We start from the raw sequence: 72,089 nt of genomic DNA on the forward strand, positions 1-72,089 counted from the left end.
TATATTTACAGAGTGTAGATGGGGATTATATATTGTGGCGGAAGAAAATGAACAATTTTCCTAATTCAATAGTTTTAGAGTTCTGTTACTTCAGCCTCCTAATTTTCAGAGCAGACTAAACTTTTAAATAATTTGTGTCTTACGATACACTTATGTTGTTCTGAAAAACATTTCTGAACAATATTTTTATCGATACATTTTGGCATATTTCGCTTATATTTCATAGAAGTGAAGAAAAATTTAACTCGTATTTTTGCCTAAAATAAGCTTATTTCATGTAATATCTTTTTTATCTTTTTTAGATGTTACCCCTACTTTTACTCAATTTATAGACATTAGACATTAAATGCATGACTGTTTGTATGCAAAGTTTTCGAAAAATGTCATTACCTTTCTATTTTTTTTAATTTGCGTTATGATTTGATTACTCCAAAGTATTATAACAATCTTTACATTTGCTGCTGTACTTACATTTAAAGGCATCAGTAAAGCAAGGTGTTTTTTTAAACTCTGACTTGGATATTACTTTTATAGTCACTACATGTGTTCAACATCATAATGTATTAAAATCATAACTAAATATTAGTTCAAATTATAAATATTTGTTTGATTTCTTCAATGAATCAATTTTTGGCAAATTTTAGCAATAATATCAGGATAGTTATCATTTCTGTTTTGGGCCCCATATTTCCGAAAGATGGCATGTGAAATAGGTCACAAATAAAATAAATGAACATGCTAGATCATCATGCTTATATCCAAGTGGTTTTCGGATAATTGACATTACTAGCTTTTGAGGTACTGACCTCCCTAACACTGTAAAATAAGTGTAAATGATCAATATGTTCTGTCACTAAAAAGGCTTAAGAAAATCCCATGTTGTTTTCATTGTTTTTCCATTAAGGGGTTCAATGGCCATTGACTACCCTAAATGTGTTCATTAACATAAGCACATCTTGAAAAATATCTCTCACACTGCCTATTACCATGTACTATCCATTTGTTTATGTGCAGATTGGAGTTTTGAGGGAAAATGTCCGAGTCCAGCGTAATTTGAACATTTTCAGTTTGCAGCATGACGATTCAAATCTTTCTAACTTTTCATTTTTAACAAGCACCATTTCTTTACATTTCGAAAGCGATCAAAATGATACTTTACATTCAGCAACCATTACACATCATTAAAATTCATTCCTTCGAATCATAACACATTGCAATCAAAACTATATAGCTGGCATGCCTCTTCATTAAACATCAAGCAAACCGTTTCTATCAAATCAAAGGACTGTCTGATTACAAACAATAAAAATGTCCTGTTTGCACTTATAAATGTTAATGATCATTATGTCATGTTTTGTCATATAAATGGCATAAGCAAATTCCATTTTGTGTTACAATAAGTTGTTTAGAGGCCACAGGCCACTCTAGATGTATTTTATTCTATGAACACATTATGGAAATATCTCATTATTGCCTATTTCCATGAACTGTATAGCTGTATATAGTATTCACGAATTATATCACACAGTTAAATGCGTATAACCCGCACATAGATTTCATTGTATTGATGCATCATTTTGCATATGGTTGCTTGTAATATGAACCTGAACATTCTAGATTTTCTGTTATCTGTTCATTATCTGTTGTAGTCATGCTATTATTGTTTTTAATGTATATACCCCGTAAGGGCCTTTTATTGGTGAATAAATAAACATGTATATGAAATATCTATATGCTCATGTGCAGATCGGAGTTTGGAGGAAAGTCCAAACAGTTACATCATTTTCATTTTTCTCTACAACTCTTTCGAATTTTTCATTTCTAACAAGCACCATGCGCATTTCAGTGCATTGGGAACTTGACCAAAATGACATCTTACATTCATCAATCATTACACATCATCAAAATTTATTCCACCAAATAATATAACACCATGCGATTAACACTACATAGCTGGACTTTTTACTTATTAAATCTCAAGCGAACTCTTAGAATTACAATTCATTACAAACTCATCTAAATAATATGTAATGTAGAAATCAACAATAAAAAATGTCCTGTTTTAACCTATTAATTTGAGTGTTGATGATCATAATCTCTTGCTTTGTTAAAAAGTGACAATTATAGAAGTTCTCATGTTGTGTTCATTTTTTAACAATGACTGGTTCCTTGGTCATTGACTTCCCTAGATCCCCTAGATGAGTTCATTCCAAGGACACATCTTCGAATTTATCTTACACTTTATGCATTTTGCTCATGTGCAGATTGGAATGTTTGGAGGAAAACACTCAAAGTCGAATCTTTTTTATTATCTTCAGTTTTCTCTACAACTCTTTCAGATTTTTCATTTCGATCAAGATCATCTCCTCTGCATTAGGAAAGTGATCAAGATGATACTTTACATTCATCGATCATTACACATCATCAAAATTTGTTCCTCCAAATCATATACATACTATACAGCTGGCAGGTCTGTTGATCAAACCTCAAGCAAACTGTTTCTATCAAATCTTAGGATTTTAACATTACAAACTCATCCAAATAAAATGAAATTCAGAAATCAACACTAAAAATATCCTGTTTTAATCCATCAAAATAAATGCTAATGATCAATATGTCATGTTTTTTCATATAAACGGCATAAGAAAAGCCTATTTTGTGTTCGTTTTGTTTTACAATAAGTGGTTCACAGGCCATCGTCCACCCTATATGTGTTTTATTCTATCTACATCTATACACATCTAGGAAAATATCTCATACACTGCCTATTTCCATGTAATATTTGCTCATATGCAGATTGGAGTTAGGAGGAAAAATGTGTCAATCAAAATTGTTACATCATTTTCATTTTTCTCTAATAGTCTCTCAAACTCTTTAATTTCTTTCAAGCACCATTCCTCTGGAATTCAGAAATCAACAATAAAAATGTCCTGTTTTAACCTATTAAACTAGTGTTAATGATTAATATCTCATTTTTGATCATAAGAGGGTCTTATAAAATCACATTTTTGGTGTATTTTTTACAATGACTGATTCTTTGACTACCCTAGATGTGTTCTTTCCATGAATTATACTGTTTCTATGAGATCATAGGATTTATTAACACAATATCATCACAATAAGATGAAATTCAGAAGTCAACAAAAAACAGTGTCATGTTTTATCACATAAAATTGGGAGTTATAAAGATCAATATCTAGATTAAATTCACAGCCTATATCCATCCAATAACTGTGTGGTCATGTGTAGATGGGAGTTTGGAAGGAAAATTGCTAAGTCCATTCTGTTTTTAGCATTTTGATTTGTTTAATGTACAAAATTTCAGGCACTTTTTTTTTTTACTGAAAAGCACCATTCCTCTTCATTGGAATCATAATTTGAAATTATATAAGCTATTAAAATACTGAATTCTGTGTGATTTTACATTCTTTGTTATATTTCAGAAAACACTAGTTTTTAGCAGAATCTCTTGTAATTGAGAGAGAGAGAGAGAGAGAGAAAGAAAGAGAGAGAGAGAGAGAGAGGGAGAATACATGCATGATATGCACTTAGAATCATAATAAACATAATAAAAGTTGATGAGAGTGACTGGGGATATAATTAATATTAAGATATTGATCCTCTGGATTAGTTTCCATCTTTATTTTTTAGTTTCTTGTTCTAATGATGTATTAATTCAAGATAACATATGACCATTAGCTGTTACAAATTGAATACAGAGAATTGCAGATTAATCATTTATATCTACTCATTCTGTGTGCATGTACATCCATCTTCTTTCTTTGAAAGTGGTTTTTTTTTAATATTCAATAAAACTTTTTTTCAACTTCTATTTGTTGTAACATGAAAATCCTTTATCCTGTGTTCGGAGGAAAAAGGGGGGGGGGTGCATGAACTCTCTATCGCTAGCCTAGTTGGTGATTTAAAATCCACACTGGAATGTTGTACCAAAACTGAGTCAGATAAGAAATATGAAACCTTGCTGAAACACACATGTGGCAATTATCAAGTCAGAGACAGAGAAAAAGGGGAAAAAGGGGGCCCAAGAGAGGATTGATGACGTGAAAATCACATGGAATTAAAAAAAAAAAAAGAAATCGATTTAGACAGAACAAAAAATAAATAAATGTATAAATGTGCAAATTTCTATAATTGTTTTGTACACATGGATCAGACATAAAGTAGAGAGAGAGAGAGAGAGAGAGAGAGAGAGAGAGAGAGAGAGAGAGAGAGAGAGAGAGAGAGAGAGAGATCATCGAGAGAGAGATCATCAAGAGAGAGAGAGCTGAGTAATATGAAGAGGGATTGATTGAAGACAAAAAATCAGAAAAGGATGTTAGAGGGAGGCAGAAAGAGAGAGGCAGAAAGAGAGAGGGAGAGAGAGAGAGAGAAAGAGAGAGAGAGAGAGACAGACAGACAGACAAACAAGAGAAATAGACAAAAATCAAGCTAATGCAAAGATAAGATGGGAAGAAAAATAGAAAGGAAAAGAAAAATTAATGCATTCAAGGAGAGATATACACAGAGAGACTGAGAGAGAGAGAGAGAGAGAGAGAAAATCATATGGAGAGGGATTAATTGAAGTCAATAAATCAGAAAAGAAATTGCTAGAGGGAGGCAAAAAGAGAGAGAGAGAGAGAGAGAGAGAGAGAGAGAGAGAGAGAGAGAGAGAGAGACAGAGAGAGACAGAGAGAGAGAGACAGAAAGACACAAAAGAGAAATAGACAAGAATCAAGCCAATGCAAAAATGAGATAAGGAGAAAAATAGAAAGGACAAGAAAAATTAAGGCATTCAAGGAGAGATATACACAAACAGAGAGAGAGAGAGAGAGAGAGAGAGAGAGAGAGAGAGAGAGAGAGAGAGAGAGAAAGAGAGAGAGAGATAAAGAGAGAGAGAGAGATAGAGAGAGAGATGCCGCTTGTGATAGAAATACATATAGATAACAGAAACTGTGGAATCTAATCAAACTTTCCAGTCTGCGTTTATCAAAAACTTTGTTATATTTTGTAACAGAATCGTATGCTATAAAAAAATTAATGATATATAATAATGAAAGAAAAATATTGGTTACATGTAGTAGTCAAATGACAGAAATTCGGGATGGGGTCAATTTCTTTGGAAAGTAATAAATTTAAAAAAATCAACAAATACTGGTTGTTGTAATTCTAATTGTTGTAATGTAATTGTAAATTTAATGCAATATAAATGTAATTTAATTCTTGTAATGTTGTTGTTGTTAGAGGTTGTTACCATTGACATTACATGTACTGTCAGTGTGATTTATATGATTTTTAAAAGTAATTAAATTACAATAACTTTGCAAAAGAAAATAATTTAAAAATTACATTGGAGAAAAAAGTCATCACCACAGTCCCCTAACCTACATCCATCCGATCTGAGAAAATTGTATGCAACACCTGCACTAAAGCGAATTTTTTTTGGTATTTTTTTATTAATAAAACCATGCACATCCTAAAAAAACAAACAAAAAATTACCCCCCCCCCAAAAAAAAAAAAAAAAAAAAAACACACACCCCACTCACACAAATCTAAGCCAAATATGAAACACATAACGTTATTAAATGTATCAATATATCTTTATATTTGAGAGAGAGAGAGAGAGAGAGAGAGAGAGAGAGAGAGAGAGAGAGAGAGGTCCCAAATATAGAGAGAAATTTAATGTTTGGATAATTTTAAAAGCTTTCTAAAATGTTCTAAAATTTCTAAAAAAAGGAATATTCTGTATCACGCGTACCAGCAAATAAAGACTTTCGACACATCATAAAATTATATGTAATTAGATCGGGTTTGTAAACCGGAAGTCAACAAGAAATCCGTGATGGCCATGATGGCGGGGAAGCTGAACAATGTTGTCATCGAATATAGAACTATTATATTGAATCGAAAAATGATCTAAGCTGTGGCCTTAAAGGTAATAAGTATTTCATATGCACTACCATCCACGCTATTATTTATTTTGGCTAGGTTTGCTTCATAAGGTTTTATTTCTCGACCGAATTTTGCATCATAGATCTTCAAGTTGATTTTATGACGCCACCGCGCCGGTTCACATGCAGTGTGATACATATTCGGGGAAAATACTGCTAAATTGGGGAAAAAAAATGATTCTATTTTTATTTGAAAATTGGGCCGAATTTCGGCTCCTGAGAAGGTACTGATAAATCCCTGGGTTAACTGTTAAATGCAGTTTATCCTTACATTGTATTTCCTATAATTTGACTGTTTGATCATACATGGATTTTCACATCTTTAAATGAGACTCAAGTTCATCTACTTTACAGTTTATTTACACAATTATAATATGTATAATATTATATGCAGTTATCCTATCTAATGATCACTTTTCATTCATCAAGAAATCATCATTTTTAAATAAATTGGTAAGTCTGGGAGATTGGATACACATGTACAATTGAGCCCAAGAGCTCAGGATTTTCCTGGATGAACTCGGTAGATTACGGAGATTGAAATAAATTTTCATACTGTCAACCTATTTTTGATTCAACATAATAAACACTAAAGAATAAACAATTAATGCTTAAAGTAAAGCAAGATTTTTTTCTTAATTTTAAAACAAAATATTTTAACTTTTTTCCGTTACATGGATTATGACGTTTTTAGCAGCTTTACATATTGTTGTGTGAAATTATCCATTTTCCCTGGGCACTCTTGCGATAAGGTGAAAAAACTCCCCATAATTTATAGAGTAAAGTTTGCAGTGCCTTAGTCATGCATTTCGTCAAAAAATAGGTAGTTTTGATAATCACTGATTTGGTACATTTTTTGACTTTACATATTAACTTGATGTTTGGGTATTCTGGTAATTGTATTTAAATTTTGCATATCTAATTTCATTTTACATATTGAATGTTTTGGACCCAACATTTGTAGTGTTAAATCTACGATTTGAAAAGGGCATGTTAAATAATGGTATAAAGGGCACTTTTCTCCGCGGTTAATATTATAAAACCTTGAAAGGGGCACCTTTTTCTACGGTAATATTATAAATCATTAATCCTTGAAACAAGCGTATTATAAGGAAAATTTTGCATCGTAATCAAGTGTTACCTCGAGATCTGTAATGAAACAAGATAACTGAACAATAAATGATTTGCTTTTGCATTCACAAAAGTCTTTTTCAATATTTTATTTTCTGAATCAATCTTTTTTTTTCTTTCTTAAATTGATTTACATTCATTTATATCCCTTAGAACAGTCATGGCATTGGTCTGACTAGTTTTAAAGTATAATGCATTAAAAATTCTATATATAGTCTGTCCCAAGTTATTGCTTCCATCACTTTTTGATGATTTTTAAAAAAAAAATACATATACATGTGAAAGAAATTCCATTGAAATAAATGAAAGGGAATATATCCAAGATATCTTCATTGAACAATTATCCCTTTTCACTCATAAAATTTCACAGGAACGAAAACAATTGTTTACATCTTTTCTCCATTCGGAATACACTCGGAATATATCGCACAATTTTTTAACATTGTCATCCGGGCTTATTAATGGCTGATGCAATGCAAAATCTCGTTAGACTTTCAATTTTTGGATGTGTATTGAAACCTGAAGCGTTAGAGGGGGCGTTTCAAAACAGATATTCTGGACTTTTTTCATAATAGTGGATAAACATAGTTTGAGCACAAAGGTATTTACTATTATTGAAATATCAAGCAAAAAGTGGTTGAAGCAAAATCTCGGGGACAGAGTATAGATAACCTTACGATGTCTCAATGATTATAAGCTAGCTTGTACAATTAGCCTACTAATTTCAAGGAGATAGTTCAGTTGTTATTTATCAAATTATTGTACCAGTAATAAGGTGTCAAATCGCCCATTAAGGGCAGCTGTGTATACCCCCTCAGCTTGGGCCTCTCTAGTTTACCTGTATCGTCTTTTGTCTCAGGTCACCCGTGCGTGAAGTCCAGCGAGTGTTGGTTTAACTTTGCAATCAAAACAGAGGCTAGGGCAATGGTGGTTTTGAATTAAATTTACTTTCAATAAAAAGGGCATCACTTTTATTTACTATTAAAAGGGCATGGCGCTGATAAAATGGGGCATGGCGCCGCGCCACGCTAGTTCGCTTTAGATTTAACACTAATTTGTATACATAACGCCATATTTACCAACAACTTCTTTTAATGAGTATAATGCATAAGGATTTCCGAGTTAAATTGCTTGTACACGTTTATTGTATTTCGCGTGTTTCTGATAGGAGTTGCTGCAACCTAAATTCCTTTTTGTAAGTGAGGCCCCTTGAGGGGTTATTTGACATATTTACAGGGGTTCAACAATTTTTTTATGATGGTCAAGTCTAGGACTTAAAGAGTAAATTTTAGGCGAGTCTGAGGAAGAAATTCCCAAGTCCACATTGTCATGATTGATAGATAAAATTATATCAACCTAAACATCGCTAAAACTAATGTGATAATTTATTTTAATTTGTTGCGTTTAAAATAATGTTTTATTTTATACATTTTATATCATTGTATTTAAGCCAAGGCCTATCGTCACGCCAGTTGCTTTTGGAATTCGTGAATTCTCTTCTTTTCATAAGTTTTGTCTGAGGAATTATTATTTTTATCACACCTCAAGTCACCCCCGGCTTCATGTTCCTCACAGGGTCTTTCATTTGTCATTCCTTTGCGTATAGTACTGCTTGTAAATCCAAAATTCAACAAACTTACTGCCGTTTGTCATAGGGGAGAAACATGAGTAAATGTGTAAAAGCAGGTCATACCGCAACAGAAAATAAAATGAGGATTGTATTTTCGAAATGTTTGTAATGCTTATGTGTTCATAGAGGCAAAAAAATAACACATTTTTATTAAATTCATGATGGAATTTGATTTATTTTTAATTTAAATTTATAATTACGAACTTTTTTTTTAATTTAAAAAAAGATAAGCAAGACACAATGCCAAGTCCCTGGACTTCGGCGATTCTAAATGCCGAGTCCTGATCTGGAATTTGTTAGTCCGGGACGTTGGGCTTGAGGAATTTTGAACCCCTGATTTTTGTCTGTTCATTTTAAAATGAACCAAAATTGGTAAACCGGCCATTAATAATTTATGAAGAAAGTAATGATGTGTTCCATTTAGAGAGTTCCTTTTACCTCGTATACCATGATGACTGTGCAGTCGGGCAAAGATCTTGTAGTTTTCAGCATGTGTCAATTATACTGTCAATCAAAAATCCACACGTAGCACAAATGAATGATATAAGATTATTCCAGTTTGTACGACCCTTAAAATACTGGAAGCTCATAGTTACATTATTTAGGTATGTGAAAGGGATTTTTATGTATTTCAACTGTTACTATCAATGTTATTTCTTATTTCCTAACGATTCAATGGGTAAATCTGAAGTTATTCACACATGTGTTTTCAGCTGTACTGTCTCTTCAAAAGATGATAATGTATATAATTTTCTAAAAGTTTAACCCTTAGGCTGCTGCATTAATTTTCGCCAAGATGGCCGCCACTGCTGAATTAATTAATCACAATTAATGGTAATTGACCATCGAGTTTTAAAATAATATATCTCAGCAACTATTTATGCTACAGTTACCAAACTTATATTTAAGTGCAAGAGAAAATGTTGAAGATTTCAATGCAATGCTCATCTTCCTCATTTAACTTGTATTTATCAATCTAGGTACGTTCAAATGTGAAAATCAATTAAAATCAATGCGTTTTATTGTTCCATTCTTCAATTGTCACCCAAATGACTGTATAAGTTCCTTAGTATATCAATAAGTCATACATTGTGGGATTCATTTTTATTCATATCATTTTTGAACATCAGGTAAACAATTGATAGGTCAAAATAACTGAAAAATAAAGAAATACATCAAACAGTTTATCAATGTTTTTTAATGTTGGTCTTATTCACATTCTCGGACTGCACACGTATCTCGGTAAAGATGTTGATCAATTAAACAAGAATTTCCATAAACATATCATTAAGAAATAATTTAGAAACGATAAAGGTTCGTAATCCTCCATTTTAGCGTTTAATTTTTCCTCTCTGGTGAATGGGATATTCCATGGTGGTGGACCAACACGCGACCAGCCTACCTCGAGATCGGCATCAAATTCTCGGTCATTTCTTGGCACAAAGTCCATTTCTCGGAAGTTTACCGCTCTATAGCATTTATTTTAAACTCTGGAAAACTTTAGAAACCTTCCGAAAACATCAATTGACCAATCAAATTTCATTCCTAACAACAGCCATCGTGTTTTTGTTCAAAGCGAGGCTTGGGGAAACCTTAGATAACTCGCTCTCGGAAAAACGACAATAGTTGCGCGTAGCAGTGGGGGACCTGAAATTTCGGCTCGACAATAGTCGCGCGTAGCAGCCTAAGGTTCGGAATGAATTCTGATGAAACATTTCACATGATTCTTGCACGCTTTGCTCATAATGCTTTACACGCCTGATGTGACCCTGAATTCATGACTCACTGTAATGGTAAAATATTTTTTCTTGCAAACATTTTGCTGAATGAAAAAACTCAACATTTTAGATCTTTAATTCTAAAATTACAAGTCCTTGATCGTAAAGGAAGAGAAAACAGCAAAATTATCAGGTAACGGTCCGTCCGTCTGTCCAACTTCAGTTTTCACACTTTTTTTCTTTATACGTTTGCGGAATAATATGAAATTTGCTGAACAGCTTCAAAATGTCAAACTACAGATCAAGTTTACACTTTTGTAGCATTTAGTTGACATTTTTTCGAGAACATTAATTTTTTATATTCCAATTTTAAATGTTCGGGTTCATTATCAGATTCGGTGTGTATTGAATAAACGAGGAAAGTATGTAGTCAGTAATAATTTCGTGCATTACTTGGACCATTCCTTGAATTGTTTTTAACAAACAAATAAGTTCTGTAAAATATTGTCAAGCATTGTGTTGTAAATTAAATCGACAGGGTTTTTAGCTCACCTGAGCTGAAAGCTCAAGTGAGCTATTCTGATCACATTTTGTCTGTTGTCCGTCTGTCTATCTGTCTGTCTGTCCGTAAACTTTTCACATTTTCAACATCTTCTCAAGAACTACTGTGCCAGTTTCAACCAAACTTGGCACAAATCATCCTTAGGCAAAGGGAATTCAAAGTTGTGAAAATTAAGGACCACACCCGTTTTCAAGGGGAGATAATTAGAAATTAATGAAAATTTTTGAGAATTTTTCAAAAATCTTTTTCTCAAATACCAGAAAGCCAGGAAAGCTGAAACTTGTGTGGAAGCATCCTCAGGTAGTGTAGATTCAAAGTTGTGAAAATCATGACCCCCGGGGGTAGGGTGGGGCCACAATGGGGGGGTCGAAGTTTTACATAGGAATATATAGAGTAAATCTTTAAAAATCTTCTTCTCAGAAACTAATCAGCCAGGAAAGCTGAAACTTGTTTGGAAGCATCCTCAGGTAGTGTAAATTCAAAGTTGTGAAAATCATGACCCTGGGGGTAGGGTGGGGCCACAATGGGGGGTCGAAGTTTTACATAGGAATATATAGAGTAAATCTTTAAAAATCTTCTTCTCAGAACCTAATCAGCCAGGAAAGCTGAAACTTGTGTGGAAGTATCCTCAGGTAGTGTAGATTCAAAGTTGTGAAAATCATGACCCTGGGGGTAGGGTGGGGCCACAATGGGGGGTCGAAGTTTTACATAGGAATATATATAGTAAATCTTTAAAAATCTTCTTCTCAGAACCTAATCAGCCAGGAAAGCTGAAACTTGTGTGGAAGTATCCTCAGGTAGTGTAGATTCAAAGTTGTGAAAATCATGATCGCTGGGGTAGGATGAGGCCACATTGGGGGGGGGGGGGTGTTAAAGTTTTACATAGGAATATATAGAGTAAATCTTTAAAAATCTTCTTCTCAGAAACTAATCAGCCAGATGATTCTTTATAATTGTTAAGACTTTGGCTCCAGGACAATTCTTCGGCCTCACAAGAAGGTTCAGAGTTTGATGTAGCTAAATATCCCATATATAAACAATTGTTAAGATCTTTTTGAGAACTGCAATACTCAACATGTGATATGACTATAAAATCATCCTGTTAGAAAAGGGACTAATGATTATAAACATAAGAATATCCAGGGGGAAAAATGGATTTTAGTTACCGTATATACTCGCCTATAAGTATGGTTCGCCTATAAGTCGGTTGCCTTTTTCCAGCTTTAATTTGAAGATTTTGCTGTTGACTCCCTTATAAGTCGGGTTACTTTTTCAGGACAATTGATGTACAAATACTCTCAATAAAATACCACATTTTATCATACATGTTTTGAGTTCTAAAAAAAATTGTCCTTTTTTCACCCCATAATTGCTTCTTGACTATTTCTATCATGGGTCTTTGATGTTAATAACTTTTGATTTAAATGCCATTATTTTTTATAACACTAATTACAAGTTGGTAATAGCTTCAAAAGGTATTTAAATAGATTGAAAATTTGATGATAGTGATTTATTTCCTTACTGACTGATTAGGTTGGTAATAAGCCCCTTAAACTGGGGTGTTAGCTTGTGTTGTTTTAGATGACATGACCCCTATATCTATTATCACCTTAGGTGTGAAAAACAGACTGCTTGAATTTTCTTTTTAAGTTCACTGCATTTATCTGTTTATTATTTAAAAAGAAATATAACTTACTTCTCTCTTGTAAAAATGTGTTTACTATGTCTCACCTATAAGTCGGACCCCCACTTTTCACTCAATTTTCTACTCCCAAAAATCTGACTTATAGGCGAGTATATACGGTATACAGGATCTACATGTATTATTGTACATTGTCCAGATTGTTTGTATTATGATTCCATTAAGCTGATTTTATCATACCTATTGTTCCTCAGGTGAGCGATGTGGCCCATGGGCCTCTTGTTTGTATTATTACAATCGGGTATGTTATCGGGTTGGTCTGTTGAATCGGGGTACAGAAGTTGGTTAGAAATGATATTCTGCATAACAGTGCATTGTTTTTCACAAATTTCTACAAACCGATTATTGCTTATGCAATACTCTCAGAATGCTTGTTTATTTGGGTTTCAACCGTGAGTCAAGGTGTTTAAGTAAATGGGTTGGAAGAATTAATTTGGAATGGAAACAATCATAAACTGTTAAACTATTAAATGAATATAAGTAACTGTTCAAAATGTGCCATATGCAGATTATCTCATGAGTTGTAACTTGTATCACAAAAAGCTTGCTGCAAAATGACAGAAAAATTCGGATTGACATGCTGTGAAATCCAGTAGATTTTTTTCAGCATATGTCTTCACTAATTAACTTACAATAATTGTCCCAGTTTTGAAAATCTTTGAAACAGTAGATGTTTTTCAGCATATGTCCTCACATATTAACTTATAATAATTGTGTATTGAAAATCTTTGAAACATCATCACCAGCTCCGCAAAAAAAACAGTCATGTTAATTTTTAAATTGGCAACTCGATCTGCATCTGAATTTTACAATCTTAGGTTGAGTAGCATGTTTGAGCATATTTTTTTCTCTTAAGCAGAACACTCGACTAATCGTCTTGATCGACTTGTCTAAGGCTTGAGGTCAGAAAATAGTATTAAAAATCTTGGTTTTAATCATCTTGAGCTGGCTGTGTTATTGAAAATTACGTTGTTGAATTCAATGTTCATCTTTAATCATTATCATTTTCACTCATCTGTTAACACTAGAATACATATTAATAACAGTTATTAAACAATGGTGCATTGTCTTTAATCAATTAAAAGTTTTACCGTTCCGTTTTTATAAACACATTGTCACATGATTCCATATATCACTATAGTGGGAAGATAATATTGCACAGTAAAATTGAAACCAAACTTGAATGGAAAAAAATATTGCAGTAGGTCCGGGGAATGTTTTAAAGTTTTAGTATTTTATTAGTAAAGAGTTCTTAGTGGAAAGTATAAATAAGAAATATTTTATGGTCGAAATCAATCTTGAAATACGTTATCGGCAATTATCAACTCTATTGTTTATACGGTAGGCTGATCCCGGTTGTGCTAATAATCTTGCTAAGGCTGACATCTATACGGCAATTTCACTCCCTGTGTATATAAAGAGTACAGTTATAAGAGTGATTATAGTTCATTGATTAATTATTGTCCAATTCTTTGATTATTGTTACCGTAAGGTCTCGTGTATAATACGCACTCGTGTATAATACGCACCCCCAAAGTTGACCAAAAAATGGCGAAAAAACAGCAGGTCCTATGTATAACACGCACAAAAAGAATGGCGAAATCAACGGCCGCTATTTCCCTCAAAACTATCGATGTTTCTTGATAATTTCATAACCCATGCGCAATTTCTTTAATTTTGTGATCGGAGCATAGCACAGACGATGAAAATTGACGGCCGCCATTTTCCCAAATAACCATCAATGTTTAATGATAATTTTATAACCCAAGCGTAATTACTGTAATTTCGTGATTGGAACATGACCCAAGCGATATTAAGTTCTTACAATTCTACTTAAAAAGGACGGCATGATTTACATGGGCGGTATTAAATATTATTTGCCACTTCTTAAAGAATTTCATAAAGTTGAAGATCATCATACGTAGAGAAGGATGGCAACCGAGCTTAGTGCTTAATTAAAAGTAATAATGTTTGCAGATATAAACCAAAACAACATCAAACGAAATGGTTTAATTGATTTATTATAGTCAAACCATTTTATTATTGTTTAAATAAACATTGTGAAGAAACGTATGTATGTCGTATATATCGTCATTTTCAAGTCGTACAAATGATCGATCTATTTCTAACAGTGTCTATGTAAAACTATAGCATGTAACTGCATTACTGGATACAAAGTAAACAAGTTTCATCAAATCATAGTAATTGCTAAGCTTTCTGCACTTGAGTACCCCCTTTGAAGTCCGACACAAGACAGGTGCATGCCTCTGACACCGGAAATTGTTAAACAAACATTGACCACGCGCCGAGTCAACAGGTGGCTGGTTACGTAATGGCGAATACACTGGCGATGGTCAGAGTGGGTGATGATTTTAATACATGGGAATAAAATATTTCTGTCAAAGTAAGTTTAGTTTTGCACATGATGGCACGTGATATCGGGAATTGTTTACAATGCAAGCGACTTTGTATATGTTGCCGGTATTTGAAAATATGATGCATAAGTATAAAGTAAAATTGTTTAAATGTTAATCATTAATAATAATTGGTATCAATATCAGGGACATCATGGCATCATACACTGATAATGTTACTGCAGTTTTATACGCCATTTTGAAGTGATAAGATCGACGTGTCATCTGAATTGACTTATTGTAGGATTTTGTTAAAATTTTGGCTAAAAATGAGCAATTTGACTAGTCGTCTGCATCGACGATTCGTCGTGAAAATACGGTAATCACAATCCAGTCCAAAATTGAGCATGTTTGTGCCGTAAAAGTTTTGTGTATGTTTGAAAATAAACTAATGCACCATTGTGAGAGAAGTGGGCCATTGATTAATAGAAGTGGATAAAAATGCAATTTGTTATTTTTACACCCCCCGCAAACAAGGTTTCAGGGGTATATAGGAAGCACCTCGTCTGTCTCTGCAAAATTCGAGTCCGGTCCATATCTTTCTTATGGAGAAACATTTGAAATTCTTACTTCACACAAAGATTGCTTATGACCTAAGGGTGTGTCATGACCTTGACCCAAGGTCATTTGGGCAAGGGCAAGGTCACTGGCAGAAAAAGTGCAAAATTCGTGTTCGGTCCATATCTTTCTAATGGTGAAACATTGGAAGTTCTTACTTGACACAAAGATTGCTTCTGACATAAGGGTGTGTCATGACCGTGACCTAAGGTCCTTCAGGCAAGGTCAAGGTCACTGGCAGAAAAAGTGCAAAATTCGTGTTCGGTCCATTTCTTTCTTATGGACAAATATTGGAAGTTCTTAATTCACATAAAGATTGCTTATAACCTGAGGGTGTATCATGACCTGGACCAAAGGTCAATTGAGAGAGTTCAAAGTCATTGTTTAAAAAATGCTTAATTTTTGTCTGTGTTATGTCTTATATTAATGGAAATAATTAGAAGTTAAAATACTTGTCTCAGGCCACATAAAATTATTTTTAAGATTCTCATCCCCGTGTCTCTTAAACTGGCCTTCCTCATATTTTTTTATTTGGAAAAAAAAAAGTGTGTGGAAAAAACATTTCGAACAAAAATCGGGCTCAGTATACCAATAATTCAAAATGTTTATATTAAATGGCTGCTTGACATGTGGATTTTCGTTGATTCCGGTCATGTTTGTTAACAAAAGGATGCAAATGTCCTCATGCATTAACGGTTAACTTGAAATAAAATGGAATTTAAAGAATAGAAATTGGTTTCTGTACTCATATTAGCATTAGCAGTTTAAAAAATAGAGTACTTGTTATTTATAGACAATGGACGGTGAAATAGATTCATCCAATATTTTCTATAATAGAAAAAATACATGAATTATGATTTGTTCTTAGTGGGGGGTATCAATTGTGAGCTTGCTCACATTACCTCTAGTTATTGTCAGTATCAGTTGTAAATTCTTTGAAAAAGGCTACAACAAAATAAATACTTTCTCAACTTAAATTAATCCACAAAAATGATTGAATTTATCGATGAACCATTATGCTGAAAAATGAAATGAAGAACCTGTTCAAACTTTGTTTTTGACAATTGTTAACACCATAAAAAACAAGAAGCGATTATTGTGAGAACTCTTAGTCAATTATTGCAGTGATATAGTTTTTGTAGTCCTGATACTTATGTAAATGACAGCATTGTGTCTTCACTCAACACATCAGTCCATCAGTCGCAGCGTGTACACACCTCTGCTAGAATTGCGATAAAAAGGCAAGAGATGATTAACTTGATAGAATAAAATGGAAAAACTTGTAATTAAAATTGATTTAACTATTAACCTGATAGGATTTACCCATGATAGAATAATATACATGCACGATATGTCATTGATGAACTTTATACACAGCAGGAACATGAGAAGCACATTTTAAAAATTAATGTTGGAGATACTGTAACACATAGTCAATTTATATTTTTGTGTGAGACTTTAAGAGAAACATGTAACTTTTATTTAGACTGCAATTTTTTGCTTGTTTCAGGAGTAGTCTCCTTTGATAAAGATCAACAGTGACAAATAAACAATGCTGTCTTGTCATCAACGGTGAAATTTGAGACTTTTATACCCATATATCTACCAATCACCTCTGTCCACTTTGTTTTGTACATCTGAGACAGGTAAGAAAATCAAGGTCATTGTTTGAAATCAATTTAATAATAATTTAACTCCCTTGTATATGAAATTGTTACATTTTACATGGGTGGGTGTGCACATTTGGAAAGTAGGTATAGAAAAATAGGTGAGATTTGTGATGTGATAGCAATTATAGTCTGCTCTCAATTCAAGGTGTTACCTGGAATTTTAGCTGTGTTTTATCAGAGCAATAACCATGTTAATGATTTTATAATTTGTTGTTGGTGTACTCTCTTTTTACAACTTGGTTGTAAAATGCTTGTTTATAACTAGTTGTTTGGTATCCGCAGAAAGGGATTATATAAGGGGACAGATCTTTGTCACAAATATTTCAATTTTTAAAGGAGCGACTTTGACAGTAGTTTTAATGACATCACTGCTTAAGTATATTGTGGGTCACTTTTTGGTATTTCAAATCAGTAGCTAAACTGGCAAAACACAGTCCGACAAAAATATTTTAAATGTTAATTAATATACCCCAAACTGTGGACAGTTAAAAATGCCTGAATTAGGTCTACATTTGATATGTTTTGTGAATAATCTTTACAGTTCTCCGCAGGCGCCCTATAGTGATTAGTCTGTCTGTCAATCCCTCCATCCGTCTGTGTGTCTGTGATCACTTATCCGGGGCATATCTTCATTCCCCTTGGCCCAATCTGGCTCATACTCCACCCACAAAATGTCTTTGGGAAAAGGTGTGCAGTGACTTTGAACTGTGTTTCTAAGTCAAAGGTAAATAACAAAGCAGAAGTATATACAAAATCATTGTCCGGATCATATCTTCTCTCCCCATGGTCTAATCTGGCTCATACCTCACCCACAGAGTGCCCTTGGATAAAGAGTATAATGACCTTGAAACATGTTTCTAGGTCTAAGGCTAAGGTCATGGCTAAATTATATATAAAATCCCTGTCCAGGGCATATCTTCTATCTCCGTGGTCCAATCTGACTCATACTTCACCCATAGAGTTTCTATGGCTAGAGGGTGTGCAGTGATCTTGAATGAAGTTTGAAGGTCAAGGGTCAAGGTCATATCAGACCACTCAAAACATTTTTTAGGTCACCAAAGTCACACAGGTGACCTATTGCAATTGGTCTTCATCCGTCGTCATGCGTCTGTGCATTGTGTGTTGTGCGGTAACAATTTTACATTTTTAACTTCCTCATGAAAACTACAAGGCCAATTGCTACCATTTTTGATGTGAAGTTTCTCTATGGTAAGAGGAATCAAAATTGTGAAATTCATGGATCTACCACCCCCAGGGCGTCACAGGCGGGGCAACATATGCAAAAAAAGCAAAATTTTCATTAATCTTCTTCTCTACTCCCACACATGTGAGAAAAAAACTGCATGCATCGTTATGATGTCCACAAACTCCTCTACCTAAATTGTGAAATTCATTGCCTTGGGTCATGGGTTCAGGTTGTGGGGGCATATAGTGTTAATGCACAAACAATGTAAAGTTTAAAAATCTTCATCTCTACAGACACAGAACACGGAATAAAAACTACCGACCATAAAACCTGCTACTACACCTCTAAAACAAACTGTACCGTTCCATGCAAGAAACGAACCGTACCGTTCACAAAACAAACTGTACCGTGCAAAAAGCGTGCAAGATAATTTATGCAAGACCCGCCTCCAGACAGACAAAAAGCATACCGTACCGTGCAATAAGCGTGCAACTTCCATATATGGCTTATTGACCTAATGTTTTTCGATAAATACAGATGGAGATTATTGCTGACCAGTTAAGTTCAATATTTTGTTAGATTTTTTAATATGGGATTAAATAACACATACTAAGATTTAAAACTGTTATTCACATTAAAACAGTTACGAAATATATTAATTTAATTTCCTTTCTAAGACCGTTATCATTTCTTTGGTTTTCGACAACACTTGCATTGCCGATTTCCTTAACATTGTAAACTTTTAATGTTCAGACAATTCGTGGTTATACTATTTTGATTATTTTTATGAAATGTTTGAAACACTGGGTACACGCACATACTGGACCTTACCTTCTCAGTGGAGAGAGAGAGAGAGAGAGAGAGATTAAAAAAAAGGTGTATGTTTAGAAATAAGTACATTATGGCTAAACAAAAGGTTGAAATATTATAATATATAATTTTATATCCTTTTCAAATTGAAAAAAAAGATTGCTGACTTAAGTTACTCGGACACAGAAAATTATCGGTGCTTTCAACGTTAATGTTTTCACAGACGTGATGTTGTAACTGACAATCCGATTAAAATGTCGGGAGCTTGCCTTAACGTCTTATTTTCTGTTATCGGAAAAAACCCTTTTGATAGAACACCTTTTGATTTGTTAATTAATCTACAACTAAACTTTAAACCAATTAAAAATGAGAAAAGAAAACATTTAATATAATGTTTTCAAATATATGTGGATGTGCTGTACATGTAGTAAATGACAACCACATATTTCCGGTGACTCGAGTGATTTGTACTTCAGCTATTTATGTAGCAATAAATAACCAAAAAATCATTCTTATATGATAAATTATAGATAAATACATGTACAAAATTTTAATAAATTAAATGCAAGCATTGAACGAAAAAAAGTACACGCAATCCATAAAATAACTTTCAACTTTATTTCCCGCATAGCTGGTAATGTCGTCGTGATTTCACATGAACAAAAATCACACGTGCGATACATGTTTAAGTGTACAGAAGCTGATCAGAAACACAACAGCGTCTTTCATCTTGGGTTCTATACACAACAGGTGTTATTGTCTTATTTAAATCTGTATATTTGGATGCTTTATTAACAGGTGTACACGAGATGCCAGTATTCACTCCTTTCCACGGACACCTGTTAGGTAACTCATCACAATCTATCGTATGTAGAGTCTGAATATATCTTCTACTTTGTTAGTTTCATCGCTTTTCTTAATCTCTAAAAATCAAAAGAACTGTCTGTAGATATGTACACAAACAACTACACGTAAGACTAACGGCGCGTGGATCCGTAGAACAATTCAGCGACTCTATACATGCGGGATTTTCACAATTATTAAATTGCGATAAAAATATCATTTACCGGGTACGTTAATGTACCAAAAAAAAGAATAATTACATTGTAAATAGTTGAATGGAATTTTGCAAGTGGATGTAAGCACAAAAACAGCTCTTTTGAGATTTATTTTCAATCTAATATGTGTGATGTAAAAAAAACTATATTATTTTGCTATAAGTTTGTATAATTGGTCATTTGAGGGGGATTTTATCACAGGATCGCCGGTCAATCAGTTTAAGTATAACAGTACAGATCACCCATGTGCCGTGTGCTACTTGGCTCCTCCTACATGGGTAGAAAAAATAATCGAATGAAAACGTTCTTGTTTTTTGTTTTCTTAAATATCTATGAAAAAGAGTGTTCCTATTTGAAATTATTCAACAATAACTTCCTTCCAACTTCATGATTACCTTACTCATGTACTGGTGATCAGAGTCTTTTTCCCTCGCTGTCGTATTAATTTTGTTACTAGATATATTCTTAATATATTTAACACTTTTAACATTCATTTGTTGATTACCGGGTATATTTTTCTGTGTCCTGTGTACAACTAGTATGTGTGTTAAAAGGTAAATAAAATATAAACAGGTTAGTCAGCATTTGTAAAACGTCAGCTAATTAAATCGCATGCATACAGTGAAGAGCGGACACTTGTTCAACAGAAATATATATAATATAATATATGTAAGATATAAATATCGCCATTAAATGCTATTGACTTGTGTATATCCAGTTGCGTACATATCGTAAGAAATATGTTACATGTACATGTATAGTTTAACGGAAAAACAAATAGTCATATTTTGATTATACACGCCATCTTAGTTCAGATAAGAAAAGCGATGATGGGTTAATTGAAGGTATGATCTGTGTATACGAACAAGTGCAGAAAATCATAGAGTATTGAATGAATAAAAATTCGTGTCAAAAAACTATATAACAGTTGATTACAAGATTTATTATCTGAAAATCATTGTTTATCTTATCATTAACTGCGTGTAATTTTACATCGTCTATTCACTAAGGGAATTTGATCGGCAGTAGTACTACAATAGTACGCAATAAAGAATGATCATACGAATTATGAATAAAGAAAAAGAAAGATGCTTGTAAAATTAACAACTAGCCGAGAATCAAGACACGATAAAGGAAACTAAAGAAATATCGTAATAAAGTCGGGGCAAATTTTTCAAAGCAATTTTAAATTGATTAGAAATATTTAATGACTTCACTTCAATTACATGTACAGAAATAAAAACTTAAGATGCTTTGTAAAATTATTGACAACTCACTGAATTAACAAAAATATGTTGGATTAAAGTCAAACAGTTCTTTACATCTATCTTAATGATTACATTTATCTAAAATTAAATATTATTAAATAATAACAGACTAATCAAAAATAGAAATTACTTTTGCTTCTCGGTTGTCACCGAGTATATGTTTCCCGAAACGTATCAAAAACAGGGGAACGGATGGAAGTTCTGATTTTAAATAGTCTAAGATTGAAATACATTTGTAATATATCACATAATAAACAAAAAAAATCATTATCATATGTCATAATTACCACCTTGCTGAAGTAGATCGAGCAAAAACTAAGCAAAATTTTATCAAGAAAAATCAAAGTGTTTAGGCCACGCCTACCTCATAAATAAAGCGCACAAACTGTTCACAAAGCGTGCAGCTATTTTTAACAAAGCGTACAGTGCAAGAAGCGAACCGTTCTGTTCACAAAGCGTACCGTACCGTTCACAAAATGAACCATACTGTTCACAAAGCGAACCGTACCGTTCAAAAAGCATAACGAACCGAACCGTGCAACTGGTTAGCACGAATTAGCACGTTTCAGGGTCTGTAACTGCATGCTTAGGAAAAAAATTTCATGTCATCTTTAATATTTAATATTTCTTGTCCTCTGCATGTAAGGCAAGGGTTTTGGCTGGGAAAGGGGGGGGGGGGGGGAGGTATGTATTTGTTAACTTGGTTTTCCAACGGAAAAATCTGGTTATCAAAATAGTGAAAATAGCATGCAGGTGGGTGGGTGGGCTGACGGGCGGGCGGCTGCAAAAGTGGTACCCTCATTGTACGGATAACTCCTCCTACAGTTTTCAAGATTTGCAGATCAATTGTACATATATCAGAGGGTGTGCATATTGCTAGGTTTTGATTTCTGATAATTTATGAAAAAAATACCAGCTTTTGAACTTAGTCATTTTTTGGCAAAATATTGCATAATTGGGTACTCCATTTCACTGGATACGGTAGGTAATGTTTATCAATACAGGGTTGACATGGATTATGGATATAGTTCACATAAAGGAAAACCTGGTTTGCTGTCACATTGACAGCTTTTCACTTGTTTTATTTTATCTGCTCAGAAATTTCAATGAAAGATGTATCCACAGGTCACACCTAACCCACCATCTCTTCTCTTACCATTGTGTGTATAGTCAAAATATGACTATTAGTTTTTGTTATCAGCTCACCTGAGCTCAAAGCTCAAGTGAGCTCCTCTGATCACATTTTGTCTGTCGTCTGTCTGTCCTTAAACTTTTTGCATTTTTGACAAACTTGGCAGAAAGCATCCTTAGGCAAAGGATATGCAAAGTTGTGAAAATTAGGGACCACACCATTTTTCAAGGGGAGTTAATTAAAAAAATTTGAAAATTGTTTAAAATTTTTAAAAATCTTCTTCTCAAGAACCATTTCGCCAGGAAAATTGAAACTTGTGTGGAAGTATCCTCAGGTAGAGTAGATTCAAAGTTATGAAAATCATGACCCTCAGGGGAAGGATGGGGCCACAGTTGGGGGTCATTTTTTACAGAGGAATATATAGAGTAAATCTTTAAAAATCTTCTCAGAAACTAATTGGCTAGGAGAGTTGAAACATGTGGAAGCATTCTCTGGTAATGTAGATTTGAAGTTGTGAAAATTTTGACCCCTAGGGGTAGGGTGGGGCCACAATGGGGGTTGAATTTTACATAGGAATATATAGAGTAAATCTTTAAAAATCTTCTTCCCAGAAACTAATAAGGCAGGAAAGCTGAAACTTGTGTGAAAGCATCCTCAGGTAGTGTTGATTCAAACTTGTGAAAATCATGATCCCTGGGGGCAAGAGTAGGGCCACAATGGGGGGGGGGGGGGTTCCAATTTTACATACGAATATAATAGAGTTAACCTTTAAATCTTTAAAAATCTTCTTCTCAGAAACTAAGTACTCAGGAAAGCTGAAACTTGTGTGGAAGCATCTTCAGGTAATACAGATTCAAAGATGTGAAAATCATGATCCCCAGGGGTAGGGTAGGGCCTTATTGGGGGGTTGAATTTTAACATAGGAAAATATAGAGTATGTCTTTAAAAATCTTCTTCTCGGAAGCTAATTAGCTAGGAAAGCTGAAACTTGTGTGGAAGTGTAGATTCAAAGTTATTTGAAGGAAAGAATTGAAATTGTTTGATATACACCCTTTCCAAAACTGTAAAAATTATTACGTTTAATTTTATTATAGGAGTTTTGAAATATAGACCCATTTTGATGGAAAACGAATCTGACTTTAAATCATGAGATTTTAATGGGAGAGAAACAATTTGATGAGCTTTTATTCAAGAGGTCCCTCATTGCTGAACAAAATTAGGGCGGTAGGCCCGGAGCTATGAAGCCGAATGCTAACGTTACTGCCTTAATTGAAAATGCATTTGTGTACTATACCAAATTGATGTATCGATAATGCATGAGTTGTAACACTGAATTTCTCTCATTTGTGCACTTAGGAGGATTTTCATTTGTTTGCTGCCTTTGTCTTGGGAGGTGGAGGCACCAGGGCAATGAGGTCATTTTGTCCCTTTATGATGCTGACAGAGAGTCCCTAACCATCTGATCCATCATGATAGGCATTTTTCTTTATGATGCAGGTAAAATTATTACAATATTATTCTTTGTCATTTTACTGTGAGGCATATTTGGTCTCAAACCAGAATAATTATCTTTCTAGGTTTGTGACTTTGTCAAGGAATAACTAGGTAATGTTTTGGTTGAAATCCAAAACAGTTATGAAATTTGATGAAAATGCATCAGATGTTTAATGGACATCTCTACTTTATAGAATATAGATTTGAATTCCATGAATTACAAAGAACCCCTGAAAATTGCATGTTAAGTTGCCTTTGTCATATCGCAGGAATGCAGATTTTTGCCTGACAAAGCGCATTAAGCTAGAATTTAAAGTCATTTACAGTAAAAATAATATCTTATTTCATATTTTATGGTACGGATATTTGATTATAAAAAAGTATATTTGAACTAAAACATAAAACCACTAACTAGGCTTAATACGTTTATTGCATATGACCTTTTTGCGCTTGATTTTTTTCTTTCAAGATTTTTTTCATTGTTATAAATACTAATATTAAAAAATGATGAGATTTTAGTTTCTATCAAAATTAAAAAAATCAAAGAAAGACACTAAAATAAAGAAAACAAGTTTATTGAACAAGGAAATTAAATAACAAATACATTATACATGTAGCACTTAAATTCACAAATAATGACAACTACCCTGGTAACAAAAGTTCAAATCAAAGGCACACCAATTCCAACCATGTATTCTCTCTCTCTCTCTCTCTCTCTCTCTCTCTCTCTCTCTGCTCTCGTACACAAAACAACTTCTTTCTTACTTTCCTCTTTCTTCTCTCACTCTTCAACACAATTCTCATCTTCATCACTGTCCGATTCATGAATGATGGCAGGGATGTTAGAGGCGTCTTCCAGTGATGCAGTCCAGTTTCGAACCCCCTTTAGTGAATTCTGATATTGTCCAAAAGAGAGATACTAGATAACATTGGTAACATGGCCACACATCCCAACAACTCTGGTGCCAGCTTTACATTTGCAAAACCATCCATCAACCACTCCATCACAGAAACTGACCCAGCATCTGTACTGTTTTTCGGATATATGTCTGCTTTAAAATTTGGCGCATAACAATCCAGGAATCTTGTCATTGATGAGGATTTCAAATCCACCTTCTGCGTCAGTGTGTTCCTGAGCATAGGAGAGGGCCATGCGCAGCTGATATACCCCGAGCGTAAGTTGGCGCAGTTCACTTTCATCATAGCATGGAAAACTGGAGCTACATTCTCCACATCCACTTTTGACCAACGCATTCCTCTTCTATCCAGTCCCTCACCTTCAACACGTTCCTGTAAAAAAAAACCTAATTATATATATGACAAAAGTCAGAATTTGTCCTACATCTAGATTTAAGCATGTCATTACATGGACGAAATTATTCAAGGAATATTAAGGAATCATTCTTTGAGTATTATGAGGTGATAATTTCGGTCTGGGCATGATCAAATCCAATTAGGCCCGAAGGGCTTTATGATAGATTTGATCATGCCCTGACCAAATTATCACCTCATAATATTCAAAGAATGATCCCTTATTATACCCCCGCTCCGAAGGAGCGGGGGTATACTGTTTTACCCTTGTGTGTCCGTCCGTCTGTCTGTCCATCCGTCCGTCTGTCTGTCTGTCCATCCGTAACAAAAATTTCTGTCGCATTTATCTCAGCAACTATTTATCGCAGATGCTTGAAATTTTTACACAGTGTTTGTTAAGGCATGCCATATCGTGGGATATATTTTTGTACTAATCGGACGTCAACTTCCTGTTAAATGACGACTTTGCTTATTTTTTATCCAAAATTTTCAAACAAATTTTTGTCAAAGATTTCTCAGCAACTGTTTATCGCAGATGCTTGAAATTTTTACACAGTATTTGTATAGGCATGCTTAATGATGGGATGTATTTTTGTACCAATCAGACGTCAACTTCCTGTTTAATGAGTACTTCGTTTATTTTTAGCCAAAATTTTCAAACAAATTTCCGTCAAAATTTCTCAGTAACTATTTATCGCAAATGCTTAGAATTTTAACACACGATATGTTTTGGCATGCCATTTTGTGGAATATATTTTTGTATCAATCGGACGTCAACTTCCTGTTAAATGACGACTTAGCTTATTTTTTAACCAAAATTTTCAAACAAATTTTTGTCAAAGATTTCTCAGCAACTGTTTATTGCAGGTGCTTTAAATTTTTACACAGTATTTGTATAGGCATGCTTTATTGTGGGATGTATTTTTGTACCAATCGGGTGTCAACTTCCTGTTAAATGAAGACTTTGTTTATTTTTAGCCAAAATTTTCAAACAAATTTCCGTCAGAGATTTCTCAGCAACTATTTATCGCAGATGCTTGAAATTTTAACACACTATTTGTTTTGGCATGCCATATTGTGGGATATATTTTTTTTATCTCATACGTGTGGTGTATATTACCCGTGTGATAAACCTTTGCTATATCACACGGGTGATGCTATATCAAATACTTCCAGTCCGAACTATTTTTGACACTACCCCTCGCTTCAACGCTTCAGTGACCTATTTTCGGAGAGTTGCTAGTACTTTCAACATAACTACAGCATATATATAACAAAAATTGATTTAAAATGGATTTTGTGAAAGATTTAACTTAAAAATATGAAGGAAAACACATAATCTGATAATTGCGTAGCATAGGCGTCGGAAACGGGGGGATATTGTGCGGGGGGGTTACCCCCCACTTTTTTTGCAAAGTTACAGATAATCTTTACTACAAGACCCTTTTTTCTGTGCTTTTCAAGATTTTTGATAAGTTTAGCCCCCTTCCAACTTTCAATTTGCTTTGGGAAGTTTATAAAACTGCAAATCACGTTATCTATCAAAGTGTCCATCCTAAAGACGCGATAAAAACAGAGCGCTCTGGTTGTGTTTATCAAGAACTTACCGAAATAATGTTTCAAAGGACTTATTCACTTTTGTCAATTTCTAATAATAAGGCTAGTGTTTGTTTTATAAAGCCTCAACAAAGGTTCCTCGTTCGAGTCAATTCAAACTAACGAGCATTCGCAACTTCGTGTATGTCAACAATATTCAAGTCTTCTGACTGATCAGTATTTCCATTTAATCAAGTGAATAAGCTCTAAGAAAAATTATTCAGAGCTAAAAAATTATTTCAAGGCTTATTTCAGTGAAACTTTACATTAAAAGAGTTAGAATTTATCTCAGATATGACGTACTAAATTGTATTGCGCAAGGTAACAATAATTGATAACACGACATTGCATCATCGCTTTTAATCTTTGAAAATTCAATTCGGGTCATATATAGGGGACTGTCTCAAAAGCTTCATGATATAAATTAAATTGTATGAGATAAATAGAATATCTATGATTGTGTGATTTTATATTTGCTTTATCCAACTCGTTGAAATGGTTATATTCGCTCGGCAAGCCTCACAAATATATACACAATTTCAACTCGTTGGATAAAGCAAATATAAAATCACACAATATAGATATCCTCTATGTATCAATCGGACGTCAACTTCCTGTTAAATAATGACTTTGTTTATTTTTTTATTTTTATAACACACTATTTGTTTAGGCATTCCATATTGTGGGATATATTTCTGTACCAATCGGATGCCAGCTTTCTGTTAAATGTTGACTTTGCTTATTTTGCATATTCACATCAGAGCGGGGGTGTCACTAGTGAGCATTGGCTCACAGATATCTTGTTACTTATATTTATATAATTTTAAACCATTATACGATCAAATATTTAAATATAAATAAGCAAACCTGGCTAGCGCCTCAATTTGGTGTCATTTGAAGTTGTGGGTTATATAGTATAAAATCGATGCGTAGAGTTATCCCAGGCAAAGACACTGGCAAATGTAAATATATATATATATATATTTAACAAACATAAAAAGTACCTGTAGTGTATTTGCTCTCTGTGAAAGATGGAGCATTTTGGCAGCAGCTTGTTCATCCTCTTCTGATGATCTACTAATTGGAGGCCTATACTTGTTACAGAGCGCTGCAACTATTATAACATAGTCACCAATGAATGGAATCTGGGAGTTTGGCAAGGTCTTGGACAAATACTGCCACTGTTTCAGGCGTCCATTACATGCTTCAACTACCCATCGCACCTGAAGAGTGAGAAATACATGTATAAAATAATCTTCAAATATTCAACAATCAGATGTACATTCACAATTCAGTTTGAATTACCTGTGTTCATGAAGATTAATAAATATTTTGAAATTAACTCAATAGTATAATTACATAGGTATATTATTTCTAAAAAATAATAAGTACTACCGTAATGTATCGTGTATGATAAGCACTCATGTATAATATGCACCCCCCAAAATTGACGAAAAATTGGCGAAAAAACACCAGGTCCTATGTATAACACGCACCCAAAAAATGGCAAAATCAACGGCCGCCATTTCCCCCCAAACTGTCATTGTTTCATGATAATTTTATAATCCATGCGCAATCTCTTTAATTTTGTGATCGTGACATAGCATAGCAATTATTGTAATTTCGTGATCGGAACATGGTCCAAGCGACATTATAGTCAAAGTTACTATATTTTACTTAAAAAGGATGGCATGATTTACATGGGCGGTATCAAATACCATTAGACTCTTCGTAAAGAGAGTGGACAAGTTGAAGATCATCATATTACGTAGAGAATACCAGCAACTGAGCTTAGTGCTTAAAAGTAATAATGTTTGCAGATATAAACCAAAACAACATCAAAAGAAATGATTTAATTGATTAATCATAGTCAAACTGTCTCATTGATTGTTGTTAAATAATCATTCTGAAGAAACGTATATATGTCGTATATCGTCGTTATCAAGTCGTACACATGATCGATGTATTTTTAACAGTGTCTATGTAAAGCAATAACGTTTAACTGCATAACTGGACACGAAGTAATCAAGTTTAACAAAATCAGAATAATCGCTAATCTTCATGCACTTGAAAACACCCTGTGAAGTTCGACACAAGACAGGTGCATGCTTCTGACACCGGAAATTGTTTAACAAACATTGACCACGCGCCGAGTAAACAGGTGACTGTTTACGTAATGGCGAATGCACTGGCGATATTTCAATATTTTTGATGCTAGAAATAGTGTTGAGTGAGTATAAATATTTTAATACATGGAAATAAAACTAAGAATAAGGTATTTCTGATGCAGTAAATTTAGTATACATCCATACAACTTGCATTACACACTATATCGGCAGTCACTACTCCTGTGGTATCAAGAATCACGGCTTGAAAAATGGGGTAAAATTTTAGTCCTATGTACAACATGCACCCCAACTTTTGATCAAATTTTGGCTGAAAAAAAGTGTGTGTTATACATGCGACATTACGGTATTACAAGTTACCTTTGTCACTACTCTTGATAAGTTAGAATCAAGAGTTGAGAGCAGCTTCTATCCCAGTTTCATAAATGCTGGCATCTCTAACTTTATCCCAACATCTTCCAGAACATCTTGGGCATCTCTCACTGAAGCCACGGTCCACTACAAACACATCCTCCTCTTGAAGCCAGTTCCTGAGTTCCTCAGCATTATGGTAAATCATGTGCCTCAGTATGCTGGCGTCATTGTTCTTACTGTCTGCTAGATAGGGGCCAAGAACTGACACAATGTACCCAGTCGCTGTCACCACAATCATGGGTTTCACAAGAGGCCTATGTTTGTGAATGCTATATGATCTATGAGCAAAAGCAAAATTTGAACTTTTGTGTATGTACACATATGTTCAATCGAGAACCAAAATTGCTGGATTTGATGTAACGTCTTTAGTCATGAGATTTCTGGCCAGTTGTCGGGTGTGGTTCTGGATCACCTCCTCACGTGTTATGTGGTTAAATCCAAGATTGTGTGGCACAAAGTCTCTCATAAGTGATGTTCATGCAGAAACTATAGCTCGGCGAACCTGGAATACATCATATTTAATTAATGAAAATCTCCTTTATCAGATAATAAAAAAAAAACATAAGTAAAAATATGTTAAAATTTTTTTATTTTCATATTGATCAATTATAAAATTCTTACTTGAAATTTAGTCCTATGAAACAAAACAGCAAGCAATTTGTTAGAAAGAGCTGATCTAAGTTTCATCAGGAGGATGGCAATACATGTCCTCTTGCTCCGATTTCTAGTTGAGTTGATGCTGGTAACTGACAATACAATGTCGTGAAATTCCTGTCGAGAAAATCCTGTCAGCACTCTATACTCATCGTCATTCATACAGCTTTCATCATCAAAGTCAAGCCTTGACTGTTGGAATGCCTTCTCTCGCAAGTCCTAAAAAATGAAATTATTATCATCGTTTACATGCTACATCATCATTGTTGTCATCAACACTATCACAATTCTCCTCTTCATCAACATTAATCATTACTTTAGTTTTACATTATTATGTATCTTGATTTCATGCAAATTGTTGATACCTTTATGAGACTGAGGATGAATGTTTTGTTGAGCGTTGTGCTTTCATTGGTCCTGATCTGCTGCATAGCGGCATCAACCATTTTCCCGATGTTGCACACAGCATCTTGCTCCAGATGGAATGATGATTTCTCTCCTTATAAACACTAACAGCCGAACATGATGGGAAACAGTCACAAGCTTTGGTCCTGGTCTCTTGCAAACAAAGCAGTAGCCATGGCTCTGTGGTGATGATGGAAAAGGCAAGGGTACAGATGGGGGACTTGGGAATGCATGTTTTGGACGCTTCTGCTTGGGTGACGCAAATGTTGGATCCTCTGTTTCCTCTTGAGGAGCTATTCTCGGGAACATAGATTCCCTTGTCACTGAATCTTTGACTTTCCGACACTTATGACGACACTTGTTACAGAGAACATCTGTTTGAACTTAACATTTAAGGAAAAATGTTTGCATAATATTAACAGAAATGTACTAGCTGGGCGTCTTTCATCAGGAGGGGCCTTTCTATTTCAAAGCACACATCTAGATTGTTTCTCATCCATCCTTAAAAAACAAAAGGTGATATTAATAAGCTTAGTATTAATCACACACATTTGATTTCTGATTTTTTTTCAAATATACATGAAGAGATATTAGATATGATTTAACTAAGGATCCTCAACACCCTGTGAATGATTTTTATGACAGCTTAAGTACATCACAACATGGCTTCCATCTACCAACCTGCAGGTCATGAGTTTGAATTCTGCCCTGACTTTTATTTTCACAAAGAATAAGTAAAATTTAAAAAAGCTGAATTTTTTTTTTTGGAGGGGAGGGGGGTCATTTTTAAGTTAAACCCATGCTGAAAATCCATATCTTTAAGTTACTTAAAAAAATGGGCTGGTATGCAGAACTTATACATGTACCTAGGGTATGCTGAAGACCCTGAATACTTATATATATTGATATATTCAATTATTCGTTTATAATCATTTTTTTTTATCAGTAAAATGAATCGTATGCTTAAATATTTAAGTTTAATAATGCCCATCAGCTCTATATTCTAGTACACCCCCCTCCCCCGTTCATAAAAGACATTCAACATTTTTGTGATTAACATTGTTTACAGCATCCATAACAACCAAAATGGCATCCCCTCCGTCGGAATGGCTCGGTTTTATCTGGATTGTGTTTTTATTATTGTGTTAATTAACAGATAAAAATGCTCTTACACAAAAAAAAATGGATATTTGTGATTATTGACCGAAATTTGATCTCATTTTTGCTTCAATAGACGAAATACGAGAAGTGGTTACTCCAAATTGCATTACGATTAGCGACTATCTAAAACTAAAATTGATATTTGAACCCTTCTGACAACGTCGCCCAGGACGAAACTTTCAGGATAAGTACATGTACACGTTGCAATTAACTCTTCTTGTACAGAAAATCATCCCGGGCGACGAGGTCGAGGTGATCAATTTAACTCATTTACATCAGATTGACCAGTAAAAAGGCCATAAAATGGCATATCGCCATTACTTTGATGGATCATTTCCTACGCATGCGCATGAATGGGCCAATTCTAACATGGTATTACAAGTTATTATGACCTGCTCTTTATATTATATGCGGACAACATATCGGAATCGCAATATATTTTTTCCCATAAAAAAAACGTGCCAATTCTTTAGGAGACCGTACCTAGTTCTTCTCTTTACCTTCTAATAATTTTACAGTTTATCAGCTCTGTTTATTACTGCAATGACTAAACTGTAATAAAATGTCAAAATTGTGGAACCTTTCTTTTACAAAACTACTGTAATACCAGTTAAAAGGGGAGATAATCAGAAATTAATGAGAATTTTGAGAAATTTTCAAAAATCTTCTTCTAAAGAACCATTAAGCCAGGAAAGCTGAAACTTGTGTGGAAGCATCCTCAGGTAGTGTAGCTTCAAAGTTGGGAAAATCATGACCCCAGGGGTAGGGTGGGGCCACAATGGGGGGGGGGGGTCATAGTTTAACATAGGGATATATAGAGTAAATCTTTTCAAATATTCTTCTCAGAAACTGATCAGCTGGGAAAGCTAAAACTTGTGTGGAAACATCCTTAGGTAGTGTAGATTCAAAGTTGTGAAAGTCATGATCCCCTGGGGAAGGGTTGGGCCACATGGGGGGGGGGGGTCAAAGTTTTACATAGGAATATATAGAGTAAATCTTTAAAACTATTCTTCTCAGAAACTAATCAGCAAGGAAAGCTGAAACTTATGTGGAAGCATCATCAGGTAATGTAGATTCAAAGTTGGGAAAATCATGACCCCTGGGTGTAGGGTGGGGCCACAATTGGAGGTCGAAAATTCACAAAGTAATATATAGAGTAAATCTTTAAAAATCTTCTTCTCAGAAACTAATCAGCCAGGAAAGCTGAAACTTGTGTGAAACATCCTCAGGTAGTGTAGATTCAAAGTTGTGAAAATCATGATTACCGGGTGTAGGGTGGGGCCTTAATGGGGGGTCAAATTTTAACATAGGAATATGTAAAGTAAATCTATAAAAATCTTCTTCTCAGAAACTAATCAGCCAGGAAAGCTGAAACTTGTGTGGAAGTATCCTCAAGTAGTGTAGTTTCAAAGTTGGGAAAATAATGACACCCCCGGGAGTAGGGTTGGGCCACAATGGGGGGGGGGGGGGCAAAGTTTTACATAGGAATATGTAGAGTAAATCTTTATAAATCTTCTTCTCAGACACTAATCAGCCAGATGATTCTATATAAATGTTAAGACTTTGGCCCCAGGACAATTCTTCGGCTCACAAGAAGGTTCAGAGTTTGATGTAGGTTTATATCCCATATATAAACAATTGTTAAGGATGTTTTTGAGAACTGCAATACTCAACATGTGATATGACTATAAAATCATCCTGTTAGAAAAGGGACTAATGATTATATACATAAGAATATGCAGGGGGAAAATAGATTATATTTTTACAGGATCTACATGTATTGTTGTACATTGTCCAGATAGTTTGTATTATGACTCCATTAAGCTGATTTTATCATACCTATTGTTCCTCAGGTGAGCGATGTGGCCCATGGGCCTCTTGTTTTAAATTCTGAATGGAATCCATTCTTATTGAAAAATCTTATTCAATTTTTTTCATCCTTAAGGTCAGACGAGACGTTCCTCAATTTTAGATAACTTTTTCCAGGAATTTGTTAATGGTTTACAACTACTTTGACAAGCTTTCTTGCAAAAAATTAGGGTACCTTACCAGGCATTTCTGCGAAATACCAGAATATGCAATTTCCTATATAATCTTCTTGAAAATACACTTGAATTGCTGATATGAAAATAAATATATCTACACCACAGCTAAATTCTCTAAAATAGAACTGTATCTCGGGCGGGGCGGGGCTTTGAACTCACGACCTCTAGAACCTCTACGCTTCTGGCAGAGAGCGGCCACGGTTCTAACCACTCGACCATCTAGGCATCTAACCAAATACAAGTATATTTTGATCATTTTTTAAGTAATTATAAAATTAAAAATTTTTGTTGGAACTCTTTATTACGAGGAGATACAAAAAAGATTCTCGAGGAACGTGTCGTCTGACCTTAAGTACATAATAACAGACACATTTATTCAAATTGTCCATGTATTTGATTTGTTAAAGTTAATAAGAAGCAGTCAATTCATTTGATCTCACTGTAATTCCACATTCATTTCAGTACTTGCTGAGAGAGAGAGAGAGAGAGTCTCATACTCGGATGAGCACAGCGTAGATATAAATCAAAATCCCGGACTTGTGTTTCATACACAATGATGTATAAGGTATTTATAAGGTTAATGAAAAAGTCAAATTTGACAAATTCTGAGGTGAGTAAAATGATTAGTATTAGAATGAGGGTACTAATGCACTTGGATGTTGACACCTTAGAATTGTTAATACAGTGGGGCCTCAGATATCCGGACGCTTCAGTTTACGGACGATTTTATTTGGGAACAGATTTTTTTATACGTTATTTTCTCTCATTTATCTGGAATTCTGTGTTCCGGATCTGGACGGTCTGTTTTTACCACAAAACATCGTTTTACTACTAATCTTGCTTCATTTAACCGGACAGTAAAATTTCATGATACCATACTCAGTACAAAAGATTTCCCCTGTCAATTAAGTTTCACACCTTTTTTACGTGCAAGACCCTCATGAGTAGCTTGTATAAACACACTGACATCCCAAATCACTTTCAAAAATTGGAAAATTGCGAACAACAGTGTATCACACACATACCACACTGAGACACAAAGAATTTAGCTAGATATGGTTATCATTATTGTCCGGTTAATATTTCATGACAAAATAATAAAATAAAGTTCTTTATATCTAAAAACGTTCATATCAACAGACAACTCTAGCATATGTTGCTATATGGTATGAAAGGCAAAAAACCTAGTATCAACACTGGGAGCCATTGTATACAAATACATTATCATTCATGACAACGATAGACACATTTCAGATATCCGGACGCTTCACCTATCCGGACGATTGGACTTGGGAACGAAAGCGTCCGGATAACTGAGGCTCCACTGTACAAGATTTAGCTGAGCAGAAACAGATAGGGCTAGGTGATGTGCTAGATATATAAATGAAATAATTTTTATTTTAAAGTAAATTTATCACTGTTTAAATTTGATAAGTTGTAAACAAGCTCAATTTTGACATATGAATGCCATGTGACCCTATATATTGCTAGTAATTAGCTCACCTGAGCTGAAAGCTCAAGTGAGCTTTTCTGATCACCTTTTGTCCGTCTGTCCATCTGTCCGTCCGTCCGTCTGTCCGTCCTTCTTTAAACTTTTTACATTTTGAACTTCTTCTCTAAAACCGCTTATCCAATTTCAACCAAATTTAGCACAAAGCATCCTTGTGGGAGGGCGAATATAGATTGCAGGAATAAAAGTCTGATCTATATTCAAAGCGGAGAAAACCTTGAAACTGTAGAAAAAGGGGGGTGCATTTTTGAAAATCTTCTTTTCAAGAACTACTGATTCCAATTCAACGTAGCTTAGCATAAATTATCCTTATGGGAAGGAAAATATAAATTGCAAAAATTAAGGTCTAATTCTGTTTCAAATCTGGGTTATTGCGAAAATAATAATAAAGGAAAGGCGTGTTTCAATCGGGCTCGGCATCTGGTAAATGGGTAGACAAGACTTGGCCTGGGCAAAACAAAAGATTGGCAGTTATTAATCTGCCAATCTCATTAAAATTTCAGGATATTTGATGGACCAGTATATTTGTATTTGCTGTAAATATTGCTGCAAAATAATGCGTATTTGGAATTGACGATTGCTGATTTCGTCTTTATTACTCCTACTGTACATGTGATCCTTGACTGTGTTTGTGTACATTTGTATAAACTGATTTTGAACCTCAAATACCATTGAACCGGTCTTGAGTGAATAAAAGAACTGAAAATCTTAGGCCATTCTTTTTTTCCATTTTAAATGCTGGATAGGAAATACCAAGTTAAAAATCTTAAGCTGAATGTAATAAACTCATGTGGAAAAAATATGACTCAAACCTAGGCGAACTGTGAGCTATGCATCTTGCTTATAATTCTACGATTGACGCTGAAATTTTGGTTGAACATTGGAAATTCTATATGTCGAATTAGAGTATGTTAAATACTTGTACAAACAAAATAAAGAATGATATTCTGTATAAACCTACTCTCTGGGGCCCCCTCTTTATACAATAAATAATGTGAAATCTACATCAATTTTGATAGTTTTTCAGACACGGGTTAATAAAAACGACATCTTTAAAACAGTTTCCATAGTTCTGACACATTTCTGTTGCGGGGAAAAAGTAATTATCGCTATTCCTAAGAAAATATTACAGCGGAAAATTATCCTGGTTTGTACTCGAAGTAAATAACAGTCATTTAATTATAATGGAGAAGACAAATAAAATTTTTGAATGTTTTTAATTTGAGGAATTGAGCACATTGAGGTACAATTTTCTTCTTCACATCCGAGGGACCATACGAAACAATATCTTTTGAACGCCATTGTTGCTCAGGTGAGCGATGTGGCCCCATGGGCCTCTTGTTTTTTGATAGTGAACTTTCAGATGTGGCCAAAGACATACATCTTTAAGTAAAATACTTAACTAGCCAGGGGTGTTTAGTTACATTGAGTTATATGGGAAATGAATTGATACTCTTTTCCCTAATAAAGTTGCAAATATGTGACTTTTTTAATTTGATTTTATGACCAAAATTTAAAAGCATTGTGCATATTCATGACTGAGGAAATTCTTGCTTGCGATTGTCTATTATCTGATTGGGGTCAGAGTTTAAGTGATTCTTACCTCACCTGAGCCGAGCTTTTCAGATCAAAATTTGTCCATCGTTGTCATTGTCACTGTTGGTGTTGTTGCTTAAATATTTCACTTTTAATTTTTATCTAATCTTAGAACCACTGAGCCTATTTCAACCAAACTTGGCTTAAAGCATCAAATTTTAAATTTTGTTCAAATGAAGAGCCAGGTCCCTTTTAAAGGGGAGATCATTTAGAATCATCAAAGATTTAAAATCATCAAAAATAGATCATTAAAAATTTGTGGGTTTTTGAAAAAGAAATTATAAAAGATAAACAATTGGCCAAAAAAGCTGTAATTTGTGTGGAAGCATCCCTAGGAAGTGTTTTTTCAGGTTGTTCATATCATGATCTCTGCAGGAAGGGTGGAGTCAGGAATCACAATGGGGGATTGAATTTTTACATATGAATCTATATAGAGAAAAGTCTTTAAAAATCTTTTCGAAAACCAACTGGCAAGACAATTTGTAACTTGTGAGGAAACATCCTTAGGTAGGAAGATTCAAGTTTGTTCAAATCATAATCCTTGGTAGGAAAGGTGGGGTAGGATTGCTGGGGGGGGGGGGGGGGTGTTGTGTTTGAACTTTAAAAAAAATCTTTTTCTCAAAAACTAATCAACCAGACAAGCTGAATCTTGTGTGGATAACCCTTAGGTAGTGCTGATTCAAGTCTATTTTACTACCTTGTTCAGAAAGTTTGTTTGACTCCATAATTTAAACTGATTTTTAATGGCTGTCGTTACTCAGGTAAGCAATGTGGCCCATGGGCCTCTTGTTACTGAACTCTTTGCAATGTTACATTTGCAAAAATAAACTTCCTAGGTAGTATATGAAAGTGACCAACAGCTATAGCTACATGTGTGGCTCTATGTCCTGTCCCCTTAGGATCTGTTCACTTCCTCATACAACCTTTTGCGGTGTCTGTTGTAGTGGCTCATCTTACATCAAATGGAATGGATCCATGCCAGGATTCACTTTTCCTTCCCATGCTGGTTCCAGTCCAGTAAACTGTCACAGTCTGGGAAATTCTGTGAGTTCTCTCTCAATGCATGATGCTATAATTTAGCTCTTTTTAGTTCACCTTAACTGAAAGCTTTTGTGAGCTTTTCTGAGAACTTTTGTCTAGCGTCCATCTGTACAATTTTGACCTTCTCTGCAGAACCAGATTATCAGAAATCATTTAGACTTTGTAAACAGATCTTCTGCATCACTAAATCCCGTAAATACACAAGATGTCAGTAACATATTACACCGAAATTTGCTTATATTAAGATATTGCAAATATTTTATCTTTGAAATGAAATATATTAATTCCACATTTTATAGATTTGGTTACCTTTTCAAAATTTTATTTTAATCTTTTTTTATTTATTATTTTTGAAAGAATTTTTTTTTTAAATCTATGTCGGTGGGTTAGCTTGATTTAAAAAATTGTAAATCAACATGTCTCAATGAAGTGAAAAAAATACAGTCTTCTTATTTTCCTGACAACAAGCAAAAATTTAAATTTGTAACACAAAATGCATAAATAAAATTTAAAAAAATCAAACTCTGAGCTGTAAAACTTTGATTTTAAGAAGTGAACAGCAGATTTTGGTATAAATGCTGAAGGCATTTTGATGATATTATAGTGTTTATCCCTTACCGTTTCTTCAGGTCACTGGTGATGCCGAAGAAAGAAAACACTATGGGTATGTAATATGATCTTTATTAGCAATTACCGCCACATATAGAATAGTAAACGAATAGTACAATTCACAGAGCAATAAAGCATGTCTTGTGTCTTCCAAGACAGGCAAAGGAAGGGCAATGTATATGTCATCTTGCGTGTAAGCAAGTTCAGGCGGTAACCAGGCAATTTGTACCAACTATCACCAGGACCACCACACTCCTCCCCATTTTAAAAGAGGGCATCCCAGCCCGAACAATAGGGCAAACTATAATAAACATACAATATCTAAATCCTAATAGCTTAGGACCTAAAACATACAAAATAAAACATTTTACATGGTTTTTTTTTGTCTTTAAAAAATACTAACACAGATTTCACAGTCAACATCACAGTTCACAAACTTCACAGTCAGATTCTAGCATCTAATTTGTCTTGGTCCAACCTCCTGCTTTTCCTGGCCCCTCCGACTTGTCTAGTTCCACCATTTTCCCCAACACATCAGGTAGTCCACATAGTATTCCCTTAGCACGAAGTCCAAAGATGACATCTACAACGAAGTCCAACGATGACATCCACCAAGAGATTCAACGATGACATTAACTATGAGGTACAATTTTTAACGATGACATCCACCACTCTGTATGACATACATCACTCCGTATCTAGACACCAGACATTTTTCCAAGATGAAGGCACTTTGCAAATTTTTGACATAGTGTCCAAGACTCCGGCACTGCAAGTAAGGTAGGGACTACAATGTACCAGAGTAGCAACAAGTAAGATCCATGTTCCTTAACATTTTTAACCAGCTAATGGGTACATGGACTCCTTGTACATCTTGGTACACTGGATATCTAAACACTCATCTGCAAATGCAGCCCAAGGTACATACAAGCATCTGGTACACTCTACCAATGCTAAGACAAACAAAACAGTACACAGTACCCTGCATCACCGTGGAGTACCTTTCCACATCATAAAACATAACACTCAACTTGAGAAACCTACTATCTCACGGACCAGGTAAAAACTCAGGGCAAACAAATATTTAAGCTTTGTCCTGGCCTTGTCATCAGAAATTCAAACAAACCTGGAATGAGACCAGTCCTTGCCCTCTTCACACAATAACATCAAACTTTGGGATTACCCTGATTACACAAACAGTAAGTTTTCCTTTTCTGATACTTAAACTTGTTAGTGCCCTTGCTATCTTGCAACTTCACAGACTCACTGGTAACTGCTTGGTGATTTCTAGCTCTACTCCTTGTCCCAATGTAAGGCCCTCAGTCAATAGTTTGACTTGAAGTAGTCTGTGAGACTGCAGTGTATTCTGCCTTTTTCAAAACAGACTTCAATGTCTTGACACTTTTCGGCACTGGTACATGTGTGTTATGCTCTGACTCACTGCTTGACTCTTCATCAATGACCTGCTTCTGATAGTTATAGAGCCACTGAGGTATTTCTGTAGCATCGCATTTCTCAATTTATCATGATGCATGGTCCGAACTTCTCTGCATTACTTTACTATGAACACAGTATCTGACTTGGCCTTTACAATTATACCTGGACCCTTCCAGATAGACTCCACTTTCTTCCCTGCTAGACTCCACTTTCTTCCCTGCATTGCGGCGCCAATATACAAAATCGCCAACCCTGAATGGACATGTACACAGTCTGATGTCTTGTGCGGTTTTCATAAATTTATGCGCAGACTTCAACTTCTGCTTGGTGGCATCGTGTGCTTTTTGCACGGTCTGCTCTAACTTCTGCACATACATGTTTATCTCACCCTCCTCCCCATTTTGAAAAGACTTCAGAGGGTGCCCGTACATCAAGGTTGCTGGTACATTCACCTCTCTTTCCAGCATAAGTCTATTTGGTGTATACCCTGTGTGACGGTTTATGGCTGACTGCAATGCCACTGCGAGTGGACCAAGATACTTATCCCAAGTTTTAGGTTGACTGTCTTTATAACAGCAAACTGCGTCCATCAAAGTGCAATTATAGCACTCTACTTAATTATTACGCCAGAAGGCCTATAGGAAGTTGTTCTAGACTTGTGGAATCCCAGCATCTCACAAACCTTACAAAAGAGCTCACTCTTAAAGTTACGGCCTTGATCAGTAAAGATCTGGAAGGGATCCCCGAACCTTGAGAAAAAGTCGTTGATAGCTGCCCTCGCAGTTACTTCCAAGGTTTGTGAAGGAATTGGCACACCCTCAACCTACTTAGTAAAGTTGTCTACCATCATGAGAATATACTCATCGCTCTGCTCCATGCGAGGGAAAGTCCAAGAAAGTCTAAATGTACTCTTTATATCGGGCTTCCAGCTTGATAACGATTCATATCTGATCTATTTGGCAATGAAGCTCTCTTGTTTTTCGCACAGAGAGCACATGTCTTTACATACAGCTTTATGTCCTTTACCATTCGCCACCAGTAGAACTGTTGCTGCTGGCGAGTAAACTTGATAACTGCCAACAGCTCTTTCTGCGTCGTACAATATCTGCGCTGCTCGGATGATAGCACTGCACTGCCATAGTCTATAGTTCTTTCTTTCCCGTTCTGAATTTGACTCAGCTCTCCTACAACTGTGTAGTCCGAAGCATCAGTGTCTGATACATTGACCATGATTATTAGGTATAGTCAACACAGGGGGTTCTGTCATCAATGCTCTAAAACTCTCAAAAGCACTTTGTTGTTCTGTCTTCCAACGGAAACCACATTTCCTAGTGACTGCATACAGCGGGCAGCAATGCAAGAGAAATGGGGTATAAAACTGTGATGGTAATTAGCAAAACCTAAAAACTTTTCAAGGCCTGGAGGGCCAGTCCCATACTGACTCTATATACTGGTCTCCCATCTCTATTCCACTCTCACTGATGGTTCTGCCAAAAAAGTCAATCTTAGTTTTGAATAGCTCTTACTTTTGAGGCTTAAATTTCAGACCATATTCTCGGAAACGCTTATGGTGTTTCCCACCACTTTGATGGCGAGATAATCGGGGAAACCGATAGGAATGATCAACAACTTACCAGGTAGACATCCAATATTTTGAACAGTTACATCTATCTGGAATATTTTCAGGATTTCTCTCTATTTCTCTCTGCGCATGGGCGAATTTATCCGGTGCCTGATGAATTCGCCCCCGCACTTATAATAGTGGGCAAAATCACCACACTCCCCCTGATTTCAAAAACCTGACCCCAGATATTACAAAAGTAATGACATATACATTAATACAATTTAAACCCCTATGATTGACAGTGCTAATGTAATTAACTAAAACATTGTGATTTACCATTACTTATAAAAACAGATATTAACAGTTCATAAATCATGACCAAATAAAAAGTCACTGTCAATCAATCACAGGCAATGGGTGTCCGGAATAGGAGCACGATGATTCAAGGCCCTCTCGTCTCTTCTGACGGTCCATGCTCTCTCTTCCATAGGGATCCATTCGCTGGAAACAAACTTAAAAGAATGTAAAAATATCCTGGGAGAATACACTGCATATAAAAGGACAGACAATCAGTATCGGTGGCCCAACTGCTTAGCGAAGAAGGTGCGGAAGTTCTTTGCAACCGCCTCTTCAAGGTGTTCCACGGATTTTCCACTTACGGTCGCAACCAATTGGTAGACCTTTCCAATATGTTTTGGCGTCATTGGTCAGCCAACCCCACATGGCAGGTATGGACTGTTGGTCTCCACTAGTATTCGATCCTGTGGAATAGCTCTAACACCTTCCTGTTGGGTATCCAACATGCTATGGACACTTTCGCTCACTCCAAAGTACACCGGCCTCCCGGTATCTACCCAGAGTTTGATCTGCGCTGGGCCCCCTACAAAGCAGTGCAGGTAGATGGGTGCCTGGATAGACACGCCCAACCGATCTAAAAGGGTTATGCAGTCTTGGGTGGGAACTCAACTGCAGCTGTCCTTGTCTGCACCCTTCAGATGCAACACCATATTGGAGGATGGATCAACTCTGCAGAAAATCCTGCAAGGATGAACTTTTGCAGGGGGTGATGTTCTTTGTCAGAGTAGTCCAAGCCTATCTCCCCAACAGCCCAGCCCTTGCTATTGCACAAACTCATGGTGGCCGCGACATCAGCCTTGTTGCTCTATCACCTCCTTTGGGTGGATCCCCTTCACAATCACCAACCCACTCTCTAACCTCATTGGGATGCGGGCCTCCTTCATACCATAAACCAAGCACCCTCTGGAAATGGTGACTGACACTTAGGAGGGTCGGCTGTCTAGGGCTGTGGCATTCATTGCTCCTGTAAATGGAGCTGGCATCCATCCAGGGTGCCAATGACAGTCCACTACCAGGCAACTCATGGGGATCACTAGCAGGGGGATCACTAGTGGGTAGCTCCGCTTTCACTGGCACACGGTGACCCACCTCTTCAGGCTGCTGAATCCCCTTTCAACACAGAGATATTGACTTATCATGGTAATCAGCCCACTACTTTGGCTGTCAAGTCCCAAAAAGTGTGAGACCCTGTTCACCACCTCCTGCACAGGCCTGGAGAACGTCTAGTCAACTCTCCCAAGTTGTCTCTCAGCCCACACCCTTAACCTCTTCAGGGACTGTAATACAGGCTCTCTCTGGTGTGTTTGAAAAACCTCAGCAGATATATCCGCTAGGAAAGACACAAACTCCTCAGGATTCTGTGCCCCTCCAGCATGGTCCCTCCTAATGTGGTAAAGCATCGGTGTAGCTCCTGAAAATGTCTCCCTGCAACTGTGTACAGCGCACTTTCTTACTCCCCTTTCCTTTGTGTGTGTTCTTTCCTGACAAGGACGCATGTTAACTTCCTGATCTGAGCCACTGCTTTGGCTCAGATCAATAACCGTCATACTGGCCTCTTGTCCAAGCGGCTCCTGCAGCCCACCAGCACTCTCCTCCTCGAACATACCATCCTCCTCATCAAACACATACAATTGGAATTGCTCCTCCATCGCTGAATCTAAAATTAAAATATATTAGCAAGTAAATTATATCTGAGGACACTTTGAAACCAGTCATATACCTTAAAAGCTCTGGGTGTTTAATAAATGCTAATAAAACTACCAAAAACTTTTATACATTTTTCCTACTGCCCATCTATAAGAGAACACTCAGGGCAAGAGGTATGCTTTCTGCAATTTCAGCAGTCATACCCACACATTCCAGATGAAACCAGTCTCTGCAGGAATCACATTGCACCATTAACCCTTTTGGATTTTGTTTTTACACACATTATGACTTCCGTACCTTTTTCTTTGGCGGTTTTGCAACAATAGTTTCATCATGCTTAGTAATACCCTTTGAATGAGACCTTGTACCCCTGAATGGTCCATCAGGCTGTTTCCTAAGTCTCTCCTCAGGGTCTTTGGCGGAAGCACTATCTGTATTGCTTGATCCGCCAGCACTTACCTCATCATCTGGATGATCACCCAGGTCACTTGCCGTGATCTCATGTAATCTACCAACCACTTTGACAGTTTTCGTGCATCACATTTCTTAAAGTAGCTCGCGGGTTTGCTGACGTCACAATAGGATTCGACGTAAAGAGTTGACCGTCATAGCAAACTTATACATTTTTTTTAAAATGACAAATGATTGTTAGAAACATAAAAGGAAATATGTCAAAAGGCTTAAATGTAGTTTCTACAAACATTTATAATAATCAAGTGCTAAAATTTTATTAATAAAAACGTGACTTACTTTGTCACATTTTGTTCTATAAGATATGTTTATGCGTTGGAACTCCATGAAAAGAGAATTAGCCATTTTTCTCCTCTTCACATTACATTATATGTTATCGACTGCACATTGCATTTGTGCAGTCGATAATAATATGTAATTAGTATTTACATGTTCAAATTTGTGTTAATCAGCTAGTCTTGTCAATAAACGCATTCTCATTTTTGGGTTCTCAGACGTAAGAAAATGATGATGTTGGGCTAGCGTCATAATGAAAATATAAGGTTTTGTGAAATCTTTTAAATCTTTGAAGTTGTTTTGCAAAAAATTGGCCGAGAACACATATTGATTATTTTTTATCAATTGATTAAAAAATATCTCCTCTGGTATTTTACTAAGTACATCTAATTTCGTCTAAATCGTTTTAATATTTGGAGCATAGTTTTGAAATGCATTTCTCGACAAAGATGTGCATTTTACTACTGTAAAACGAGAAAATATGGCGCACTACAAATTTTAGCACCTTTGGCGCAACTGCCTCTGAGCGCTAAAATTATTAGTGCGCCAAAGGTTTTCCATATGAATTAAATTTCTTCAAGTTGCAAAACAATAACGTCAGTCCATTTTTAAGGCTGTATAGAAGTGTTCATTTAAATATCAGATGCTCTCGGTTCTGTTTGTTTAAACAATTACACAGGTAAACGGTATGGGTTATCGGGTATAAGTGCCTAAACATGGATTAATTAATTTAGTTTTAATTGCTTTTTAACATCTCTCATTAGCACCTTCAAAATTAAGCTTCTCCCCATGCCACTTCCATTTAGCGCCTCAAGGTGAAAATGTGATTAAGGCCAGCATTTTTTTATTTTTAGGTTTACGAACCACAAAATGATAAAGTTCCGTAGGAGGAGGAAATAAAAAAAAAAAAAATCTCTTTTGACCTAAAATTTTTTTACTTTTAGGTTCACGAACCACAAAATTGTAAAGTTCTGTAGGAGAAAAAAAAACTTTTATGACATCATCTTGATTCTAATATTAATATAATGAATGACAACTTCATGATAGAGGCGTGTAACTGCATCTGAAAGTGTAGCATGTGAAAAGTATGTCATCTGTGTAACATATCTCTGAAATAGTACAATAGAATATTAGACATACAGCTTTGATATTACATGTACATATAGCAATGTCAGGGGTGTGCAATTACAAAATTTGGCTACAAAGTTACTAGCCCAAGATTCAAAGTTACCAGTCAAACTATTGTCGGACATGTCAACATTTCATTTAAAAAAAAACAACCTAAATTTTATGTACATAAAGTAATAATGTTTTCTCCTGTATGATACTAGTATTTAATTATTTATATACAAAATATTTATTACTTTCATGTTTTCTGCAGCTAAAAAATATTCAACTTCATTGATCTCTCACATTTTTTTTTTACAATATTGGTTTGGGTGTTTACGAAAACATAACATTGTGAATGTGAACAGACTCTATAAAATCACTGCAACTATATGTGTGCATGTATTTTATCCTGTTGAATTTCCATGTACAAAGTACAACTATGCAATTAATTATGTAATGGTAAATTTTAATTGAAAATAACGGAAAATGCACAAACAATAATATGATTTTTTTTTAATTCACTAGGCAGGTCACTTTAAAATGTGTTCATGAGAATAGTTACTGTAGAATATCTCTAATACATCTCTCTCTCTCTCTTTCTCTCTCTCTCTCTTTCTCTCTCTCTGTAAAATAAATTTTTTAAAAAGCCAATGAATACATATGCCAATTCAACACAAAAAGAAAGGGAATCATTTTACAGTAATGTACTTGAAAACAGCTGCACAGGTAACTATCGAAGCCATGTTCAGTGAGATGTGACTATCTCGTCTAGCCACTGGTCAACACTGTCGGTAAAACTTCAAAGTATGAAACTTACAGCAGAGTGTTTGTAGAAGCTTCTCTGAAGAATGTAGCACGAGAAAAAGATGCGTAAGAAATTTTTAGGCTATCATGACACAAAAAGAGCAGACTTTATGCCTCTGTGATAACAATGACGATACACTTTTCCTACTAGAAAAAATTTGCTGTCGGGGAGAAAAAAAAGATCTTTTTTGTAATTTTATTTTTTTTCTAAAAACTCAGAAAACCGAGCGGCGGGTTTGTAAACCTAAAAATAAAAAAATGCTGGCCTAAGCGTGGCGATCGTTAACGCTGACAATACATGATTGATCATAATTTCTTTGATCTCTGATTAGTGGATATAAAGATAACAAGACAATACCTATTTTTTGTGGGTTTTTTAATGTAAAATTACTGTGAAAAAGATTCTCTCATGGTGATCAAAACTCATGGTAAATGTAGCATTCGATTTCACTTTTAGTTTCGGGACTCTTCTAGTGTTATCCAAGTCGACACGTTAAATTCAAAGTCCGATAACTCAAATTTGTTTACCAACAAAAATTACACATCATCGCCAATAAATGAAGTTTTCATATCTATCTACTGACGATTTACACAAAAGTAAGTGTATTGTTCTCAAAGACAGTTTACCTTGCATGCGAGATAGAAATTAAAGTTGTTGTGTTCACGTGCTTGAGTGAACACAGAACTAAATTTTGGGCGTGATCGTTTATCAAACTACAACATTTTTTGTATTCTTTTTTAAAGAAAAGATGCATACGCTAAAATATGATTGCCCTATTGTACTGGCACTTGCGTTTGCGCTAAAATACGTATGCGCCAAATTTTCTCGTTTTACAGTATATATTTCATTGAAATGGCGTTGCTTAATTTTATCAGCGACAGTGTGTTTAAAACACAATAACATTGTTACCGCGCAGACGAATTTCAAATAAATTTTAGAAATAAAACTCTAAAACCTATAGATCACGTGGACAAATTTTCAGGATATGTTTTCTCACAAGCAGTAAACCCACGAGCTACCTTAAGTTTTTCATGATGCATGATCTTGACCTCCCGACATGACTTCACAGCAAAAACTGTGTCGGACTTTGCTTCAACTATGACACCTGGGCCTATCCACATTGACTCTACCTTCTTTCCTGCGTTCTGGTGCCAGTACACAGCTTCACCTAATTTAAATTGGTGTTCTCTGGCTCTTATATCAAAATCCTGCTTCATTTTTTTGTGTGGCTTTTAACTTATCCCTGGCAGTCTCATGTGACTTTTGCAAATATTCTTGCAAATCACACACATATTTATCTACTTCTCCTTCCTTTCCATTTTGAAAATCATTGGTCGATACAGGATAGTTGCGGGCACTTTGACTTCTCTCCCTAACATCAATTTGTTTGCTGTGTACCCAGTGTGCCTATTGATAGCAGACCTCAAAGCACCTGCTGATTGGCCCAAGTACTGATACCAGCTCTTAGGACAGCCATCAATGTAACACCATAAGGGTGCGGTTGTAACGCTCTACTTGGCCATTCCCTGATTGTCTGTACGGTGTAGTCCGCGTTTTATGGATCCACAAGATCTCGCACATTTTTCGGAATAGCTCGCTCTCAAAGTTCCTTCCCTGATCTGTAAACACTTCATACGGGTACCCAAACCTTGATAAAAATTCATTGATGGCAGCTCTTGCAGTCACTTCCGCTGTCTGTGATGGTAGTGGGACACACTCCACCCACTTTGTAAAGCTTTCCACCATCATGAGTATGTATTCATTTCCGTTCTCTGTGTGAGGTAATGGTCGTAGGAAATCAAGATGAATTTTTCCATTGGACTACCTGCTTGATAACTCTTCAAAGCAGAACAATTTGGTAATGGACCCCACTTTTTTATAACAGACATCACATGTGAGAACATAGTTCTTCATGTCAGCGACCATCCGCCAACAATAAAAACTCGACTTAAAATTCACTTTAGAACGCTGAATACCTTGGTGTCCTGATGAAAGAATGTCATGGCACTAATACATCACTTCTTCACGCATAGTTTTAGGCACAAGAAGTTGCAGGGCATCTTTATCCTCAGCAGATTTATACCAAACTACCCCCCTATCATCTAACATGAAACAAAAATAACATTTCTCTTCAGGACTAGAGGTCATCAACTCACTCTCACTTGGCAAAACCCCAGACTCTAAGTATGCGTGAAGGAAAGTCAATACCTTATCTGCACTCTGCAGCTTAACCATGTCTTCTACAGAATATGAAGACAGAGATATCCCTTCCCCAGCTGCATGATCAGAACCCTCCTCCGGATTCTTGCTGAGCATTGCCTTTCCAAGCTGACTCACCGACTTGTCGTCTCCCAGGCCTCTCACACCCATTTTTGGTACTGGGGCCAGGGCCAATGGATTGGGAAAAATGCAACGTTTTGATAGAAATTGGGAATTTTTTTCCTTGCTTAATGTACAGTCCCCAAAACAAAAACTAGGGTATATTGATAGGATTTTTTAAAGGTTAATTTTTTTAAAAATTATTTTTAAAACTTGGAACATGTGTGTATAATACAATTTTAGAGAAATGCAGAACGTTATATTATAATGTGATAGTTTGCGAGAAACCTCTCAACTGCTTTGACATCTTTTGGCATGGGCCATTCCCGTACTGCCTCTAAATACTGATCTCCCCATCTCTACACCATCTTTGCTTACTGTGCGCCCCAAAAATTCTACTTAAGGGCAAAAAAGCTCACATTTGCGAGGTTTGAACTCTAACCCAAAACTGCGGAAACCCTCAAAAACTTGGCGCAAATTGTCTAAATGCTCTTGTTCAGTTTTGCCCAACACTAGCACATCATCTAAGAATGCAAGAACAATTTTCCAGTTAAGGCGGTGCAGCACTAAATTGATAGCTCTGGCAAATGTTGCAGGGGCATTACATAAACCAAATCTCATCTGCGATATTTCAAAATGTTCAAACTTCGTGATGAAGGCAGTTTTCTTCATATCATCTGGGTGTATCTTCATTTGCCAGTAAGCTGCATTATCATCAAGCTTTGAAAACCATTTGTTTCTTGATAGGGTATTCATACATTCCTCTATTAGTGGCAAAGGAAAACTGTCTTTGATTGTGACCTTGTTCAGTGCACGATAGTCAACGCACCATCTCACGCTTCCGTCCTTTTTACGAACAAGCACTGGAGCAGCGGCCCAGTCTGAAGTAGAGGACTGGATTACTCCTCTCCTTAAAAACTGCAGGTGTGCTGCGCATCCGCTGCTTTATGGGGTGCGCATCGCCAGTGTCAATACAATGCTCAATCTCTACAAAATTGCCCAAATCTAAATCACTGACTGCGAAAATATCTGCAAACTTAGTTACAAGACTGACTGCTTCCTGGCGGTCAGAGCGTTTTCCTTCAGATCTCTGATAAGCGAGCTGACATGCTCACAATCCTTTTGCCCTTCTGTTGACACCCGACGCACTGACGCCTCGCTGTTTTTGACTGCACAAGCTGCTGTCACTATACCAACAACACTTCCTGTTTTAACAAAATGACCGCGGTCAGTCATATTTATGACACACAACTTGCCCTTATTCCCAGAATTATTGTAAGTCCTGGAAGCAACAATACCCAATGGAAAGACATTGGCTGGTTCAATGATAAAATCTGACATCTCATTAGCCAAATCATATTCTATCACTTGAGCAGTATGCGATGGAATCTGCACCCGCCGAGATGATACAGCAATTAGCACCAACTTATCCACACCACTAGACATTTCAATCATGCCTGGTACCCCTTTGACTCTCAGAGCTCCTGTCTCACAGGAAATTTGTGCACCATGTGACTTAAGGAAATCAATTCCAAACAACATTTTATCCTGCAATGGACCAACATAAATTGGATGAACAAACCTATATCCATCAACTGTAATCTCAACTTTACCCAAAAATTTAGCACACATACCAGTCACCTCACCCGCAAGTCTTATATTTGACTCCTCAACAATGTGCGGCTTGGGTTGCATAGAGACAAACCTTTTGTGATACTACATGTATTGTAATATCTGCGGCTGTGTCAACTATAACATTCACCTCCATACCCGCAATTCCAACCAACACATGCCATGCCCCTGAACCTTCACCCCGATTACCAGACTGAACATTAGGTAAAACATGTGCAGCACTAACTGACGGATTTTCTGCAAATGTAACCCAACCCCTCATGGTCTGTGGTGAAACAGAAACATTTGGCTCATTGTGCTCTGTATTTTTGATAGTTGGGATTGGGGGACCTGCATAATTGTTATGTGATCGTTGCAGACAGTTTCGCTTCATGTGACCTGGCTGCTTACAACCATAACAAATTTTTGGCCTTCTATTCCCCTGACGATTCAAACTAGTAACATAGAGATGGCACTGGGCTGTGGTGTTGGCCTGCGTTTTGTTTATCTACAGCATCGCCAGATCTATCTACTAGATGCCCCCTTGACACATACTCAGGTGAACGATTTTCTACAGGTGATACTGACCTTCGGTACCTAACTTCATTTGGGACTGACCTTACAGCCCTTTGGTGATGAGCAATTGCACAACGACTAAACTGGAATGTCTTAACCCTCTTAATAGCCTCCTCTAGGGTATCTGGCGGTCAGTCAATTAATTGCTGATCCGCCTCACAGTCTAAGTATCCTAAAGCAAATCTCATTATCAACTGTTCCTGAAAAATTTCAGGCAAGGTCCCACTCCCAAAAGTCCATTACTCTATCACCCCACTGGTCTATTGGCTCTTCAGGTTTCTGAGTAATTGAATTCAACTCTAACTGGGAAGCTGACCAAACCTCTCCTCCATGCGAAGTATTACCTCTTGAAAAGTAAGTGTAGTACCCCTGCGGCGCAAAATGTCAAAATACTTCAAAGCCACCCCCCTAGTGTCAAACTAAGTGCAAACAAACAATATGCATCACACCAGCCATTATATTCTGCAATGGTTGAAAACTTTGAGTAGAATGGACCCCACTCTACATCCCCATTATACTTGACACCCTTTACCTCAGTGGGAATACTCCGACTTATTCCACTTCTACTACCTGGCGGTATAAGACTGGGTAACTGAGACCTATGAATGCTAGACAATATAGGACATGGGGTCCTCCCTGACTGCCATACATTTGACATGACTGGCTGCCTACCCTCAGGTATACCTGTTTTTGGTTGTCCAGACGGAGTTCCCTGATAATTTGACATAAATGCCAAGTTTGTGTTGGACAGGACTGGGTTATTGGCATTTGCATAGGGGCTCCCCCAACTTGACCCCCAACCCCAGGGCTTTGACTGCTACTGACATTAGCTACACTACCCTGGGTTATGACTCCTGATGACATTTCCCTAGACTGGTTGGGTACTATACCTGTGAGTCTTGCGTTAATGCTTCTGTCACCAGGCATTGGCCATGGCATGAAGCTTACATCTGCCTTAGGGACTTCTGCAATGACACGGGGAAAGCTAGGAATTGCCTGCCCCCCTGCGGAAACAGAACTTACCGAGCTCAACACAACCCTTGGACCCCCAGAGAATGTAGCATTCCCCCCATCTGCTGAAGTTGTTTGTACAGCCTCTCCAGGAACCCAAGGACCCCCCTGGCTACTGGAAATTTGTGACTGACTTGGCCCGAAGCTGGCAGCATTACCTTGAACTTCCGGAGATTTATTTCCACTCGACAAACCTGACATTTGAAACATTTCCCTAATCTGTGAACTAACACCCCCGCGGGCATGTTAAGGCTTCCCGATGGATTTTACAGCGATATGTAGAAAGTCACTTGTCTGTACTTCATACGATATGACGTCATAATTAAGTTTGACGTCACTATCTGCATTCCTGTCGATAGTTCTCAGGGAATATGTATCTTAACGTTAAAAGTGAATTATATCAAACCAGTATAATACCGCATGTTTCCTTTACATAGATGCTGCCATTAATGCTAGACGTACAGAAGTTTTTCATATTGAAAACCAGTATCAAATAATCGGCAGTTTTAAAGCTTCGTTTTAAGTAAAAGACTATTTATATTTGGAGACTCCTTGCTACGTGTAAACAACTGAATGAAGAAATTTTAATGCATGAAAAACCAGCTTGGTGCAGGTGAAAGATCAACACAATTTTAGAATATTTTACGTAAAATTGGTAGAGAATATAAGTACCAATGTGGATCGTGCTTGGGAAACCTACGGATTTACCCCAATATTTTCTAAATCGCTTTTGAATAGTAAAAATGTGCATTATTTTGTTGATTTTGTGGAAAGTTTCAACAATATCTTCCATAAACGAAATATCTATTTCTTTCCCAAGCAAGAACTTAAAAGTATATATGACTTAAGAAAAGATTTTTCTTAAAAATATGTATAATTTGATGTCGTTAATCACCTGTGCCGATGTGATTTATATAGATCATTTGCAATATTAGGAATCGCCCGTCACGTGCTTACAGAGTACATATGACGTCACAAAAATGCATCAAATATAAAGTTTAACATCGGTGGCAATAAATGTAACATAGATTTTAAGAAATACTTCCAGTCAAAGTATTTTTGCGATGATTAAAATAATATCATTTTTCAGCCGTATTTTAGCATAGGGACGCCTTAACATTGCTGCGCCATACTTGTTCCGTCATACTGGACGTCTCGAGCGACCCAATACCTGTCCTGATAGAATTGACTTCACTCTTCAGACATTCGAAGTCTATATCCAAACCATCTACCATACCTTGTAAACTGCCTCTTCTCGAGATCATCCTCCGTTTACTTCTCCCCATGACTCTTGGATCCACCCGTCGTTTGATGTACCCTACCTGTAGATAAAAGCCCATCCCTGACGCTATTCCCTGAGGTACTTAACATGCCATCCTGGTCATTTCCCTCAGACTGAATGTAGCGGCCATTCAGAATTTTCCGGGCCCCCCTACCAACACCTGCTGTTTGCATCTTCTGAGCCATTAATTCATTCAAAGTACACTAAATCAATAAATCATAAATAAAACAAACCAATATTTCAACAAATGAACACTTGGCGGCTTGCTGCAAGTACAAAACTATGACATACAAAATATATTTTTCAAAATGGCGCTTACCATGTTGTCTCGGCATGGCATTGAATTTTCAATCTTGCCCACTTACATCAAAATTGACCCTGCTCGCAGCGCTGTTTATCGTGTTTCCCACTGCTAAGATGGCGAGATAATCGGGGAAACCGATAGGAATGATCAACAACTTACCAGGTAGGCGTTAAATATCTTTATATATACTTCTTGAACAATTACATCGATCTCGAATGTTCGCAGTTGATTTATCTTTATATCTCTCTGCACATGGGCGAATTCATGCGGTGCCCGATGAATTCACCCCCACAGTTATAATAGTAGGAAAAATCACCACATGCTCAAACACCTGTCTCAAATTGTCCAAGTCAGCTTCTGCTCAAGCCCCAAGCACTAAGACATCATCTAGAAATGCAAGTGTTATTGTCCAGTTCAGTCTGTGCAATATCAAATTTATTGCCCTAGCGAAGGTTGCAGGGGCCTTACGAAGACCGAACCCCATCCTGGTAAACTCAAACAGGCCATGTTTGGTGATAAACTCAGTTTTCTTTTTGTCATCTGTGTGTATCTTGATCTGCCAGTATGCAGCATTGGCATCCAGCTTGGAGAACCAGCGGTTACCGCCTAGTGTGTCCATACACTCCTCGATAAGAGGCAATGCGTTTGTGTCCTTGACATTGACCTTATTCAATGCCCAGTAGTCGACACACCACCGAACACTCCTATCCTTCTTTCTGACCAGTACCGGTGCAGACGCCCAATCAGAGAATGATGGTTGAATAACGTTGGCTTTGAGCCTTTTTCTAAATGACCTTCCTCCTTCCCCTTGAAAACACCGTGCATACGGCGCATCCACTGTTTAATGGGTCGAGCATCTCCAGTGTCTATGCAATGCTCAATCTTGGTAAAATTCCCAAAATCTAGATAACTCACTGCAAACATATATCAGCATACTTCTTTACCAAGCTTACCGCTCTATCCCTCACCTCCGCTGGTGCATTTATTTGAAGATCTTCTAGGAGTTTGGATATATAGTCATACAGTACCGATCAGACCCAACCTAACAGAAAGTAAACCCCAACTAAACCCTGGGTTTACTTTCCGGGTTTACTTTGGGTATACTTCGGGTTTACTAGAGTGGACCCAGAGAGTAAACCCAGTCAGAAGTATACTCCTGAAAGCAGAAGCTAACTGTGTATTCGGAATATACAAAGGGTAGGAATAACAGGAAGTAGGATGGTAAGATAAAATACTAGTCTGCTTCACACTTCAGTGCATACAGATGACCTTAAAAGCAATTTCAAAGTAAACCCAAAGTAAACCCCATGTAAACCCAAAGTAAACCCCGAGTGGACCCAATTTTTCAAAAAGTAAACCCAGAGTAAACTCCAAGTAAACCCAGAAAGTAAACCCGGGGTTTAGTTGGGGTTTACTCTGGTGTTAGGTTGGGTCTGATCGGTACTGTAGTTGTCCTCTCCCCCAACTGCTGCATAACAGTCAACAGTGGAGGTAGCCTCCCTTACCTTTGTACCTTTTTGGTACCTTCGTACCAAAAATGAGTGTGAGAGGCCTGCAACCTTGACTTCAGCAGGGATAATCTAACACTGCTTCTGCTGCCAGGAGGAATCAAACTTGGCAGCTGTGACCTATATGCAGTGGTCGACATCAGCTTCTGAGACATAGGCATTCCACCTCCACTAAAGATTGATGACTGTCCTCCAACAGATGCTGCAGCTTGACTCACAAATACACCATAATGATGACAGCCGGAATCCTGGCTGCCTTCTGCACTAGGTGCAGACCCGAAGGCTATAGGGACTAGCAAGGTGTCAATGCTGCTGACAATGGACCTTAGCAGTTTCGGTGACAGCACGACAGTCTCAATGCTGCTGACATTGAATGATGGAATTCCCAAGCCTCGGCCCGTTGCTTTGAGATAAACCGTACTTCTGCCGGACCAAATAGAGTCTGAGCAAATAGTACTAGGTGGTACCTCTGTATATAAGCGATTACAGCTGAGACTGTCCTTGAGGCATTTAAACCGACTGATGAGGAATGGAAACTATTTTGAGACACCGGTCAATCCTCAGGGAGACCAAGGCTCCGCACTGGCTCCTGACCACCGCTGGCTGATTACCAGTTACCCCGACTTCTGGCGGCTGAGTAACAACAGGCTGAGGCTTATCACACCCAACATGCCTGCTAACATTTGGGTAATAAATAATAAAAATAATAGTACCCATATTTCTGTCAATGGAGCTTAGCTGGAAGGTTACACTAGACTCAAGTGTGCTTATATCTTCCTGCAGAACCCCAACGTCCTGACCTTTTCTCTCCCGGATCAGGGCATAGAATTGCTCAAACCATGGTGCATCATTCGGCTGGTCCCTTAAAGCTCCCTGAGTCAGTGAAATCTCCTCCTCCCCACTCCAAGTGACATTATACCGGGCACTCTCCCAACATAGGTGTACCACAAACACCTATAGTAAAACTAACTCTACCAGGCTGTGGATTCCCTGAACTGGCTCGTCCAAATTTGAATTTCATTCCTGGTCCCTCAGACCATTTTCTCCCAACTATATATACTCACAACTGACATGTAGCGCGTAATCCACCACACGATGGATCAAATTCACAGCAGCACACGCAAGAAAACAAGAAAAGCTAACCTTAAAAGTTATATTTTCGAACATATATATAATTTTTAAAAAATCCAAAATGGCGTCTCCATGTGCCTGCGAGGCAAAATATCCTCAGCTAGCAGCACCAATATAGCGTATCTCCCTATCCGTTACTTTAGGTCGCTGGTGATGCCACAGAGAGAAGACACTATGGGTATGTAATATGATCTTTATTTGGTGATTACTAACACATAGAGAAAAGTAAACGAATGGTACAATACACAGAGCAATTAAGCACGTCTTGTCTCTTGGAAGACAGGCAAAGGGTAATTACATCATCGTCGTGTCAGCAAGTTCAGGCGGTAGCCAGGCAATTTCTACCCGCTATCGCCAGAAACACCACAATATATATCTTTTTAAGAACTGTTTTTAAAAAAAATCATGTTCATTTATTAGAAAATAACAAATATGCTCCCCCAGTAGTTGCTGTACTTCACATTTATTAAAACACGAGGCTACTTTTCTTTATACATGTATTTTCATGTATGTTTTTGTTATTGAATTAGAAAATCTTAAATGTTAATGTATTTTATAGTCTCTTTATACCAGTATCAAGTGGTTTTGAGATTGAAATATATGAATAAATCTGAGTCAAGTAGTTTATTAATTGAGAAATCGCTTACACAAAATTTGGAAAAAAAGTGAGTTTTGTCCTGGTTTTATTCAATTGTACGTTAATCTGCTTCTGTTTAGAGGACAACATGTTTACAAAATTTTTAAAACTGTAGCAATTTTATTGCTATTGTCTTAGAATCTTGAAGTAACCAGCAAGACTTTTTTAAATGTACAGTCAAAACTGCCGTAGCGGTCACCCCTATTAAGCAGTCACCTTTCGTATGCGGTCATTTTATTTCCTCCCGATGAAAAATCCTATATAATTGCCCTCAAAAGAGCAGTCACCTGTCTAACGTGGTCAGCGGTCATCGTATTTTGATCCGAAACTGTACAGTCCACATGCATTAGGCGGCCATTTTGGCCGGTCACATGATTTACACCTGGGGATTTTAAACATGGCTTCTGAATGTCGGGTAATAAATGTAAGCAATTATTATACGCTTGAGGCGAGAGAAACCAAATTAATCGATGTATTTATAATACATAATTGGCAGATCAGATACGAATGGGAATCAAGTGAATTGTTTAAACAAGTATAACAATATGTTTGTTTTATAAACATGAATGAAGTACAGGTGTCAAAAATGTCCGCGGCGATGCAAGAGAAAATTGCTTGATTTAGTAATATGATTTTGAGTTCAGATACGGTCGGTTAAAAATGTAATTGTTGATTTGTATGAAAAGTTTTGTTTTCTATATATACGGTACCCATGAAAATAGTATTAGTATCAATAATTTAAAGAAATATAAAAATTGCATGCACAATGCATTGTAATGTATTTCTACTTATTTGTAAATATAATAGATATTATTACCTAATCAAAGGGATTTTGTTGTTATATTACAAATTGAATATTTTCGTCTATTTTGTGTGTGTATTCAGATTTGAAAGTTATCTATTGAACTGCCGGTCAATAGACTGTGATCTATTAGACCGCCGGTCAATAGACTGTGATCTATTGGACCGCCGGTCAATAGACTGCGATCTATTGGACCGGCAACGTAATTTAGAAAAAGTGAAATTGCTACAAGATCAAAAGATAACTTTATCATGTTTATTTTACTATTGTTCTTATCTTCATGGTATAAAAACCTTCTGTAATTTATAATTATAAACACGAAATACTTAACACGGAATTAGGTAATAAAACAGTTATTTAATGCCTGAACAGTCAATAGACCCGATTTTTTTCCCTTGGTACAGGGAACAGCTCAGTACGATCTATTGCCCTCGGCCGTAGGCCTCGGGCAATAGATCATACTAAGCTGTTCCCTGCACCTCGGGAAAAATATTCGGGTCTATCGACTGCTCAAGCATTAAATAATTGTATACTATAAAAACATCAAATCAATTACTTTATCTATCATTTTGATACATTATGCTAAATATCAAGTACCGTATTTTCCCGACGATTAGTCGGTATTTTTTTCCTCTGAAGCAGAGCACCCGACTTATCGTCTTGTTCAACTTGTCGTAGGCTCGATGTCAGAATTTTTTTAAAAATAGCATTAAAAATCTTGGTTTTAATCATCTTGAGTTGGCTGTGTGATTAAAAATTTCGTTGTTGAATTCACTGTTCATCTTTAATAATTATCATTTTCACTCATCTGTCAACACATTAATACATAATAATAACAACAGTTATTAAAAAAATGTTACATTGTCTTTAATCAATTAAAAGTTTTACCGTTCCGTTTTTATAAACACATCGTCACATGGTTCTATGTATCACTAGTAGGAAGATAACATTGCGCAGTAAAATTGAAACCAAGTTTGAATGGAAGAAAATATTGCAGTAGGTCCGGGGGATGTTTTTTTAAAATTATTTTATTTGTAAAGAGTTGTTAGTGGAAAGTATAAATCAGAAATTTTTAATGGTCAAATTCAATCTTAAAATACGTAATCGGCAATTATCAATACTACTGTTTATACAATAGGCTGACACCGGTTGTGTTAATAATCTTGCCCTAAGGCTGAGATCTTTACGGCAATTTCACTCCCTGTGTATGAGTACCGTTATAAGAGTGATTATAGTTCATTGATTAATTATTGTCCAATCCTTTGATTATTGTTAGATAATTTTTTTAGGAAACGTATGTATGTCGTATATCGTCATTATCAAGTCGTACAAATGATCGATCTATTTCTAACAGTGTCTATGTAAAACAATAGCGTGTAACTGCATTACTGGATACAAAGTAAACAAGTTTCATCAAATCATAGTAATTGCTAAGCTTTCTGCACTTGAGATCCCCCTTTGAAGTCCGACACGAGACAGGTGCATGCCTGTGACACCGGAAATTGTTAAACAAACACTGACCACGCGCCGAGTCAACAGGTGGCTGGTTACGTAATTGCGAATACACTGGCGATAGTCAGAGTGGATACTTATTTTAATGCTTGGGAATAAAATATTTCTGACAAAGTAAGTTTAGTTTTGCATAACACGTGATATCGGGATTTGTTTAAAATGCAAGCGACTTTGTAGAAGTTGCCGGTATTTGAAAATTTGATGCATAAGTATAAAGCGTAATTGTTTAAATGCTAATCATTAATAATTATGGTAGCAATATCGGTGACATCGTGGCATCATACACTGATAATGTTACTGCAGTTTTATAGGCCATTTTGAAGTGATAAGATCGACGTATGGTCTGAGATCGACGTATCGAAGGATTTTGTTAAAATTTTGGCGAAAAACGGGCAATTCGACGAGTCGTCCGCATCGACGAGTCGTCGGGAAAATACGGTATATGATTAAAATAAAATTGAATAATTGTTCTAAAAAGGAATTTGATGTTGGCAAATTCACAAGTCTCTATTCAAAGGTTACCTCTGTTAAGAGGTCACTTTGGGTGCCTCCCGCAGGTGACTGCTTAATACAAGTTTGACTGTAATATGTATATGTCACCTGGTTCACAGGTGTGTGACTGTCAGTCAATATATCGGGTCTCAATAGCTCAGTGGTTAGAGCACTGGCACGGTACGCCAGAGGCCCTGGGTTCGAGTCCCGGTTGAGACTAGACTTTTCACCACCTGTGACATATATGTTAAGGAAATGTTGAATTTTGATTTTGGACTCTGTGGCTAGGAGAATTATTACTTTGGTGGAGTTGTTACACCAATTTCAATGGAACTATTTTTTAGATGCACATGATGCTACTTCCTGGATGGTGCTGAGCCTGTTTGTCAACATGTGGAACCCATGTGTACTTGAGGGTAGGTATGTTTACTATCAATTATCTCTCTTAGAAGCCACATAAGGTATTATTTTTCTGATCTAAAATTTTTCTTGAAGCATTTAACTATAATTTCTCTTTCATGAATTATATGCTGATAGTATAGTTAATCAATTAACTTAATTAAAGCTATATAGTAACATAAAGTGAAATTAATTCCTTGTGTGAGACCTTAAAACATTTTTGTTTCAATATGATTGATGAAAAAAACATGTAACTTTTATTTAAACTGCATTTTTTACCTCACCGAGACGAAGTCGGGGGGAGCTTATGCTATACCCTCAGCGTCGGCGTCCGGACCTGGTTAAAGCTTTTGTTGCAGGTCCTGTATCTAAGCTATTACTTGTCCTATATTCACCAAACGTGCATGGATGATGCATCTGGACCTACTTGTGGACTTGAAAGACTTGGATGCTGAATCTGGGTCCTAAATTTCAGATGCTGAAGGAGGTTAAGGTATTTGGAGCAGGTTAAAGTATTTGTTGCAGGTGCCCTTTGATAGCAATATCTAAGTTACTGCTGGTCAGTACTTCACCAAACTTGCATGGACGGTGTGTCTTATGATACTGATGCACCAGACAGGCTTGAATGCTAAATCTGAGCTATATGTTTCGGATGCTGGAGGTGGTTAAGGTTTTAAGTGCTGGTTAAAGTTTTTGTTGCAGGTGCCCTCTGATGATAATATCTTATTTACTACTCGTCCCTACTTCACCAAACTTGTATGGTTGTTGTGCCTTATGATACTGATGCACCTGACAGGCTTGAATGCTGAATCTGAGCCATAGGTTTCGGATGCTGGAGGAGGTTAAGGTTTTTGGAGCTGGTTTAAGTTTTTTGAGCAGGTGCCCTCTAATGATTATATCTTAGCTACTCCTGGTCCAAACTTCATCAAACATGTGTGGATGGTGTGTCTTATTATACTGATGCACCTGAACAGCTTGAATGCTGAATCTGAGCCATAGGTTTCGGATGCTGGAGGAGGTTAAGGTTTAAAGAACTGGTTAAAGTTTTTGAAACAGATGCCCTCTGATGATGATATCTTAGTTATTACTTGTCCTAACTTCACCAGATGGTGCGTTTATGATATTGATGCACCTGACAGGCTTGAATGCTGAGTCTGAGCCATAGGTTTCGGATGCTGGATAAGGTTAAGTTTTTTTTAACAGGTCACATGTTACATAGATAATTGTACTATTTCAAACTTGCATAGTTGATTAAACTGTAATATAATTGAATCGCAAAGGTAGCTTCAGATGCAGAGCTTGATCTCCATTATCAAGGATGCTAAAAAATATATCTTAGTTAATACAGGTCCTAACTTCACCAAACTTGAATGGATGGTGTGTCTTATGATACAGATGCACAAGATAGGCATGGATGCTGAATCTGAGCCATAGGTTGCGGATGCTGGAGGTGGTTAAGGTTTTAATTGGTGGTGCCCTCTGATGATGATATCTTAGTTATTACTGATCCTAACTTCACTAAACTTGCATGGGTGATGCGTCTTATGATACTGATGCACCTGACAGGCTTGAATGCTGAATCTGAGCCATAGGTTATGGATGCTGTATGAGGTTTAGTTTTTTGAAAAAGGTCACATTTTTTATAGGTGATAGCTTGCAAAGTTGATTTAACTATATTATAAATGAAACGCAAAGGTTGCTTCAGATGCAGAGCCTGGTCTCCATTATCAAGGATGCTACAGAAATCTCCTTCCTCACATAAACCTGCTTGATAGATAGATGTGGTTGTTGTTAAATGATATAACATTATTCCTATGATAAAGTATTGTATGATATAAAACACTATTGTTTAATATGATACAATATAATATCATTTGTTATATTGTAAAAAGTTATATGATACGATAAAATATTGTATCAATTTTTTTGATATTTTATGATATGATATTGTATCATGATATTGTTCTGTATAGTATTGTATCATATGATACAATATGTATAATATAATATTGTATTATATAATATTTTACTTTTAAATTATCACATGATTCTATAATTTGATATTATATAAATAGTGCCTGTTTGGGAGGGTAACAGTTGAAATTGACACCCCGAGAATACCATTGTCAACCGACGCGAACTGAATGTCTAAATTTTTAAGAAAATTTTACTGCTTTTATATAGGAATAACGTGAATTCTACAGCGAACTGTACGCGCAAAATTTTCGCGCATGTAACATTTTTTAATGTTGCCCGTTGCTTAGTGCGTTGCTAACGCTGAGGGTAATAGAACGGATTATGAACTGCGTCTTAGCCAATCAGATTTCAGTATTTAACATAAAAGTATAACAAGATACAATGTTGTATCAAATTATATTGTTTCATATGATACAATATCATATTATGTATCAAATATTATACAATATCATACAATACAATATCATACTATATTATACAATATAATACCATATGTTTCAATGTTATGATGTATTATGTAATATGATATTGTATCTTATAATCCAATATTGTATTTTATATAATGATGTTGTATTATGTGATCAAATACAATAAGGTTTAACACAATACAACGTCATTTCATACTTACAATATCATCTTTGTTTATTACAGTATTTTATTATATTATATTCATGCATTATAACGAATTTTATCATTGGTTATTTTGATATCACGTCTCGAGGTATAAAAATGCGGATTGACCTGTACATTCTAAAAATAAGCTTTAAAAACTCGGATTGACCTGTACTTTCTAAATATAGATAAGGGAAATTTTGCTCTAATGTTAAAATGAATTTGATTGGCTGGCGTGATTCACCCCAACCAATCAAAATTCTCTCCGCGTTAACAAACAACAAAGATGGAAGTTGCAGACGTTAAAGTGAAAGGTCGTTTTGCGAAAATTAATGACGCGGAAATGAAAGTTATAATGGAAAATGTTTATGCCAGGAACACTAATACAGGGTAACTGCAACAGCTGTTAAGCTTTTTCGGGAATATCTCGAGTCGAAAGGCGAGAGCCGAGACTTCGTAAATTTCGAGTGCGAAAAGCTAGCTAAATTTTACATGGAAGCTAGAACGAAGGATGGAGATATGTAAAAAAAGACTTCGAAAATAATATAACGAATGTAGCCCTTTCGCTCGGTCGATCCATAGATATATCGCATTCACAGAAAAGCATATCGACCTCGCACTTCGTGCTCGGTCGATATGCTTTTCTGTGAAGTCGATATATCTATGGATCTACCTCATGAAAGGGCTATATTTGTATAGTATTATATGATATATATTGTATGATAGGATGCAATATTTAATTTTATATTCTTATATTGACTAACATATGAACATATGATTATCATATAATTTTTTAACAGATGATATATGATTTTGTGTCAAAACAGAATCCATGAATATCCAAGATCATAAAGTATGATTTTCATTTAATGTGATAAAGGTGGTCTCATAAAGGTGATGTCTCATAAAGGTGATGCCTCGTCTCGGTGAGCTTTGTAATCTGTGATTACCTATGTTTCTAATTTCAGGAGAAGTCTCACTTGATAAAGTTCAACAATGGCGGATAAACAATGTGGGATGCTGTCTTGTCAACAACAGTGAAATTTGACACCTGTATACCCGTATTTCTACCAATTGTCTCAGTCTTCTTTGTTGTGTACATCAGACAGGTAAGAAAATCAAGATAATTGTTTGAAATCATTTTAATAAGATGAACAATAAAAAATATAACATTTACATGTGAGAGTACCTCATGAAAGGACATGTCACATTTTACACACACTCATCATTCACACATTACCATACATTCAGTGCACATTATTAAAACATAGCAATCATTAAATGTAATACAAAATTCACATGATAGGTATAACAAACATTTCATACATGTTAACTACGAGGGTTGTTTAGAAATTATTGAGACATTTTCTCTTATTCTTTTGGGGAAAACAAAAAATCCTTGAAACTTCATCAAAACGTAAATCAGGAATGCATTTTACAAAACAACTAATGACAAAGTCGTAAATATTTTCAGTTTCATGGATTCAATTTAATGAAAATTTTTTATATAAAACCATTTATTTACAACTATTTTGATTTCAATCATATTTTACAGCCATTAGAATAAAATATTGATTAGATCGTGATTAATTATCATTTATTTAGTTGGTCATAAGTTGTAAGTTCTTTTGTAAAACGCATCCCTGGTATATCAATGTGAAAAGTTTCTTGTTCATGGCATAATTAGATCATTCCTGGTAAGTGGATCAACATGCCCTAGTCCTGTGACTTGGCGCAATCGCAAACTCTTGGCAACATCATTTTAACGCTTCTCATTGCTCTTGTGTTTAAAAGCATTACAAACAAACAGAAATAAGAATTCTTTATTTCTCATCTTTTGTTTTTATTTTAAAATGTTGTCATTTACATTAATATACATTTTCTCTAATTCTTGATTTTTTTGTGGAAAAAAATTTGAGTTATTTCTACCCGAAAGTCAATTTACTGGGAATGTCTACTGTAGTCAGTTTGGAAGTATATTAGAACTGATCACAACAGTTAGTGTGTAAAAAGTACTTGTCATTACTATAACCGATTTGGTTGGACTTTTCCGATGCGTCATGTTTAATTCTATCAACTACATCATACATAAACAATTTTTTTTATTGGTGGATTCAGCTTACCGCTGATTGGTTGCTGGTTAACTCAGACTAAATTATGCACGGACAGAACAACAACATATCAGAGAATGAAAAATTTACATGGGTACTCGTGACTGTCGAAATTGGGCTATTTTTTGTATGTGTACACTTGTGATAAAACATACATACGGTACATACATATATAGCTGTAGCTCTGTGTAAAAAATTTGGGTTAGTAAATATAAAGCTATAGTGCATACAATACTTACATGTACAAAAAACTTTACGGCAATTTACTGAGCATAAAAAATACGCTTTTTAAAAAAAGATTTACATTATACCATACCACATTTTGTGCAAATAATCCATTTAAATCATTTAGTTTACAACTGTTAATAATTGTAACTTTACTTGGCCCAAACTTTCTCCCATTAATGATTAAACAACCTTTAACTTGGAAAGCGGATCAAGAGCTGTATTTTTTATGTAAGTAAACAAACCAGTGTACATGTATGGAGCTGGTGACCGGTGGTTCAAAGACAGGTAAAATAAAGAAATCTGTAGTAAATTGTTTGGGGATATTTTAGTATATTTACACCGAAAGTGATAGGGCAACAGAAGAGAAACGAATCGGACACTTGCCTAATGAAGACGCACATATACAAACCCCCTTGCACTCTCCACTTCCTTCTCGTTCTTTCACACCATCGTTCAATTCTTTTATTGACTGTCGATTGCCGATCGAAAAGTGTAGGAATCGATCTATCACTTCACTTCGACTGGCAAGTTAGTAGGTAATACATGTGCATTATGCATTAATGGTATTTACATGAAATGAACGCTTAGCACATGCAATTTTTAAATATTATAAAAAATAACGCCGTACTCTGGACTGTAGCTTGAGGCTATGGTTTAAGGCCCGTTTACAGAGAGAGAGAGAGTTTTGCACAGAATTTAAACATAGGGGATAGTCGATAATGACTCCATATTGGGGGAAAATGAACTGTTCTGAGAAATCCTTCAGCTATGGCATTGCATAAGCATGTACTGATAACTCCGCCTAAGAAAAAGAATTGACCAATCATAAAGTTTTCACAACGGCGGCGTCTATAATTATTCATGCATGACATTGCTGACAGAAATGATTGTGACGCTATAGAAAAATCCAACCAAAGTTGTTTTGATAATATATAGTTCCTTTTTCTTAATTCTAGATAAGCAATCAGTGAAAATATTATGTTGAACTGAAGCTCTTCATCTCTTGTCATTGTTTAGTTTTTGTCTGAGCAATTACGTGGCCTTAAAAGGTCTTCTTCTGAGATTTCCACGAGTTTGATGTATATTCGCTGCGTCGTTTTGAAGTCAAAATTTAAGGTAAAGTCGTTGTTAAATTTCTATTGTTCTCTAAATTATTTGTAATACAACGGAGCCTCAGTTATCCGGACACTTTCGTTCCCAAGTCCAATCGTCCAGATAAGTGAAGCGTCCGGATATCTGAAATGTGTCTATTGTTGTCTTGAATGATAATGTATTTGTATGTACAATGGCTCCCAGTGTTGATACTAGTTTTTTTTGCCTTTCATACCATATAGCAACACATGCTAGAGTTGTCTGTTGATATGAACGTTTTTATAGATATAAAGAACTCTGCTTTATTTTATTATTTTGTCATGAAATATTAACCGGACATTAATGATAACCGAATCTAGCTAAATTATTTGTGTCCAAGTGTGATATGTGTAAGATACACTGTTGTTCGCAATTTTCCAAATTTTGAAAGTGATTTGGGAAGTCAGTGTGTTTATACAAGCTACTCATGAGGGTCTTGCACGTAAAAAAGGTGTGAAACTTAATTGACAGGGGTAATCTTTTGTACTGAGTAGGGTATCATCAATTTTTACTGTCCAGTTAAATGAAGCAAGATTAGTAGTAAATCAGTGTTTTGTGGTAAAAACAGACTGTCCAGATCCGGAACGCGGAATTCTGGATAAATGAGACAAAATAACATATAAAAAATCTGTTCCCAAATAAAATCGTCCGTAAACTGAAGCGTCCGGTTATCTGGCATCTGGATATCTGAGGCCCCACTGTATATCTGTATTTCAACCCAAACATATTAAGTGAAACGATCAAAAAATAGTTGCAGAAAATAGCAAAATGAACTTATTTAATTTGACTTCTTTTATCATTAGCTGTAAGTCTGCGGAAACTTAGAAAGAAGATGTTCAGGTTTTTTAATCTCCAAGTTCATACTGCGCCGGATACCCCGACCACTGACTTGTTTAACTAAACAAACTATTAAATATTCTTCTAATATTACTTGTTGAGGGTTCTTCAATGTTTATGCCAATTTTCACCAAAATTCATCATTTAGAAGGGGAAATATTCCAGCTGTCTCAATAATTTCCGAAAAACCCTTGTACATACACCCCCTACCCACCTACCCATGATGATCTTCCCCCCTTTCCACACTTTGCTACTTCCTGTTTAATTTTGGATCTGTTGGGGATTTACGTTAAGTGTCTTTAGACTTTTTATTGTAGAGCTGATATCTTTTAGATCTGTAGAATTTATATTTTAATTATAGTTTTGTTTCATTTAAAGTAATTTTGCCCAATTTTCTGTTGTTTTAGATGATGGACCACTCTTCTTCTTTTGACAACAGGTGCCCCTACAGATTCACAAAGTTCCAATGTTGAATGTCCATGACCCTGGTTGAGTGAGTGCACAACTTTATGTATTCTACTTTCAAAATTTCTACTACTAGGAATACATTTTGGATTTGATTTTAATTATAAGTATGCCCTGTTTAGAGATTCTGATTTTTGTGTGCAAGTGTGATATTTAACAAGCATCTGTCTTCTTCTGTCATGCTCAATTCAAAGTCATGAGGCAACACTGAAGGGTACCACTTGTTGTTTTTCAGTCTGCGACAGGAAAAGGAATAAAGTTGGCAGGAATTTCCGCACTGTCTTTGGTAGCAGCTGATGATGGAACTGACAGCAGTTGACATGGCCTGTTTCTTCAAAGGTAAGTCTCCGGAGTAGTGATTTTAGAGTTTTCGTACTCCGTCCTGCATCTAAGCTTTAGGTCCAGAACAAAACTTCTCTGCATGGATTCTCTCATAGCTTTTGTTCTTCCAGGAAACATGTCACTCCTGAATGGAGACTTAGCAGTCTGTTTTCTTTGAGAGTCAAAGAAGTGGCGCAGGTCTTTGAGTTTTTCAATCATATGCCCTTGCTTTTCAGATGCACCAGAAGCAGCAGCACTATCTCCATCACTGGTGAAATGGGAAATGACAAGTGGACGGTCATCACTTTGCAGCTCAACGATGCATTCCGCAGCCCATCTCTTTTCATCTTCTATGGTGATCTCAGGAGGAATGGTTGCAATGCAGTCTTCATGTCCTAGGCATGTAACTTCCTTTTCCTTGGTTCTAAAATAGGTGCCTTTCTTGCATAGTTTATTGCCACAAAACACAGCCACACCATTCTTCTTGGTAACATTTTCACTTAAGGTCAGACGTTCCTCAATTTTAGATAACTTTTTCCAGGAAATTGTTAATGGTTTACTACTACTTTGACAAGCCTTCTTGCAAAAAATTAGGGTACCTTCCCAATCATTTCTTCAAAATACTAGAGTATGCAATTTCCTATATAATCTTCTTGAAAATACACTTGAATTGCTGATATAAAAATAAATTCATCTACACCACAGCGATATTCACTATATTAGAACTACATCTCTGCCGGGGCGGGGCTTTGAACTCACGACCTCTATAACCTATAAACGCTTCTGACAGTGAGCTGCCACGGTTCTAACCACTCGACCATCTAGACATATAACCACATCTAAGTAAATTTTGATCATTTTTAAAGTAATTATAAAATTAATATTTTTTATTGGAACTCTTTATAACGAGGAGATACAAAAAAGATTCTCGAGGAACATGTTGTCTGACCTTAAAGTGTATGTCACTTGTGTGGCAGTTTCCCGATCGCACTGAAGGTGGCATTGTAAAACGAGGCATCTTCATCCGCTCTTATAGGTGTATTGGCAAATCCACATATCTCATTAAGCTCTTGAATGTCCTGATTTATTTTCTTTATGCTGTTTTTGTTCAAATCAGTGATGATTTGGCCTACTGTGTTGCAGGTCTGATGAATGTTGGTGGCTGATGCTGGGTCAATGTTTGTGCCTAGAAGTATACCATGCATATCCTTTGTTGTAAGGCTGGTAGCCAAGTGGCCAACAGCCATGGCAACATTAAGCTGTGCGGCTCTCCGTCCCTTTCCTGATTGACTGACTTCCTCGTAAAGCTTTTCATGGTGACTGGTGTAATGGCACTTCTTACATCAAATGGAAAGGATCCATGCCAGACATTGCTTTTCCTCCCCATGCTGGTTCCAGTCCATTGATTCGTCACAGTTCAGGAATTTCTGTGAGTGCTCTTTAAAAGGATTGTTCCATAGCTTGCAGTTTTTAACTGGGTTTTCTAAAGGAAAAATCTGGTTATTGATATGGTGATAATGACAGGCGGGCAGTTGCCAAAAGGTTACCCTTATTGTACAGAAAATTCCTCCTACAGTTTTCAAGATAGGAAATTGTTCTTTTGCAGATTATTTGGACATATATCAGAGGTGTGCATATTGCTAGGATTTTGATTTATGATAATTTATGAAAAAAATACAAGCTGTTAAACTTGGTCATTTTTCGGCAAAACATTGCAAGTTAGGGACCCCTATTGTACAGTTAACTCCTCCTATAGTTTTCAAGATAGGAATTTGTTCTTTTGCAGATCAATTGGACATATATTAGAGGTGTGCATATTTTGAGTGTTTTGATTTTTGATTATTTATGAAAAAATACCAGCTGTTGAACTTAGTCAGATCAATTGGACATATATATCAGAGGTGTGCATTTTGCTAGGATTTTGATTTCTGACAATTTATGAAAACAGTATGAGCTGTTGAAACAAAATTATGCATATAGGGCACCCCATTTCCCTGGATAGGTAATGTTCATCAATTCAGGGTTGACAAATGGATTATAGATACATGTAATGTCCACACAAAAGAAAACCTGGTTTGCTGTCACATTGACAGCTTTTCTCTTGTTTCATGATGGAGTACTTTGTAAAGTTTGGCATTGGGGTTCGGTGACTCTGCATCCATGTACGAGTCTCCCGACTTCACTTCACTTGACCCGGGTCGCAAAATCTTCATTTAATTGACTGTTTCTGTGATCAGCATCGCTAACTGTATGAAATATTCCATCCTTCTGCTTCTGTACAATGTCCTGAACTCTTCTTTACTCAGCCTACTGATAAGACATAGACACTTGACTGGACTGGTGGTCCCTGTACTCTTCTGGCCCTTGTTGTGAGGAATGTTTCCTTTTTTGTAGATGTCGGCGAGCCATTTGGTCCTTTCTTTGCCATGATTTATATTGAACTGTACACTTGTAAACATTTTCTAAGAATATGATGTTGTGTGTGGAGCAAATTTTTTAAGTATTGTAAACAGATTTTTGAGCATTGGCTCACAGATATCTTGTTTGGCTTATCAGAATCAATAATGAATAAATGTTTATGACATGAACATTTTTTACAAATTTGTCAGTACAAAGCATGTAAATTTTAATTAATTTACTAGTATTTCATCAATTTTAGGAGGTTTTCTTAAAACCCAGGTAGAATCTACCCTTATAAGGAAATCAATATAATTTTTGACTCATTATCATTTACATGATACTAATACTAAGAAACAAGTAGTAAACAGACTATTTTATTGATTCCAGACACCAAGACTTGAAGAAAAACATTGTAATAAGAAATGAATGGGTAGGCATTATGTGAATGGCTGAATTCAGGTATGTAACAATTCTCATTTCGTTCTAAAAATATTAGTTTTTAGCTCACCTGAGCTGAAAGCTCAAGTGAGATTTTCTGCTTAAAATTTGTCTGTTGGCGTCGTCATTGAAAACTTTTCACATTTTCATCTTTTTCTCCAGAATCACTGGGCCGATTTCAACCAAACTTGGTAATCACTTGGTAACCATCGTAAGATGAATCGCAGTTGTTAATGCGCGTATTGTGTGACCATGAGTCTGTTGCTTAGCATGTCTCATGTTATCTTGCAACGTTTTACTATCATTGCTCGACTTATCAGCAATATGCCATGCTTTGCCACTAGTATTTATACCCTGTATAAGCATCTCTGTTTCAGACCACAATTCAACAGCTATACTCTGTCCCGAGTTTTTGCTTCCAGCACTTTTTGCTTGATATTTGGATAATCATAAATACCTTTGTGCTCAAACTACTTTCATCCACTAATATGAAAAATGTCCAAATTATCTGTTTTGAAACGCCCCCTCTACCGCTTTAGGTTTCAATACACATCCAAAATTTGAAAGTCTATTAGAATTTTGCATTGTTTCAGCCATTAAGAAGCCGGCATGATAATGTTGAAAAATTGCGCGAGTTATCCCGAGTACTTCCGAATGGAGAAAAGATGTAAACTTTTCCCATTATAAATCTCCGTAAGAAATTTGTTTTCATTCCTGTGAACTTTTATGAGTGAAAAATGATAATTGTTCAATGAAGATATTTTGGATATATTCCCTTTTATCGATTTCAACTGTATTTTTTTCACAGGTATAAGTATTTTTCTTAAAAATCATCAAAAGGTGATGGAATCAATAACTTGGGAAAGACTATAGTTTACATTTATTGCATGATGGTGAGTGAAATATGAAGATTTATTTCTCCAAGAAAAATCATATTTTTTCCAGGGCACTGCCGCAGGAAATTTGTTTTTCTTGGGGAATAAGTCTTCATATTCCCTGAACATTAATGCAATAATGAACAAGGTATGATTATACAAAATACGTTGATTTCTAAAAATTGTTTTATTTCCTCTGTTACTCTCATTTTTCTTTCGCTTGCTTAGATTGTGCGAATTTCATACAAATACTTTTTAGCTCACTGAGACGATGTCAGGGGGAGCTTATGCTATACCCTTGGGCGTCGGCGTCCAAAGTTTTTGTTGCAGGTGCCCTTTGATAGCAATATCTAAGTTACTGCAGGTCCGTACTTCACCAAACTTGCATGGATGGTGTGTCTTATGATACTGATGCACCAGACAGGCTTGAGTGCTGAATCTGAGCTACAGGTTTCGGATGCTGGAGGAGGTTAAGGTTTTTGGAGCAGGTTAAAGTTTTTGTTGCAGGTGCCCTTTGATAGCAATATCTAAGTTACTGCTAGTCTGTACTTCACCAAACTTGCATGGATGGTGTGTCTTATGATACTGATGCACCAGACAGGCTTGGGTGCTGAATCTGAGCTATAGGTTACAGATGCTGAAGGAGGTTAAGGTTTTTAGAGCTGGTTAAAGTTTTTGTTGCAGGTGCCCTCT

General features: G+C 36.1%; 1 long non-coding RNA gene, 1 other non-coding gene and 1 pseudogene across 3 annotated transcripts; 2 read left to right on the forward strand and 1 right to left on the reverse strand.

The window, feature by feature from the left end:
• The first annotated feature begins 5,828 nt into the window (after positions 1-5,828).
• Positions 5,829-38,347, forward strand: LOC128169836 (uncharacterized). Of its 2 annotated transcripts, XR_008241608.1 has the most exons (6): positions 5,829-5,933; positions 17,175-17,310; positions 20,129-20,176; positions 24,145-24,285; positions 34,457-34,559; positions 38,045-38,347. It is a non-coding gene; the product is annotated as an uncharacterized LOC128169836 (long non-coding RNA). The 2 variants fall into 2 exon arrangements; XR_008241609.1 differs by lacking the exon at positions 20,129-20,176.
• Positions 38,348-42,238: 3,891 nt separating this feature from the next.
• On the reverse strand, positions 42,239-42,992 carry LOC128169838 (uncharacterized metal-dependent hydrolase YabD-like; annotated as a pseudogene).
• Positions 42,993-59,748: 16,756 nt separating this feature from the next.
• Trnat-ggu (transfer RNA threonine (anticodon GGU)) lies at positions 59,749-59,821 on the forward strand. The gene has a single exon. It is a non-coding gene; the product is annotated as a tRNA-Thr (tRNA).
• Positions 59,822-72,089: the final 12,268 nt, after the last annotated feature.

Source organism: Crassostrea angulata, unplaced genomic scaffold (genome assembly GCF_025612915.1).
Source record: "Crassostrea angulata isolate pt1a10 unplaced genomic scaffold, ASM2561291v2 HiC_scaffold_230, whole genome shotgun sequence".
Lineage (NCBI taxonomy): Eukaryota > Metazoa > Mollusca > Bivalvia > Ostreida > Ostreidae > Magallana > Magallana angulata.